The following is a 72,089-nucleotide window of genomic DNA, read 5'->3' as shown; positions in this document are numbered from 1 at the left end:
TCCCCCCTCTCTCTTTTTTATCATCATCAAAATATATTCACCAAACACCCACATCTCTGTCCACACTATAAATCAGGGTGGGGAACCTCTGGCCCACAGCCCAGATCTAGCCCTCAGCTTGATTCATCTGGCATGTGGGGGATACTGTACTGGCTGCCACAGCTGCAACCCAGAGAAGAATGCCTCCCTCCCTAAGGCCTCCCACCCCCCGGACTACTGGGGCCGTCCATTCCAACTGGAGCCTCGAAAAGAGCCAGACTTCAGGGGGAGGGTTGGCTCCTGTGGCTCCTTCAGTTGCTATTAAACAGGAAATAGGACAACAAAGCCGAGGAGGTGTTTTTAATAACGAGAAAAGTCAATATTTAGTGACCACTTTGCTAATTTCCAAAACTGGTCTAAGAAAGCATATCACCATCATTTTCTCCTTTAGCTTTCCCAATCCTTTTGCACTAGGAACTCTTGTTTTCATCTGGAGGGGTAGAGAAAAGAGGCACAAGAATCTGCTAGCAAGCAGCTCAGCTGAGAATCAAATTTAGGCTCAGCTAATAGGAGTCTCTGCAACCATTCTGCCCCAAGGCCTGCTAGATAATTTAGGGGCTGGATCTCAAGGGTTTCAAGTTGTATTTTTTACTTGTCCCTGAAGTATATGCAAAAACCACATGGTAGTTCTGCATTTCCTATAAATTTGGCTCTAGTTACTTAGTTGTGACAACACACATGGTGTCCTGCAGTCCCAGTACCCAGGAGGCTGAAATGGGAGGTTCACTGGTTCAAGGCCAGCCTCAGCAACTTAGCAAAACCTTCAGCAGCTTAGTGAGACCTTCTTTCAAAATAAAACCAAAAATAGGTCTGGGGCTGTAGCTTGGAGGTAGAACACCGCTAGGTTCAATCTCTAGTAACACACATATACATACACACACACACACACACACACACACACATACACACACACACACATGAGGGTAAAAATAGTGTTAATAAACTACTCAGAATTTTAAAAGACAGTGCTCTCTGAGTGGACGTGTTTTCTGAATTTCTTTTTCAGTGGATTTATGGTTTACAAGTGTACAGAAAAGCTTCTGATTTTTTATGATTGATTTTGTATCCAGACACTTTGCTGAATTTGTTGATAAGTTCTATATGCCTTTTGGTTGAGTTTGTTGGGTCTTCTAAATATAGTTTCATGTCATCTGCAAATAGTGAAAGTTTGAGTTCTTCTTTTCCTATTTGTACTCCTTTGATTTTATTTTCTTTCCTTGTTGTTCTGGCTAGAGTCTTGAGTACTATATTGAAAAGAAGTGGTGATAGTGAACATCCTTGTCTTGTTCCTGTTTTTAGAGGGAATTCTTTCAGTTTTTCCCCACTTAATATGATGTTGGCTGTGAGCCTATTGTAGATTGTCTTTATGACGTTAAGATATGTTCCTTATATTCCAATTCTCTGCAGTGCTTTTAGTATAAGAGGATGTTGGGTTTTGTCAAATGATTTTTAGTGTCTATTGAAATGATCATGTGATTTTTATCTTTGGTTCTGTTTATGTGATGAATTACATGGATTGCTTTTCATATGTTGAACCAGCCTTGCATCCCTGGGATGAACCCTACCTGGTCATGGTGTATGATTTTCTTGATGTGGTTTCAAATACGTGTTGCTAGTATTTTGTTTAGCAGTTTTGCATCCAAGTTCATCAAAGATATAGGCCTGTAGTTTTCCTTCCTTTAGCTGTCTTTATTTGGTTCTAGTATTAATGTGATGTTGGCTTCATAGAATGTATTTGGGAGAGTCCTGTTTCTTTCTATTTCACAAAATTGATTGAGGAGTATTAGGATTAGCTCTCCAGAAAACCCTTCCACTCAGGATTTCTCACAAAAAATAAAACACTTAGGAATAAACTTAACCAAGGAGGTAAAAGAACTCTAAAAAAGAAAATTATAAACTATTGAAAATATAAATCAAATAAGATCTTCGAGCACAGAAATATATTCCATGTTCAGGGATAGGCAGAATAAATATCATAAACATGGCCATTCTTCCAAAAGTGATCTACAGATTCAGTGCAATACCCATTAAATTACCAAGGTAGGTCATTCCCCACAGACACAGAAAAATCAGTCCTTAAATTCATTTGGAATAATAAAAAAATAGCAAAAGTAGTTCTCAGAAAAAAAAAACATGCAGCTTCACATTACCTGACTTTAAACTACATTACAAAGCCATGGTAATAAAAACAGTATGGTACTGGCACAAAAACAGATATATAGACCAGTTGAGCAGAACAGAAGACTCAAACAAATCCACACGTTTACAGCTAACTGATTTTTTACAAAGGGGCCAAAAACATACACTGGAAAAAGGATAGCCTGTTCAACAAGTGGTATTGGCAAAACTGGTTAACCAAATGGAGAAAAATGGAAGTAAATCCCACTTTCTCACCCTGTACAAGAGTCAATTGAAGATGGATAAAAGACTTGGAAATTAGACCAAAGACCTTGAGGTTTCTTGAAGGCATAGATCCAATATTACAACACATAGGTACAGACAAAAACTTGCTTAAAAAGAACTCAAAGGCACAAAAAACTAAAAGGCGAATCAATATATGGGATTTCATGAAACCAAAGAGCTTCTGTATAGCAAAGGAATCTATTAAGAACCTCAACTGAGAACCAACAGAATGGGAGAAGATTTTTGTCAACTATTCCTCTGATAGAGGACTAATCTCTAGAATATATAGAGAACTCAAGAAACTCAGCACTAAGAAAAAAATAACCCAATAAAAGTGGGCATGTGAACTAGTAGATACTTCACAAAGGAAGAAATTCAAATGGCCAATAAATGCATGAAAAATGCTCAACATCACTGGCAATCAGAGAGATACAAATAAAAACTATTCTCAGATTTTACCTAACTTCAACTAGAATGACAATCATTCAAAACACAAACAGCAATAAATGCTGGTGAGGATGTGGAGAAATGGGGACTCTAATACATTGTTGGTGGGATTGCAAATTAGTGTAACCACTTTGGAAAACAGTATGGAGGATCCTCAGAAGAATGGGAACAAACTTACCATATGATCCAGCAATACCACTCCTGGGTATCTACCCAAAAGAAAGGAAACAAAACCACCAAACTAATACATGTGTATTTATGTTCATAGTTCCACAATTCATCATTGCCAAACCATGGAATCAGCCAAGTTGTCCACCAACAGATGAATGGATTACAAAACTATGGGAGATGTACACAATGGAATTTTACTCAGCCATCAAGAAGAACACAACTATATCATTTACAGGGAAATGGATAGAACTGGAGGACAATATCAGTCAGTCACAAAAAAAGGAAATCAGATGTTCTTCCTAATATGCGGAAGCTAGGGAGAAAACGGGTCATAGAAGAAACTCTAGACAAAGAAGGAAGTACAATAGATGAGCAAATAAGGTGATCTATCTGACAGGATGGGGTGAAGAGGGAAATCCTCTAATCTATATGATGTACTTTAACAAACATATCAATATCAATCTACAGTAAGCCAAACATGAGAAGGAGGGAAGAGTAGGATTAGGGTGGGAACTGGGTAAGGGCTAACTGGGTGATGTGTGCATGTATGTCTCCACTGTATTATATCCCATTAAGATGTATGACTACAATGCACGAATAAAATATATTTTAAAACAACAGTGCTCTCAAGTCCCGAGTCCCCAAAACAGAAGATTTGCCAGGGGAGTTGTTAACCAAGATTACCCATTCATATTTGCCTATATAAGTCATAACTAAAAGGGAAGAAAAAGAGAAAGACATAGCAAGAGAGAGAGACTCAGGTCTCAGGGGAACAGTTTCATCAAGCCCTCTGGTCTGTTTTATTTTTTGGTACTAGGGATCAAATCTAGGGCCATTCTACCTCTGAGCTACACTCCCATAACTACTTTATTATATTATTTTGAAACAAGGTATTGGTAAATTGCTGAGGTTTTCACTAAATAGCTAAGGCTGGTCTCAAATCTTCAACACTCCTATCTCAGCTTTCTAAGTACTGAGAATACAATCATGTGCCACGATGTCTGGCTTCACTGGTCTTATTTACCAATAAATCTCTTCAATCCCTTCCAATAACCCTTTAGCACACCTCTTCATCTCCTAAATAGACAGTGCTAGGATGGCATTTCTGGGCCGTTAGGCTAAAAACTGACTTTATATATCAATAAAATCTAATATGTCTCTGGTCAATGATGATATGAATCCAGAATTATCCAAAAGCTAAAGAGCTAAAAACAAAAAGGGGCAGGGACAAGTTTCAAGCCCTCAATGTCAGATCATCTGTCTATCAGAAAAAAAGGAGAGAGAATATAAGCTTTGCCTGATGTGAAATCTACAAATAACAATTGACTCACAAATACGCTTTGCTGACACTCCAAGGCTGTAGACAACTGCTTGGATTTAGGAAAAATTGGGGAATTCTAAACTGATCCGGGAATGAATTGGCAGCTGCTTGGTGAAAAAGCCTCAGAACCCCTCCCTTTACTCCAGCTTCTTCAGGCCCATGTTACCAGAGGTATAAAGAAAAAGAAAGGGTTGGCTGGGCTCCACCAACGGGGGTGGTCTTTGAATCCAACAGCTGGTACTAACAGCCCTGGCAGTGTGAGAAACTCCAAATGAGTACATCTTGTCCTCCCAAGATCTTTGGAAATCAAAGATTTGCTATGCTTATTATAGAGAAGACTCTGACCCCCTCCAGTCGGTTGTATCTCTTCATCATCTAACTAAACATTTGTTGCCTGGCAGGCACAGCTGCAGGCTCCAAAAAGCCATGGCCCCAGACCTGTGGGAGACCCCACTGAAAGGGGCTATACACAGGAGTACCTTGAAGGGCTTTGTGTCTGATTTCTAGAAGCCAGTGGACTCTGCAACAATGACTGTAGAAAATCCAAACCTGTTTTCCCAATACATTTGCATCTTCTCCTGGGTGGCACTCCAGAAGCCAGTAACTTTGAGGAGTTTGATTCTACCCAGAGGGAAGTGTACAAAAATTGTGAGAGTGTAAGGAAGTAAATCAAAATAGCAGTGCATCTAGCAGCCTGGTGACCTATTTCCTGAATTGGATGTTGGAATCGCCTTCCCACAAAATAGCCAATTGTAATGTGTTAGTATTTTCATGCTACACAGTCCTCTGGCATAAAGGCGCTGCCCCATTCCTTCCCAAGGAAATTCCACTGCAGGCAATGTTATGATTAGTGGACTAATAACACTTGTCGTTGGAACACTCCAGACAAAGCTGCAGTGTGGACTGGCCTCCAACTCCCTTAATCACCTATTTCATCATCTCGACACTGGAGCCCTGGCAATGGGGATGGACTTGTGGATTCCAATAATTAACCAAAGGGACAGCTGTTTGCTTGCATGGGGATCTCCCTTCCATTCATAATCTCAGACCTATCTGGGGTGTTAACTACTGTGATTACCATGGCAAATACTGGATGGCATTTAGAAAAAGATGCTGTAGGTGAATTCTAAGCAAATCACCTGCTGATTCCCTCCTGAAATTCACACACACACACACACACACACACACACACACACACACACTTTCACACATTTTACTTGTGATTAACTTGCTGGAATTCTGGATAGAGGCCAGGGGAGAGGTCAGGAAGTGTGTGTGTGTGCACTAATGAGCCTGCCACCTGATTGGGAGCAGCATTGATTCCCACTGCTACAATGGTGTGCTTCTTTCCCTTTCCCCTTGACATTGCATAGGGCTACGGGAAAACAGATGTGGAATCTCTACCCATGCCAAGGTCAGTTATGTCTACAGAAAATCAAGTAGCAGGACTAAAAGGAGAGTCTACTTCTTCATTCTGGACCCCTTTGATTGACTTTCAAAACAAATTGGAGTTAATTAACTTAAGGCAGATATATATGGGATTTGAATAAACTGACTTAGAAATGAACATTCCTAAAAAAGGAATATAAAGCTGGGCATGGTAGTACATGCATCCTAGTACTTTGGAGAATGAGACAGAAGGATCACAGGTTCAAGGCTAGTCTAAAGAACTTAGTGAGGTCCTCAGCAACTTAGCAAGACCTTGTTTCAAACTAAAAAGTAAAAAGAGCTGTGGGTATATCTGGTAGGTAGAATGTCCCTGTGTTGAATCTTCACTACCAATAAATAAATAAATAAATAAATAAATAAATAAGAATGTGGTAACAGCTAGGGAGAAGAGAGTGGGGGTAATTCAATCAGAGAGGGAGGGCAAATATCTTCAGAAACATTGATTTCTCAGAACTGATGGTTATTGTTGGATCAGTGGATTTGATCTCTTTTGTGACCCTGAAAGTGATTAGGACTTCTTGGCCACATCTTTGAGGGGAGAAATAAACATAGAGAGAGCATACTAAAATGGGGGCCAAAGAGTGAGAACAAGACAAAGAATTAAAAAAGGAAAAAAAAGAGAAAGTCAATTATTGTTGGAAGGTGGCATGCTAATATGCTAATAGCAATGTCTGTAAGCCCTTACCAGAAACCCTGGAGCTCTGGGAGTGTGGAACTGGCTTCAGGAAAAAGCTTTTTCAATGCACATTGATTATTTGAAACACATCAGCAGTTCTCTACAGAACAAGACACAAGGCAGACGATCCTCGGCTACTTTTTCCTCACAGATGTGCTCATTCCCCAAAGTTCCCAACATAACAATACTGTTCACAAAGTTTAAACAGGTTTGCTCCCAGGGCGAAATGGTTGCCCCCAAGCCAACTGGGCAAATCTCTGGTTTCCAGCCCCACTGGGCCCAGGTATCAAGAGAGAAGACTCACTTCTGTTCTCTTCCCCACCCTCTCTGGGAAGGACAAACTGTCCGGGTGACTAGACAGCTCATGGAGCAAAGGCTCAAACATTCTCTGGGAAAGTCCCACCCCAATCCCTTTCCCACTGACCTTTCCAAAACTCATTTGGCTTAGTTTTGGGCTCCACAAGTTATGAAAGTCAGCTTCCAGGGGAGCTGGAAATGAGGCATTCCCAATGTGGGATTTAGAACTCTTCATTTCCACCAAAGTGCCAGAGTGTATTTGGGGAGCTGCTTCTCCCTCATATTTCGACAATGACGCAAAACCTGTTGATTTGCTTAGATGCAATTTCCCTCAGCAGGACAGATGGGATTCAACAGAATGGAATAATTAAAAAGTTTAAAAGAAACAATTATGTGGGAAAATGTAGTTGGAGTCAAATATGCCTGGTAATCTTTGTGGAGATTTCAGGTTTAAAATGTGTGTAAAATTTATCATTATAGATTCCTGCCTTTTTATCCCAAAATAAAGCAACGTTTTGTCAACAGGAGATGTTTTATATCATCCTATAGAAGGAAAGCATGATTTTTTTAAGAATCATGGGAACAGTTCCATAAATATTCAGTTTATTTTCATCTCCTAAAGAGGCTGAAGGTCCTGGTGAAACAACTATGTGAAACAATGGCTTATGTACACTGATTTTTTTTAAAAAGAAGAACATAGCTGGAAGCTGAGGTGGGAAGACTGCATGTTCAAGACCAGCCTGGACAATTTGGTGAGAATCTGTCTCAAAATAAAATATAAAAATGAGAAAGTAAAGTGGTAGAATTCCTTTGGATTTGATTCCCACTACCATTAAAAATAAATAGATAAATAATAACACAGATGGGTGGATGGGAGGAGTTATCTTGTTAAGCTGTGATTTGTTCAGCTTCAAGCTGCTTTTGGCTTTTCCTAGTTCAGGGTTCAATGGTAGGAGTTTTCTGAAAGATACACTTCTTTAAATGAAAACTTCAGCCGGGAAAAAGAGGTGTGATGGTGCACACATGTAATTCCAGTACCTGAGAGGCTGAGACAGGAGGATCACAGGTTTGAGGACAGCCTCAGCAACTCAGTAAGACTCTCAGAAATACCCTGTTTCAAAATAAGAAATAAAAATGGCTTGAGGTATAGCTCGGAGGTAGAATGCCCCTCAATCCAGTCCCCAGGTTTCAAAAAAATCAGTCAATTAGTTAATTAAAGAATCAGGAGCTGATAGCATAACTCTGGCAGAACACTTGCCTAGCATGCATGAGGCCCTGGGTTCCATACCCAACACCATGTAAATAAATAAGAAAAGCATCATACACAATGCCCTCTGCTAAGTGCCCATCACTCCTCTGCTCACACAAGTGAGGATGTGCCTACCTGAGACACTTAAGCCTGAGCCAGTTGGCTCCTGGAGCAAACAGGAGGCCTAACTGTAGGGAAGGGGCTGATTAACTCCAGCTAATACCCTTGGCCACACACTTGGCTTCTTAACTCACCCCATGGCCAAAGTCACCAAGCTCTATTTCACATGAATGAAATGCAACGCAGCATGATTTTGGCTCAAAACTTGATGGGGTACTCAAGTCAAAATGAATCAAGACTGTAAAATCTGCTTGATTCAAAAGGCTTAAGATCAGCAGAAATCATGGACTTTAAATTAGTAGATCTGGGAATATTTTAGTGTTTAAAAGTGATTCACCTAATCTCAATCACAAAGGTTCATTCTAATTTAAAAATGGATAATTATTTGACATTATCTATGAAAGTTGAACATACACACATTCTAGGACCCAGCAATTCCACTTGTGGTTATACCCAACAGAAATGCATACACATCTACTTCAAAACAGAAATTCAAAAATATTAATAACAGCATCATTTGTAATAGCCAATGCTTAAAATAAGCCAAAGGCCTATCAAGTGTAGAATAGATAACTGTGATAACATAAATTCAATGGAATACTCTACAGCAATGAGAATGAATGGTACATAGCTACAAGCAACCAGGTAGATAAATCTCGCAAGCATGGTGTTGAGAAAAAATTGCCGTACATAAAAGAGCACACACTGCATGATTCCATTTATACAAAGTTCATTTGCAGCCAAAGTCAATCCATGGCATTAGATATCAGGACACTGGTAACCTTTGACAGGGAAGTGGCTGGGAAGAGAGATGAGAGATGAGGAGTGTAGCAGATTTAATGGTGCCCCCCCCTAAGAAGATACAAGCACATTTCAGAAGATGTGAATGTGATGTGGCCTTATTGGAGTAAAATCCTTGCAGATGAAATCAAGTTGTGGATCTCAAGATGACACCAGCATGGGCCATCTAGGTGGGCCCTAAATCCAATAATATGTGTTCTTACAAAAGATAGATGAGGGAAAGGCATAGAAGAAGGAGAAGGCCACGTGAAGACAAAAGCAGAGATATTTTGAGTGATGCAGCCACAGACCAAGGAATGCCTGGAGCCAACAGACCTGGCATCTGGAGGAAGCACAGTGTTGCTGGAACCAGGGTTTCAGATTTCTGGCCTCCAGAACTGTGAGGGAATAAGTTTCTGTGATTTTGTACTGTGGATTGAATCCAGGTTGTTCTAACTCTGAGCTACACCCCCACCCCTTTTATGTATCCATGCATTCATTCATTTTTGTGGTACAGAACCCAGGAACACTATACCACTGAGATATGCCTTCAGCCCTTTTTTATTTTTTATTATGAAACATAGTCTTGCTAGGCTCCTGAGGATCTCACTTAGTTGCTGAGGCTGGTCTTGAACCTGTGATCCTCCTGTCTCAACCACCTAAGTATTGGGATTACAGGAATGTACTACCATGCCTGGCAAATTTTTGTTGTTTTGAACCACTAAATATTGGCAGTGTTTTCACAGCAGCCATAAAATGTTAATACAGGGAAGATGTCCTGTTTCTTGTTCTAGATATAGATACATGAGTATATTCATTTTACAAACCTTTGTCAATTTGTACACCAATGATTTGTGTACATTTTTTGTGGTACTAAGGATGGAACCCAGGGGAATTCTATCTCCAAGCTACACCCCCAGCCCTATTTTTTTTTGAGGGTCTGAGGATGGAACCCAGAGGCATTTGACCTCTGAGTCCCTGCCTGATTTTTTATTCTTTATTTTGAAACAGGGTCTCACTGAGTTGGGGAGGGCCTCACTAAGTAGTTGAGGCTGTCTGCGAACCACGATCCTCCGGTCTCCACCTGGGATTACAAGCATGCACCACCATGCTCTCGGCTCCTATTTTTATTCTTTATTTTGAAACAGTGTCTCACTAAGTTGCAAAGGGCCTTACTAAGTAGTAGCTGAAGTCCTGGAACTGCATCCTTCTGTCTCAGCTTCCCAAATGCTAGGACTACAAGCATGCACCACCACACCCAGCCATGATTTCTGTACATTTTAATGCACATATTACATTTCAACAAAATATGTATTTAAAAAAAACTATTATTCAAGACACGTACTAGGAGAGGGAGGAAGAGAGAGAAAGAGAGAAAGAGGGGGTGGGATCCAGAGGGAAGTGCTCCAAAAATTGTGTGCATGTATGTTTCTATCACTCTACTTCAGTATGGTGTATAATTACAATGCACCAAATAAAAGTATTTTTAATAAACGGATTCCATAATCTAGTTTCCCATTACCCACAGCTTAGAGTAAACAGAGGCTGGCTTTACAAGGTTTTATTTTTATTATTTTAGGCCATCCTTCACAACAGAATAGCCCTTTTATCAAATAAAAATTATATATCCCTGTGCTAGAGATGTGATTCCATGTTAGAGCAATTTCCTGGCGTGTATGCAGCCCTGGATTCCATATGCAACATGGCAAAAGTATTTGTTAACATGGCAAAAAGTATGTGGCAAAAAGTATGCACACATGCATATATACATATACATATCTCTAACAAATGTATACTCATAGGCTTTCTCTCCACTCTACCTGAGGGAATTTCAGAATATTTCATATTTCCTTTGTGTTGAAGTAGGTAGCAGAGTAGTTAAAGGATACTAATCTTCCAGGAAGAGAACTATCTAGAAGTTTTGATAATGAACAGACAATCACAGAGGACAGATTGAATAGTTAACATCATATTTTTGCTCAAAGTGCATCAATTGTAATCACCTTTTGATAAAAAAATAATGAGCCAAACCCTTACCCTGCCTAATCTGGCATTTTGCAATGGGTGGGAGAAGCACTGCATATAATTTTTGTTATTAAGAGTAAGATTCAAAGATGGTTTCCTCTTTCTTGGAAAAAAGAACACACTTGGCAGCCTACAAACAATAAACCAGTGGAGGTTTCATATTTTTCTAAAAGAATGAAATGCCTCCAAACTGAGCATGTTTTCCATTTTCCACTACCTCTAACCTCAGGCAGATGATTTTGAACGTGCTCTCTCCTCTCACTGGCTTCGAAGAAGTCCTCACTTGCCAAAACTGTGGACTCAAGACAAAAGCCAAGTGCAGATGGAAGAGGCTATGGAGAGCAGGCCCAAATTCCCTCAGCAGGGATTACTGAGGAACAAAGCTGGCAGGATGCACATTTCAAACAGTCACAGGTGCAGAGAGGCCTGAGAAGGGAGCTGGAGCAGTGGGAAAGGACCTTTATCCACCCCTATATGGTCAGTTTGCATGCATATCTGTTTGAAGGAGGCCACTGCTGCCTAAATCCAGTTATTGAATTTATAAATTTAAGTAGACCTCATCACTGAAGATGAGCAGATAGGACTACTGTTTCCTCCATGATGGGGGCAACCCTTCCCCACTGGCCCTGCTCAGGCACTGAGAACATGGGAATGTGGCCACAATGTCTGAGACACAGCATCCAAAGAAGACAACAGTGACCTTCTCCTTCAACTGCAAAGTTTTGAAGTTCATATAAGGAATAAGCAAGTTTTGGCAATGGTTTGGGTGCTGACTTCCTTAAGGGGCTAAATTAGGTTAAAATTGATGACTCGACTAAGTTCCCTCCTACACTGGAATCTTCAAATGTGTGTCTTTTGTTCTTTTGTTCTGTATGAATAACCTATCTTTCCCCTTTCTGAGTGTGAAGGACAAAACAGCAAGGGCTGGGCCGCCTATTTCTTTTCTTTTCTTTTTTTTCTTTTTTTCCCCAGAATTCGGACTTGAACCCAGGGGCATTCTATCTCCAATCTACACCTCAGACCTATTTTTTATTCTTTATTTTGAAACAGGGTCTTATTGAGAAGGGTCTCACTAAGTAGCCGAGGCTTTCTTTGAAATTGCAATCCTCCTGTCTCAGCCTCCCAAGTACTGGAATGACAAGCATGCACCACCACGCCCAACTTGGTCTCCTATTTCTACTGTCACCATCGACCTATTGACATTTTCTTGCTGTTAATGTAAAAAAAAAGGAGATAAAGCAAAGAAAAGTAAAGACAGAAATGAAATGGAACATGTTCCAAATTAGGTCACTCTGGAATGGTCACAACAGTGACTTCTTCAGCAAGATGAAAAAATATGCCTAAAGATTTGAGGTGAGGGAAGGAGTGAAATTAGGAAGCAAAGAGTAAATTCTCTACCAAGAAAATATGAAAAGAAAGGCAATGTTTGTGAGACGAGATAATAACTGACTTGAAGAGAAGTCATTAGGCAATATGAAAAATGCTCACAGTGAAACTTTCACTCTAAACATATAGCGCATGTTTTCTTTCTTAATTCAGTTTTGTCTGTATGGCATTCCATCCAAATGTTCTAACTGAAAGCCCTTGAGGAAATAACTGAACATAAGACAATAGTGCATAATTCAATTCCATCAGCATTTACTGAATGCTTACTATGTGTTCAACATTCTGTTTGGTGTTGTGGGGAATGTGTAGAAAGCAGAAAACACAATCAATGCCTGCAAGAAGCTTGGGGAAATGAAGGCTTCTAACATAAAACAATGAAAACAATCCCATTAGAAAATAAAGACACAGTAAAGAAAGATCATTTACTGCAAAGATGTATGATTCATGCAAGAATGGGCAATGTGACACGAAATATTCTGAAAACAGTCAGGAGAGGTGTATGGGAAGCAAATAAAGTAGACTGCTAGGATGTAGGGAAAAGGACAGCCATTGCATTTTCTGAAACTGAGGTTAGTAAGAAAAATCTATAACCATTGGTGCCCTTAAGACAAGAGTTCTGCCATAAACTCAGCAAGAGACCGAGGATGGTTTATCAAGTAAGGGAACAAATTAAGTTGTTATGGTTAACATGTTAGGGTTTCTATCTGAAATGGCCTCCCAAAAGCTCATGTGTTGAAGCCTGGTCTCCAGTTCAGCAAGGTTCAGAAGTGAGGCATGACTGGAAAAGGTGGGTCACTGAGGGCTTAGTCTTGACTACTATATATTCCTGGCCCACCCCCCCTTCTACCTTCTTCCCAGCTGCCATGATATGAGCAGCTTTCCTCTGACATGCCGACCTGCCATGATGTTTCTGCCTTGGAGCCAGCTTACCGTGGACTAAACCTCTGAAAACATGAGCCAAAATAAACGTTTTCTCCTCTAAGTTGTTCTTGTCAAGTATTTTGGTCATAAAAAGCTGACTGATACACATTACCAAGTCAGTTATCTGGATGTGGTGTGGCTGTGAATAAATATTGGTTACTGAGGATGAATACTGAATAAGCTGTGGATTGTAAGAACTTGCCAGTAAATAAAGAGTGTTGTTTATGGAAGTGGACCTGAGTTCTTTGGGCCATCAGAAAGAGATATTTTAGATGGGAACAGAGGAACCTACCCAGATGCTACCCTTTCTCCCTCTTCCTTGACTATGATTCCTTAAAGGATAGTGGTTATCCTAGAATAATACACAGTGACCCCACCCCTTATTACTCAAGCAGCCTTGGAGGCTTATTTCACTTCTCCATGTCTTAGTTGCCCCTGCTGGAAAATGGAAATAATACCTACCACCACTGGACTGTGGTGAGGATTCAACTAAGTAATATATATAGAGAGTTTGGCACAGGGCCCACCACAGAGCAGGGTCTCAGTAAAAATTTTTGCTCTTGTTTTCATTAATCGTAATAACCTTCTGATGCTATTAGAGAAGAGATAAATTCATAGTTAAAAGTTCAGGTTTTGGATCCAAACAGATCGGTCTATCTGTAGAATCTCAGTGCTCTCCTGTTGACTAGCTATGTGACTATGGGCATATAGGGCTATTATTAATATTTTTGCTGTTATTCCCATTAGTCTACCAACTCTGTTTCCCAGTCACCTTGATACTTGAAATGGAAGTTAGAGGAAACAACATTTCAGGTACTGGAAAGGCATACCATCCTAGCCAATGAATACATCACTGCTTTGGACTATAGTTTTTTGAGTCAAGTTTGTGTGAATAAGTTCCCCAGGATCCCCTCTCTGTGGATGATCTTGGAGGTCCTATCTCAGTGAACAACCAGTCTCTCCTATCTCTATACATTTTCCCCCAAATAGAAAGAGTTTGGTTCACAAAATCAGAAGTTCAGAGGCAGGTAGACATAAGTCTATATAGCCTCAGCTCTTTTTTTGTACTCTCTTCTCTGTTACTGGGGGTGGAACCTAGGGGAATTGTACCCCTGAGCTATTTTTATTCTTTATTTTGAAACAGGGTCTAACTAAGTTGCTGAGGGCCTCACTAAGTAGCTGAGGCTGGCTTTGAACCTGCACAATCCTCCTGTCTCAGCCTCCCAAGTACTATTATTAAAAACATGCACCATCATGGCTGGCTTTTTATTTTTTATTCTGCAACAGGGTCTCACCAAGTTGTGGAGGGCCTTACTACCTTGCTGAGGCTGTCTTCAAACCTGTAATCCTCCTGTCTCCGTCTCCCAAGTACTAGAATTACAGGCAAAGGCCACTAAACCTGATTTCCTTCACCCTCTTTTGCAACCTGACCTGCTCCCGAGGTTGACTTTACCCTCAAGTTATAGTGAGAGTTCTATAGCAGTTTTAGACCTTGCATCCATGTATGAAAATATATAGAGGGAGATAGATAGACTTCTTTCTTAATGACAAGGAAACTTCCCCTGAGGCCCACAGTCAACTTCTTTTTATGAACTGGGTAATACATCCATTATCAAGCCAGTCCTTGTAGCCAGGTACATCTGAAACATCTAGGGGCATGGGATTATAAAAATTGTCTCAGACTAATTAGGTTCCACCCACTAGAGCAGGAAGCAGCCCCTTAAACTATCATTTCTGTATCAAGATTTTATTTATTTATTTTCTCCCCAAACTATAATTTTATACCTCTTTTTGTGGCACAGGGGATTGAACCCACCAGTATTCTACCTCCAAGCTATACCCACAGCCCTATTTTATTTTATTTTTTTAATTTTGAAACAGGGTCATACTAAATTACCGAGAGCCTCACAGTTCCTGAGGCTGTCCTCAAACTTAGGATTCTCCTGTCTCATCTCCCCCTGCAAATACTGGTGTTACAGGCATTTACCACCAAGCCCAGCTCCCCCAAACTATACTTTTGCTAAACACTGCAAGAGGTAAAATGAATGGGGAACTATCAAACCACAATGACTATCATCTTAAGTGTAGTTATATGTGCTTCTTAATTCTAGAGATAATAAAAAAATAACCCTAACATGAATAATTGTCCATCACCCCCTGAGAGCCATTTGAAGTAAAGGTTTACTCCAGTGACCTCTTTGGAAATATAGTTATATCCGGAGTAACAGGAATGCCACTGCCTGGAAAAACAGGGTCCTTTTCTAAAATGGTCTTTTCCTTCTGGCCAGACTCCTTGATCCATAACTGCAGTTGATAGGATCTTTGGGAGAGGTTTCCTTGGCCTTTTGTTTGAATGTTATGCCCCCTTTATGATTCTATACATGAATAGGAAACCAGCCCTTTCCAGCTACGTCAGGACCCTGATTAATGCCTTGGTAGCAAGTATGACCCAAACCATAGTGAGCTCGGTTCCTTCCTTTCCCAGAAGGAAGCTAACGTGCTCTCCCTTTGTTTGAAGGTGCTGGATTAAAAAAAAAAAAACACAAGCATCAGTGTTAGGGGAAGGTAAGGAAGCTCTAAAATCTGTTTCCCGTCTCACACCTCTGTGGTTTTTATTAAATATAAAATGAATCAGCCTGAAAACGACATATTCATCCAAGTTGGGGCTGAGCACAGCATGTGTCCATGCAGGCAAAGTCAGACTTGAGGAGTCTCTCTGTGACACTCTGTTTTGGAGGGTGCATGACCAAAGGCCTATGGCTTAGGGCTTGGCTCCCATCATTGGCTTCCTCCTTGACCTGTTTTCAATTTTTCAAACTCCCATCCCTCTTGCAGAATAGTTTCGATTCCTTGTTTGACCTCTATTTCATCTCCCTGGGCAGGTTGCCTTGTTCTCCCTCAGCTGGCCAGGATGGCTAGCTGCCTAATTGTCTCTGGAGACGAGAAAGCACCCTTTATATCTCTCTGGTCTTTGGTCCATTTTTACTGCCTTTATCCAGTTAACATTAAGGACATTAAAAACATCTTGGTAAATGCAGATGTAGAAGCTAGATAGGATTGTGGTCACCTTGGCCCTCATTTTTCTTGCTGCTTACAGAGTAGGAAAATTCAATGCTGTTTTTGGACTTGACCCAGCACCCTTTCTCTCCAGAAAGCCAATAACTCATTCTCCGAGTGACTTGTTTGGCTCCACTGGCCATATCATGTAACATATATTACAGACAATATATCACAATCATTGGCAAAGTTAACTAATGCCCAAACTCCACTCATAGGTTTTAGCATCAAGACTGCCAGAGGTAACCATACATTAATGTTAGTGACACATGGTTGGCTATTCAACTAATCTGCATTATTTGAGGTGAAAGGGGGGAAGTGAATAGATGTCCAAGTTTCTTGGATTTGTATCAGTATAATTTCTTTTGGACTGTAAATACTTCAAAAGATCGTATTTTCTACAGTACTTGGAATTTGTTTTTCAAATCATGTGAATATTGGATACAGAACATTTTGCTCAATGTGCAAGGGGCTATAAAGTTTGGAATAAGGGATACATGCCATATGCTCACATGCTTTGGAAAAATACAAACAACCCAAGGCAGTGTATGCAAAGTCAAAAGGAATGGTATGGAGAAGGATGTATGTGTGACAGAAGCAGAGGCCTTTATCCGTAGTTGATGTATAACTGCTTAAACTCATTTCTAAGCATTGCCCTTAGGCCTTTCCATTCACGGCAATGACCTACTCTGAGAGGGGTGGGTAGAACACCACTGACCATTCAGACTTAAATGAAACCTCTCATTAACCAATGCCAAGAGGCACCAAGAGGTTCTGTTCAGTTGCTGGTTTTCTGTGGCTAAAGCTGGTCTATCCAGGAGGCCGAAGTAGCACAGGCCCAGTGGTTTATATAGCAGCTTGTGTTCTGCTGTGGAAGGAAAGATAAATTTGGGTGGGGGTGGGGACGGTGATGACCTGACCTCCCTGGGAAACACCCTGCTGTATTTCCAGTTGCCTGGTCACTGAGCTTAATGATTTTGAAAGAAGACATTGTTTGGTTCAGTGGCTGATAGTGAAATTTGTACTCTATCAAGGAAGAAAAATTAAGTGTCTATGGGAGTGGGAGAGAGGGAGGCCCTCTTTGGGAAATTCTCAGCTGGTCACTCAACTTATTAACTTTTAAAAGTGAATTGTACGGTCAGGAAGAGAACACGGCCTGGAAGTCAAGAAACACACTGTGGGGTGTGCCTGCTAACAGATATAGGGAGCACATTAGCCTCTGGAACCCCATGAGAGGTATTTATAATGAGAAGGACATAGATGTTACATTTTATGCCACTTAACATTTTTCAAAGAACTTTCACATTTACAACTATAGTCATAGAAATTTAAGAGTGGGAATGGACTTCAGAAACTATCCAGTATGGTCTCTCACCCCAGGCAAGAAGCCTTCTTTTTTAAATATTTTATTGGTGCATTATATTCATACATCATATTGAGGTAAAAAACTTGTGTGTACATACCTGTACACATCACTGATTTAACCCCTACCCAGTTCCCACCCCATTCCCTCCCCGTCCCTCCTTCCCTTGTTTGGCTTGGTGGTTGACTTCGATATGTTTAAGTACATTGTGTGTTTTAGAGATTTTCCTCTTCCCCCCTCCTTTCTCCTCCTTTAGGTTGTCTTGTTTGCTTCTCTGTAGGATTTCCTTTTTCATCTAGAGTTCCTCCTATGACCCATTTCTCCCAATTTAGCAGGTAGCACCATCTTCATTTTATAGAAAAAAAAACTAAGGACTTAGAGAGTTTGAGGTCAAGAAGATCCAATCAATAAGTGGTAAAAGTGGCCTTAGTTCTTTATATGTGATCATAAGTCTCGTTTAGCTTTGGAGGGATGGGTTCTAGTCCCCCTTCTAGCAACATTCATATCTCATACTGCTTTTGAAATGCTTATCTTTACTCCACCTCATCACCAATGCCAAAGGTTCCTGGAAGACATTAAACTAATGCCTGAATCAATGCAATAAAGTGTAAAATTTCTGAGTTTCCCCTTCTATCTCAGAGGTGTGCCAGGTTCTACTTTCAGGGATTTTATCCTGATCTCTGGAAATTTAATTTGGTTGTAGCTACTGGGAATACTTAGGCGGGTTGGATTACTCCAGTATCAGGGCTTAACTGGGGGAAATGCTTTGATATAGCAGATCAACTTTCTTGACATATGAAACAACTGGTAAGGCAATTCCCTGGGTCTGGAATTGGCAAGTTGAAGACTCAACATCTGTTTTATTTCTCCTTAAAGTCCTATCTAGAACTATAGAGAATGGTTATGTTGCCCTTTTCTTGGCCACTAGAACATACTAAATGAGAACCATTGGGCTTAGGGGTTTTTTTTCTTGTGTATGTGTGGTAGAGTACTAGGGATTAAACTCATAGGAATTCTACCTCTGAGCTATACCCTAAACCCATTTATTATTTTTTATTTTGAAATAAGGTTCTGTTAGGTTGCCAAGAGGCTCACTAAGTTGCTGAGGCTGGTCTTGAGCATGCAAACTTCCTGTCTCAACCTCTCAAGTACTAGGATTACAGGCATGCACCATAATGCTTGACTTGGCTCAGTTTCTAAAGCATTTCTTAGTGATGGGGTCTCATAAGCTCAGTATGGTCTTGAACTCTTGGGCTCGAGTTCTTGAACTCTTGGAATCAAGCCTCTCAAAGAGCTGAGACTACAGACATATGCTACTGCACCCAGCTTCATTTTAAATGTAAACTTTAGAGGAAGAGTACTCTTCATGGTTACTCATTATGAGCTTTTAGCACAAGTCAGCATCTTACAAAAGTGTTAGGCAGCAATGAAATGAGAATTAAGTTTGTAACCCATAGGATTGACTAGTTAGCCAAGGGGTGCACTTTTCTCTGAAGTTAATTTTTTTAGCTTGGTGGGATATTTCTATTAAAAATCAAGATCATAAATTGATGTTTAATATATGGAATTTAAAACTCCTTAATTCATAATTCTTTAAAACTTATAGAAAAATCCTAGTTGATCAGTTTCCATTCCTATCTGCTTGTAACTTTCATTTTTTTCTTCCCTACAAATAGAATTAAGCATCTCCCGTCCCTGTCTCCTACACTTATAACATCTGGAAAAGATATTAGTGAAATATTAATACAGTGCTATAATTTTATAGCTATAAGTAAGCACCCCTGCCACTCCTACCCTCACTACCAGAGATGGGTGGGAGAGCAGTCCTAAAGCTTTGAGAATAAGATGAGGGCAAGCAATAGAATCTGGCAGATCATCCTAACAAAACACTACCCAAAGAGGGGCCCCAACCTGTCTAATAAGATTCCTTCAAATATAATGTACACTATTGAGGCTTAACTTACCATTAAAAAAACAATGGTATTTACCAGGAAATATTTAGAGTAACAGAGATCTAAATATAATCTGTCTAATAACCTCTTCCAGAATGTTTAAGTTTGTTTATTATTCCAGAAAAAATTCGGTAGAATTGCACTCATTTGGCTTTGTATAAATTTGGCCCACATTGGGGCCCTTAGACTTGGCACGTCACAAATTCCTATTGTCATCTGTAGCTTGGCTACCACTGTCAACACCTTATACTGTGGATATTCTGATTTTTCTCCTCAGGGCCCCAAATCTTCTTTCTCCGAAATTGACAATTAAGTTGTTGCATAAATGGAAGCTAAGGGTCTCAGCTCTCTTAGTTTTGGAGATGTAAAAGCATATCTTATCAGAGGATTTTTGTCTGAATATATCCTAAGTTATTACCTCCCACTATGCTCTGTCATACATTTTTCTCTCCCTCTCTTCCTTCCTTCCCTTTTTGTGATACCAGGAATTGAAACCAAGACATTCTACTTCTTTTTTTGTGGGTCTAGGGATGGAACCCAGAGGCATTTGACCTCCGAGATACACCCCCAGCCCTATTTTTTACAGGGTCTCACTAAGTTGCAGAAGGCCTCACTAAGTAGCCAAGGCTGGCCCCAAACCGCGATCCTCCAGTCTCAGCCTCCTGAATGCTGGGATTACAAGCGTGCAACACCACACCCAGCAGGACATTCTACTTCTGAGCTATACTCCCAGCCCTATTTTATACTTTATTTTGAAACAATGTCTTATAAAGTTGCCAAGACTGGCTGCAGCCCTACAACCCTACTGTCTCAACATCCCAAGTACCCAGATTACAAATATGTGCCACCAGATCCAGCTATTTCATTCCACTTTCTTGCTTTCACACTGATCCTTTCCCTCTAGACCTGCGCTATTCTATCTGATAGCCATGTGTGGCTAGTTATTTAAGTGGAAATGAATTAAATGAAATAAAACTAAAATTTCAGCTTCATGATTGCACTAGCCATATTTTAAGTGTTTAACAGCCGCATGTAGCTAGTGACTACTTTATGGGACATCAAACATGTACAACGTTTTTATCATTGCAGAAAGTTCTAGTACTTTCACTGCTCAATGGGGTCATTTGATATCTTTCCTACATCATGGGCTACACAGTCTTAAGCAGACAACTGCATCATCAAAAATAACAATATTGACAACTATTCTCCATGGAACCCACCTACCTTTCTGGTTAACTGTTTCTAGAATGCTGTCAAACTTTTAGAATGAGTCCTGGATTCCTTTCATAGTCCTCTGCAATTCCCTCCTCCAGCCCCAGGGATTGAACCCAGGGGTATTCTACCTCTGACTTACACTTGCATCTTGCTTTATATATTTTAGTTTCTATTTATTAATTTTTGTGTGTGTGGTACTGGGGATTGAACCCAGGGACATTCTACCTCCAAGCTACACCTGTAGTCTTATTTTTATTCTTTATTTTAAAACAGAGTCTAAGTTGCAGAGGGCCTCACTAAGTAGCTGAGGCTGGCCTCAAACCTGCAATCATCCTGTTTTAGCCTCCTAAGTATTAGAATTACTACTGTGCACCATCACGCCTGGATTGTTTTGAATCTTGCTAAGTTTCTGAGAGTTGCCCTAAGTTGCTAAGGCTAGCATTGAACCTGTGATTCTTGTTTCAGCTTCCTAAGTACTGTCATCATAGGAGTGCCACTGTGCCCAGCTCGGTTTTTATCTTATTTTACAGAAATGAAGTCATGAAAGACATTTGGAACATTCTCCACCTTTTTTGTTTTTTTAACCAGTCATCACCCTCTTCTCTCACCTGTTCCCCCACCTCTTGTTCCTGGTACATCACCACTCTTCTAGGATCTTTTATTCTACATCTTCTTCCTTTCCCCAAATCCCAGTCCTTTGATGCCCTTCTGCCAGCTCTCCTTTGATGGTTTCATCTTCGTTCATTTGCTTTAACTATCTCCTTGAAGAAAATGCATCTCAACCTCACAGCTCAACTGCTAATTTCTCATCTACATGACTGACATTGCTGGAAGAGCATCAAGAATAAAATGTTTGTATTATCAATTAACTCCCCCAGTGATATAGAGAAATCTGTCACCCATCCCAGATAATTCCTACATCCCTTGAAATCCTGTAGGAGCCATCGGACTCTAGAAGTAATTGGTTCCTCAAGGCTGTCTTGTGATGAGAGCTCTGGGCATGTGAAGAGATAGGGACTGTGGCATTCAGAAAAATGGCTGCAAAATGAAAGATCTGGGCTGGGTGTGGTAGACATGCTTGTAGTCCTAGTACTTGAGAGGCTGAGACAGGAGAAGCGCTGGCTTGCACCTAGTCTCAGAAACTTAATAAGGCTCTCTGCAACTTAGTATGACTGTTTAAAAAGATAAAATTGGGCCAGGGGGTACAGCTCAAAGGTAGAACGCCCCTGGGTTCAATTCTCAGAACCACAAAAAAGAAGAAAGGAGGAAATGAAAAGAGGAGAGAGAAAGGGAGAAGGAAAGAGAGGGAGAGAGGGAAGGAGAGGGAGAGGGAGAGGAGAGGTCAAAGGAATGATGTTTATATAATAATTCTCCTAGAGTTTTTTCTTACAATTTGTTTCATTTTATGTATTTATTTTATTTTTGACACTGAAGGTTGAAATCAGGTTCATTCTACCTCTGAGCTACACTCCCAAACCATTTTTTATCTTGAAACAGGGTCTTGCTCCATTTCTGAGGCTGGTATCAAACCTGTGATCCTCCTGTCTCAGCCTTCCAAGTATTAGGATTACAGGCATGCACCACCAGGCTCAGCTACGACTCTTTTTAAAGTCTCAGAATGACACAGAGTTGTTTTGCCTTTCATTTAGTCTTGTTTTGGAAAGGGGATTGAGTTCATAGCCTCTGCATTAGCCCTTCATAGGGAACCACAGGATAGCCACCATGCAAAACCAGTCACTTTCATAAAGGCAATATCATGGAATAAGCCTGCAGAAAATTACACTTTGGTGTTACATGAAAGAAGCTGACAGTACAACAGTACTTCCCTTCTTAAAATTAATGCATAAAACACACTGCCATATTTAACAGTAGACAATGTCTGTAACTAGTGTTAAGGGAGTTCGGAACATTTTTCTACACTTGGTTCTTTTTTTCTTTCTCCACAAACATTATTTTACTGATTAGAAAGCTAAGAAAGTGGGGAGGTAGAAATATAGTTCATTCTGCTACATAAAAATCCATGCCAACAATGCAGTTTAGGATGGCTGATTTTGTTACACTTAAAGACCACCAAGCCCTGAGCAATGTACTTGAAATATAAGTTCAACATCCAAAGCTAAGAACACTGGAAAAACAGATGAAATTTACATTAGACAGATGTGGGATGTCCCAAACACTGTGATCTTTCAGAGCCAGAAGGTCAAGGCAGTTTTTCACAGTGAGTTGTACAAAGTTTGCTTATAAAAGAAAAACAAATTTAAGAGAGCATTCAGTTATATGCCAGATAATTAAAATAGGAAAAATAACTCCCAAAGTGAACACTTACTAGGCAATTTGGATTAAAATGATAAGAAAAGCAGATTATTCGGACCCATAAATAACTTTTCTTGTACTTGAGGAAAATTTGTAGATGAAGAAACTGTTTTTTAAGAAAGAAAATGAAAATCTTCCTCCCCAAAGCCTCTTTTCCCACAGCCTTCTGCCAAACAGATTATGTTGCTAGGTAAACATAAGCTACCAACAATTTATGTACCAATATATATAGCAAATTATAGTCAAGAGGAAGCTTGCAAGCTTATGCAACAGATGGTAGATTTGTGTCACGGCCCAAGAAAGAAAGGTGTTTTGACATAATGAGCCATTGCAAGTCTCTGCTTCCTAGCCTAATAAATGTTCTGAATTTTTATGTTGCAAAACTGGATGAAAGAGATTCATGCAGAAAAGAAAGGAAGAGAAGCAAGCCATGGCAAAGATGATGTTCTTTTGGAGTTGGAATTATCAGTTTTCAACTTTGTGTTTAAATATGTGATAACAGCAGAAAGTAAACGAACCCAGCTCATAATGTAACACTCAGCCTTGCCATCTGGGTTGAAGTCAAATTTAATAGGCCCAAGGACATCAACTCCACTTCTCCAGCACTCTAACTAATCCAAAAAAGGCTGGTCAAACAATCAGGGGTGGAAACAAGAGCACAGAATCTTCTGTGAACTGTGTAACTAGAGAATATGTCCATGCTTATTTAAATTGTGTAAAAAGAAATTTCAGACACTCTAAGGCCCTTGCAGCTCATGTTTCTCATTCAAATGGAACTGGTGTTTGTTTAATAAGCAAATGGTTCACAACTGAACTTCAACTGTCCCCACCATATCCTGGAACAAATTGTGGAATCACACTCAGATCCACACTGACATCTGCAGGTAATTGAAACAAGGGTCCTATGACTTGATCTCTAGACTCGAGATTCTCAAACCATTCATCATAGTCCTGTGCTAACTCATAAAATTTAATGCTCTAGAAGGCAGTGCATTTGTTTTAAAAAATACTCCTAACGTCTAACTGCTTTTCACAGACTAAAATGTTGTATGTAGAGTGTGAGCTTAATTGTGTAAAAAAATCTCACAAACACATAGCTATCTCTGCCTGTTGTAAGTATGATAATTTTTATTTTCACTTCATTTTATGTTTTGTGGTAAATGAACCCAGGGATTTCTACTTCCAAGCTACACCCCTAGCCCTTTTTGTTTTGTCTAACACAAGGTCTTGCTAGGTTGCTGGGAATCTTGCTACAATTGTTGAGGTTATTCTTCAAACTGCAATCCTCCTGTCTCAGTCTCCCAAGTACTGGGATTACAGGTGTGGACTGCCATCCCCAGTTTTTTACTTTCACTTTCTTTTGCCAGGTGTGGTGATGCATGCCTGTAATCTCAGTATTTGAAAAGCCGAGACAGGAAGATCACAGGTTCAAAGCCAGCCTCGGGAAATTAGTGAGGCCCTCCACAACTTAGTGAGACCTTGTTTCAAAATAAAAAGTGAAATGGGGTTGAGGGTGCAGCTTAAAGGTAGAATTCCCCTGGGTTCAATCTCTAGTGCCACAAAAATAAGTAAAAGGTCAATTTTTCTGTTTTGCATTACTTTTCATATATTCTTCAGTGGGCATATAGTACTTTTACAGTATTTATTGAAAGATTGCTACGTACCTCAATCTTCCTATTTCCCCTCCCCACCTCTCTCTCCAAATTTACTTCCACTATCCTACTGGTCTCTCTCCTGATTTATCTGATGTCCCTCTTGTTTCCCATTTTCTCTCAAGCTTTCACATATGAAAGAAAAGATACAATCCTTGGTTTTCTGAGACTGGCTTATCTCACTTAGCCTACTGTTTTGTAGTTTCATCCATTTTCCTGCAAATGCCATAATTTTGCTATTTTCTATGGCTAAATAAAATTCCATTGTGTGTATACAGCACATTATATTTATCCATTCATCTATTGACAGATATCTAGGTACAGTTCAAATGATGTTATGTCCATATAGGGAGGTATCACTAATAATCTTACTAATATGGATGGGAGAAAAGAAGGAAGTAGGAAGGTTGGATTTGAAGAGAAATACACCAAATACTGTGTGCATGTATGAATTATTCCTCTGAATCTCACTATGATGTATAATTACAATGCATCAGTAAAAATAGATAGAAATGAAAACCTAACCTAAAATTTAATCCCAAACCTTTAGTTGTCCCAATTCAATCGGTATTCACATTTATTAAAGCCATGGGAAAAAATTCTGCAAAATGTTATTTTACTGTAATAAACTGCTGCTAAGCAGAATGTTTATATAAGCTTTAAAAACTCCAAAACATGCACAGAGTTAGGGATAAAATACATTTGTAGCAGACTCAAGCTGTTCTGATCCAATACATAGGACTTTTCTATAGTGCCCTTCACTTGAGCAAAGTTTCAAAGTAATGTTTATTGGATCAACTTATGATTACAGTATTAGAGACAAGAGGATCTACTCCCAAAAGGCTCCTTTAATAATGATTATCTGAGGGAAATTCTGTTTTTCCGGGCTTGTGAAATCAAGTGACTCACTCAACTTCTGAAGTAAAAATCAACATGTAAAGAAGGCCTTACTCTCCATTTGGAAAATTAGTTGTAATATAAAAATGTATCGGATTTCTAATGGTAGAAAAACAAGAACAATTGCTTAAGGGCTTATTAACAAATTTAAATAGACAGGCACTCATGAACATGCTGTCTACCAATTCACAAGTGTGTTTCATTTCAATCATTTATTGAAATATTTATTTATGGATTTCTAGAATATATTTCTTTAATGAAATATAGTTATAGTGGTTACACTTCCAATTTAATTCACAAAACTAAAGCTAAAATGTTGTAGGAAGAATAATATAAAACAAATATTGGGGTGATTTTAATGATACATTATTTTTTAGTGTTCTAACTTTGGTACATGAGAAGATAATTATAGAAAGATAAGAAAACATGACCTTTTCAAGCACTTTAGGTGTTAGTATATAATTTCTCTTGAAAATCTGCAAGTTTTCTTTTTTTAGTATTTTTATTTTTATTTTTTGAAACAGAGTCTCATGGAGTTCCCAAGGGCCTTGCTAAATAGCTGAGGCTGTCCGTGAACCGTGGTCCTCTGGTCTCTGCTTTCCAACTGCTGGGATTACAAGCATGTGCCACCATGCCCAGCTACAACTTTTCTTATTTTGGTATAGGCATGAATTTTATGTGCATAGGCCTTGCTGAAGGTTTTATTTTAATTAACAAATGGAAACAAAAAGGAGCTGGGTGTGGTGGCGGACGCTTGTAATCCCAGTATTCGGAAGGCTGAGATAGGAGGATCGTGGTTTGAGGACAGCCTCAGCTATTTAGTGAAGCCCTTTACAACTCAGAACCTGTTTCGAAATAAATAGGGCTGGGGTTGTAGCTTGGAGGTAGAATGTCCCTGGCTTCCATCCTCAGTACTTCAAAAACAAAACAAAACAAAACAACAAAAAGGAGACTAAATAGAAGAGATTTTGGATAGAAATTAGGCAAAAACTGAAAGAAAGGAAGGAGTGGAAAGTAAAGAAAATATGCATTTAAATTTTTATTCTAAGCCGGGTGTGGTGGTGCACGCCTGTAATTCCCGCGCTTGGGAGGTTGAAACAGGAGGATCGCACTGGTTCAAAGCCAGCCATGCTGGCTTAAGAGACCCTGTTTCCAAAAATAAAAAAGTATAAAAAATAGGTCTGCGAGTATAACCCGGAGGTAGAAGGGCTTCCAGGAACCCCAGTACCACCAAAAAAAATTTTTTTATTCTATCCAACAAGTTTCAAAGAATAATTTATTGCATGTGTGTGTGTGTGTGTGTGTGTGTGTGTGTGGTACTGGGGATAGAACCCAGGGGCATTCTATCTCCAAGCTACACCCCTAGCCCTATGTTTTATTCTTTATTTTGAAACAGGGTCTCACTAGTTGCAAAGGGCCTAAGTAGCTGAAGCAGTCCACGAACCACAATCTTCCTGTCTCGGCCTCCCAAATGCTGGGATTACAAGCGTGTGCCACCATACCCAGCTTAGTTTATTGAATATTTTAATAAAACATTTAAATATTTACAAATTCAAAGATGGCATACTGATTATAAAATAAACAGAAATAACATTATTCACATTTGTGTCTTTAATAATATAATTTTCTTTTTTGTGGTACTGGAGATGGAACCCAGGGGCATTCTACCTCCAAGCTACACCCCCAGCCCTATATTATTCTTTATTTTGAAACAAGAAATCACTAAGTTGCTGAGAGTTTCCCTCCATTGTTGAAGCTGTCCTGGAACTTGCAATCCTCTTGTCTCAGCCCCTCAAAGTACTAGGATGGCAAGTATGTGCCACCATGCCCAGCCATAATATAATTTTCTAACACTGCAATAAAACCACTAAATTTATATATCTATGTCCTATTAAAATCATATTTCATTAAAGTTAGTTTCATAATATTTATTTTCTTTCTAATATACTTATCTAAATGTAACAAAGCTATAAATATTAGATGTTAATGATAAATTGACAGTTTAAAATTCTCTAAAATTGTGCTGGGCATGGTAGTACACGCTTATAATCCCAGCATTCAGGAGGTGGAAACTGGAGTGTTGTGGTTAGTGGACAGCCTCAGCTACTTAGCAAGGCCCTTTGCAACTCAGTGAGACCCTGTTTCAAAAATAAAAAAGACTATCCAGGCGTAGTGGCGCACGCTTGTAATCCCCGTGCTTGGGAGGCTGAGACAGGAGGATTGCGCAGGTTTGAAGCCAGCCTCAGCTTGCTTAAAATACCCTGTTTCCAAACAAAAATATTAAAAAATAGGTCTGTGATTGTAGCCCAAAGGTAGAATGCCCCTAGGTTCCATCCCAGGACCACCAAAAATAAAAAAGACTAAAAAGTAGGGCTGGGGGTATAGCTTGGAGGTATAATGCCCCTGGGTTCCATCCCCAGTACTGCAACAAAGTTTTTTTTTTCCTAAAATTGCTTCTAGAAAATAAAATAAAATATGGATTTAAATTCCAATCCTTTATTCTGTGTTATTCATTAATTTAACTATTACGTGGCAGACTGCACTAGTGAACGGAAAAATCAAGTAGGCCATCATTCATTCACTCAACAAATGTTAACTGAGCATTTATTTTGTGTACAGAGTAGAGGATATTAGCATGAACAGGATAGTTGTGGTCACAATCTTTATACACCTAGTAATACAATAATGGGAGACAGATATTAAACAAATAAAATGACAAGTAAGATAATTGCCATGAAAATGAAAGACCAGGAGATCCAGAAGTACCTAATAGGAAAACATCACCTAATCTGACATTGTCCATCCTCCCCATGTGTTCCAGATGGTCAAGTTTGCTGAGTATTTAAAACATATTTGCATCTCTTACCCAATGTGTAGTTCAGTATCTTTTTCATACATTCTAGGTAATTTTTTTGTGGTACTGGAGATTGAACCCAGGAGTATTTTACCTCTGAGCTACATCCTCAGCCCCTTTGTGGTACTTTGGCCCCAGGCCTATTTTACTTTTTCATTTTGAAACAGTGTCTTACTACATTGCTGAGAGCCTCACTAAATTGCTGAGGCTGGCCTCAAATCTATAGTCCTCCATTCTAGGCCTCCCAAGACATGCACTACCACACCTAACCCATTCTTAGCCCTTTTTATTTATGTATATATTTTTGTTTGGAAATAGCATCTTACTAGGCTGCTGAGAGCCTTGCTAAATTGCTGAGTCTAGCTTCAAACCTACGGTCCTCCTGTCTCCACCTCCTAAATACTGAGATTACAGGCATGCGCCACCATGCCTGGCTTGGGTAATTTGTATATTTTTCTTTTGTAAACTCTGTTTTCATGCTTTGGCCCATTTTCCTCTTTAGAATTTTAGTTTTTTTCCTTCTATAGATTTTCCGAGTCTTATGTATTTGAGATTTTAGCCTTTTATTTATAATGCATATGATACATATTTTCTGGTTTTTTTTTTTTTTTGGTCTCTTTTGACTTTGCTTGTGTATGTGTGTACCACGCCACTGGTTTCAAATATATATTATATATATTGGGCCTGGGAATTGAATCCAGAGGCATCCTACTTTGAAGCTACAGCCCCATCCCAATTTTCTTATTTGGAAACAGGGTCTCTTTAGGTTACTGAGAGCCTTTCTAAGTTGCTGAGGCTGGCTTTGAACCTGTGATCCTCCTGTCTCAGCCTCCCAAGTACTGGGATTACAAGCATGTGCCACCATGCCTGGCTTATTTTAATTTTTATGTAGTTGAAAGTACTCATATTTTTAGCATCTAGATTTTAAGTTATACTTCAAAAGGCTTTTACTCCACTTGGATTATAAATGAATTGATCCTCATTTTCTCCTGGGATTTGTATGATTTTAATTTTTACATTTATATCCACTTGGAGTTTATTCCAAGGCATAATGTGAACTATGAGACCAAATTATCCAAATGTCTATCCAATTATTCAAATAACATGTTTAAAAGTCAATTTTTGTCCCAGTGACTGGTATACCACATTTATTATTTTTTATTTTGCCACATTTATTATTAAATTTTCATATGTGCTTGAATCTATTTCTGTACTTTTTTGCTTTGTTCCATTGATCTATTCGTGTACTAGTATATTATTCAATGTGATATAGGGTGAATGTTCATTGTGTTATAATTTGGTTGAGTAAATTTTAAACATCTGAAGTGATATGCAGAAAGAAGGGAATATCAGCTTTCTTTTCTTTCTTTCCCTCCTCTTCTTTCTTTCTTTCTTTCTTTCTTTCTTTCTTTCTTTCTTTCACTCTGAGCTACACCCTCATCCCTTTAAATTATTTTTTTATTTCTCACAAAGTTGCTGAGGGTCTTGTTGAGGGCAATGCCATCTTTAGGGAAGAATGAGAACTCCTATATCCTGTTGCTGAGATTATAAATTGGTGAAAGAATGGCGAAAGAATGGCTTTAACCAGGGCCTCTAAAATATGTAAATTCATATCCAATGTACACACTATCTCTGTAGGAACCTGCCAGAAGATAATAACACTGGCTGCTTCTAAGTAATGATCTGATAGAACTGGGGGACAAGGATAGGAGGAAGACTGACTTTTCCCTATGTATCCTTTTTTACTATTGTTTTATACTAGGGATTAAACCCAGAGGCATTCTACCACTGAGGACCTATTTTTTAAATTTTTGAAACAGGGTCTCACCAAGTTGTTGAGGGTCATTTTAAGTTGCTGAGGCTGGCCTTAAACCTGTGATCTTCCTTTCTCAACCTCTCAAGTATTGGGATTACAATAGTGTGCTGCTACCATGCCTGCCTTGGTTTGAATTTTCTATACCTTTCCCAAAGGAAAACAATAAAAATGAATACCCTTTGATCCGGCAATATGTCACTTCTAAGAATCTCTTTTGCAGAAATACAAAGAAGACAAAGATAAATTTATAAGAATATTTACTTGTATATAGTAATAAATTATAAGGAACCTAGATGACCATTAACTGAAGATTAGATTATGGAATAGTTGCAGAAGGGAACACTATACAGTTGCAAAAAATAACTCAAAGTATCACCTAGCTCAACATGAATCACTCTATAGAGACTGAACCTGGGGTTCTCTACCACTGCTCTAAATCCCCAGCCCTTATTTATTTACTATTTATGTATTTATTGTGGTGCTGGGGGTGGAACTCAAGGGCATTCTATATAACCCCAGCCCTATATTTTTTTTCATTTTTTATTTTGAAACAAGTTCTCACTAAGTTACAGAAAGCCTCACTAAGTAGCTGAGACTGTCCGCGAACTATGATCCTCCTGTTTCAGCCTCCCAAATGCTGGGATTACAGGTTTGTGGCACCATTCTCAGCTTTTATTTTGTATTTTGTGACAGGGTCTTGCTAAATTGCTGTACAGGCCTGGAATCTGTGATTCTCCCGTCAGCCTCCCAAGTAGCTGGTATTAGAGATGTGCGCCACTGTACCCAGCTCTAAACTCTTGAAGAACACCCTAAGGACCACTTCCAGTTATTTGTTCTATTTACATGATGTCCATTCACAAACATATCAAAGTCAATCAGTAATCAAAACATGAGAAGGAGGGAGAAGAGAATGGGGTGGAAATTGGGGAAGGGGTAATTGGGTGATGTGTGCATGTATGCCACTACCATCTTGTACTCCATTAAGATGTATGACTACAATGCACCAATAAAAAATAAAAAAATAATGACTGCAAGCCGAATAATCTCATTTAACCAGCACTCAGTTTACACAGAACATTCCAAAACTCCTTAAGCGCCCCCTAATGCTCACTTCCAGTCACTGACTTCCTAGGAATGATCACAAACCATGACTCAGGTCACAGAACATTCTAACATTCAATTTATGATTCCTTCAGGCTGTATCCTTCTTAGAAGTGATACTTCTTTTTTACTTTGCATACTTCTATAAGGTTTGAACTTTTATTTTGAGCTTTTTTCTTCATAAATTAAAATGACTAAGAAAAACAAAGAACAAAATCTCTGTTCCTAGAGGGAGATATAGGCCTAAAGGATAGATTGAGACAAACATCTCAACCAGCGAGAACTTTCGCTCCAAACTTCAGTGTGGTAGCCAGGGGAGTTAGACTAAAAGTTATTTTTGCCCAAAGCAGTAGGCATCAGGGATTCAGCAACTTGTGAGGGATATGTTGTAACGTTAGCTCTCCTATAGTCAGAGAGACAAATGGGTAAAGCAGACCCAAAGGGCTCTTTAGGCTCCTCTTCCCTAAGCCCCTCCCATATCCCTTCTTGTCCTTGAAAAAAGTGTCTTTTCAGAAGATAAAGGAGAGGTAACAGACCTCTCTTCTTATAACTCACAGGTAAAGAAAAAATAGAATCTCAAAGGGAGAATCCAAGAAACCTCAAAGGAGCATCCCACACAGACTCAAAAGCTTTTAACTTCTTCACAACACTTCCACACAACAGAGTGACCCAATATTTTCCTGATCAAAGTTTTCATACATCATACTTGTACACCTAAGATTTTGACTGTATCTATCACTCATATTATTTACTTAAAATGGTTTTATTTAATGCATTTTTTTCTTTGCTGTATTTATTTATAAATAGATATCTTTAAAATGTTATTTGCTAAATTTACTTAAATAGAAAACATGTCATTAGTAGAAAAGGAAAATTGGCATCATGTGCCACAGACAGAAGGCAAATATTAAGTATATAATAATAAGTATGTTACCTAAGGTGGAAGTCCTTGATGAAGACTCCTCGTGCTTTGCTCAGGAATGTCTGGAGGAGGAGGCTTGATGCTCCTCCTAGAGGTTAGAGTGTGTGGTTAATGTTTCCCAAGAGCTTTTCTTTCAGCTTCTCCTATAGGTTAACATTTCCCTCTGATTTTCTTTCAGCTTCTTCTATAGGTTAGAGCGATATTCTTTTAACTTCCATTATAGGTCAGAGGGATTTCTTCTCAGCTCCCTCTATAGGTTAGAGTGCAGGTTGTTGCCCCCCCAAATTTTATTGAGTGACTATTCTACTTCAGATATGGTGCTAGCTGCTGGGGATACAGGGAAAAATGGAAAATAGTTTGTATTGGAATTGAGCAAAGGCTGGGTAAAAACGCTGAATGAGGAAGTTAAAAAGTGTATATAGACAGATTGTATATGCTAATAGACTCCATTTTTAATCTTCTGTTTATCCAAGTTGACACAATTCAAATTTTACCTTTTCAACTTGCTAAAAGCACACCAAGTACTGTGTGCATGGGTGACCTCGCTCTGAGCCTCATCATGATGTCTAATTACAGTGCATCAATAAAGTTTATTTTTTAGAAGTATACAAATGAGCCAGGCGTGGCGGCACATACCTGTAATCCCAGTAATTGGGAGGCTGAGACAGGAGGATACAGGTTTGAGGACAGCCTCAACAACTTAGGCCGTTAGCAGTTTAGGGAGACCCTGTTCCAAAATAAAAAGTAAGTTAGAGCTGGGGTATATCTTAGAGGTAGAATGCCTCTGAGTTCAATCCCAAGAAACACACACACACACACACACACACAGTACACTAATGAAAAGTCCCTTGGTGATCTCCTAATTCTCAAGCCTATATCGTGTGTGTGTGTGTGTGTGTTTTCCTGGGGATTGAACCCAGAGGCATTCTACCTCTGAGCTACACCCACAGTCCATTTTTTTTTAATTTTGAAAGAGAGCCTCACTAAGTTGTTGAGAGCCTCACTAAGTTGTTGAGTCTGGCCTCAAACCTGTGATCATCCTGTCTCAGCCTCCTAAGTACTGGGATTACAGGAGAATGCCACCACACCAGTTTACATTTTAATGGACCCTGGAAATCACTCTCTAGCTTCACTGATTCTGCTGGCTGCTTTCTAGAGGTTTTTCTTCTACCTCTCCTGGCATCCTGTCTTCTCTCTGCAATATTGATGCTTGTCAGAATTGTCCCACCTTCTTACAATCTCTCCCTGCTTATGTATTCCCCTATTGCTTCCATCTGCAAATCCTAAAGCACCATAGGAGACCTCTGTTTTCCTCTCTAGTCTCATTTCTCCTAGTAGATTTGTTGTGTTTCTGTAACAGTGCCTTGCTCTCTTCTTGCCTGTGTCATATTTCCCTCTATTTGACTCCTACACGTGTACCACCCCAAGCTTGTCCTTCAATACTTGGCTTCTGTGTTTCCTCTTCTGGGAAGTATTCCAGAGTCACAGCCCAGGCTCTCCCTTTGTGCTGCCCAACAATCCACATTAGTGCTTCTGTTTATTTCACTTCGCTTGTCTCCCTGAAGGTATGAACTTCATCTACATTTATAGTTTCCAGTTCAATAAATATTTGTTAAATTAATGAATAGAAGAAATCCTTGAGCTATAAACAGAGAAAAAAAGAGAATAGAGGTAGAAGTTGTGATAGATGTGAACCAGAGGTATTTGAATAATTTAGACTATCTACCCTTCCCTTTACTTCCACAGAGGCACCCAGGGCAATGAGATATCAGGGTCACAGCCAAGGGAATGATCTGTGCTGAAGAGGCAGCTCAGGTAGTGGATAGTATAGGAAACTGGTGACATATAGAAGATGGGCATAATCACATTGATGACAAAGGGAACCAGATTTCTCATCAGCAAGTGCAGTTAAAAATGTTTGAGGAGGACAATGGAATAAAGCCTGTAATGTCAAACTGGAGTCAGAAGTACTAGTCTGAACTCATGACTTTTTATTAAGAGATATATATGTGTGTAGATACACTCACATGGTGTATGTATTCACACATAAGTTTTATCTGTGTGGTGATGTGGCCTTTATCACGGAGCAATGATCATACCTAGTCCTCATGATTTGATATTTTTGTATGTGGTACTAGGAATTGAACCCAGGGACATTCTACCTTTGAACTAGCACCCCCCTCCCTGCCTTATTTTTTTTTTTTTTTGCAACAAGGTCTATGTTTTGGAGGTTCTTACTTAGTTGCTGAGGCTGGCTACGAACCTGTGACCTTCCTGTCTCAACTTCCCAAGTACTGGGATTACAAGCATATGCTACCACACCCACGCATACTTTGATTTTTAAATACCATTCCCATTAAAAGGAATAAAGGATTCTTGGCAAAAAAAAAGTGGCTAAACCTATGCCGGGCATGGTAGCACAGGGTTGTAATCCCCACGCTTGGGAGGCAGAGATAGGATCGCGCAGGTTTAAAGCCAGCCTCACTTACTTAAGAGACTGTTTCTAAATAAAAATATAAAAATAGGTCTGGGAGTGTAGCCCAGAGGTAGAAGGGTTTCCAGGAACCCCAGTACGACCAAAAAAAAAAAAAAAAAAAAAAAGGCTAAGCCCAGGAGCGAGGGTAAGTAAAGTATGAATACGGGATACTTTGTGTCACAAAGTAAACTGCTAAAATTATAGGGAAAAGGTAAAAAAATACAAAGAATGCTTAGAGGGGCTATGTCTGAATGTGAGATAAATTGAACATCAAAATAATCATGGTGCTGGGCGTGGTGGCGCACGCTTGTAATCCCTGTGCTTGGGAGACGGAGACAGGAGGATCACGCAGGTTCGAAGCCAGCCACGCTGGCTTAGGAGACCCTGTTTCCAAATAAAAAAGTATAAAATAGGTCTGGGAGTGTAGCCCAGAAGTAGAAGGGTTTCCAGGAACCCCAGTACCACCTTCCAAAAATTAATTATGGTAATAGATTAAAACCCACAACTAAAGGAGTCCAAACATACACAAGTAACTGGGGGAGATGAGACAGTCCTTTACAGTGCCAACTAATAAATGTTAAAATTATGGGATTACATCTCCATTAGGACACTAAATTGTGTGGGTGAAAGATGAGAAAATGGGATATTTATAGTGTACATTGTACAGTCTCAATGATTCACCATATAAATACTCTATTAATTTCCATGAGTAAAAGACTAACATATAGTAGAGAAACTTAGTAGATACCAGCTTTACCAAGGGATAGATATAACCAGCACAGGTAACAGGACAAGGTGATACCATTTACTGTTGAAATGATACACTGAGAACACAGCATCACCTCTGGGGTATTTTGGTCCAAAATGCAAAACCTGAATTTAATCGTGACTAAGCAACAATCAGACCCACATTAAGGAAAATTTTACAAAATATCTGGCCAGTAGTACTTTAACATGACCGTCAATGAGAATGATGAACAGGTGTATAGTCTGGAACATTGTTCTGCCCTGAAATGGTTGAAAGAGAATATGAAGTGGGCTGGAAAGGTGTGGCTTTTCAGTAACCATGCATCTGAAGTAAAGGCTTAAGTCCAAGTAATCATGGTTGGAAATGAGGTAAACATAGTTCTAGTTCTTACTGTATTCAGTTTTTGCACTTTGTTGACTTTAAATTCACTGTTTCCCAGCAATAAAAATTTAATTGGCATAAAAAATTGAAGATCTCAAAAGGCAGGGTAATGCCAGGCATGGTGGCACATACCCATAATCCCAGTACTTGGGAGGCTGAGATAAGATTGCAAGTTTGAGACCAGCCTCTGCAACTTAGAAAGATCCTGTTTAAAAAAAATTAAAAGGGCTGGGGTAGCAGCTCAGTGATAGAATTCCTCTGTATTTCATGCCCAGTACCATAAAAAGTGCAGAAAAAAGGTGAAGGACTTCCAAATTGAGAGACACTAAGATGCATTAATGACTAAGTTTAACACAGAAGTCTGGAATAAATTCTGAACAAGAAAAATTGTTCTTTTTTCTTTTGCTAAAAAAGCATCATTGTGACCATATGTAAAATTGGAATAGGTCTGTAGATATAAGGACAGTTTGGTATAAATGATAATTTCCTGATTTTGATAGTTTGTAATCTAGTTATGTAGAAAGTCCTTGTCTTTAGGAAATTTACACTGAAGTATTTAGGGGTAACGGAGTATCATGTCTACAACTTATTCTCAGATGGTTCAGAAGTTATTCTCTGATGGTATACACATAGATCCACACACACGCACACACATATAAACATGCATATATACAGAGATGATAAAGCAAATGTGGTAAAAAGTTAATAGTTGGGGAACGTGGATGAAGAATATATGGGAGTCCTCTGGGCTATTTTGGCAACCTTTTTGTAAGACTGAAATTATTACAAAATGTAAAGTTTTAAAGTAGTTCAAAAGCTTGGCATGGTGGCATATGCCTAGAATTCCAGTTCTAGGGAGGCTGAGACAGAAGATCACAGGGTCAAGGCCAGACTCAACAACTTAGCAAGACCATGTTTAAACAAAAAAAAAAAAGGGCTGGGATGCAGACCAGAGGTAGAATGTGCCTGGGTTCAATCCTAGTATCAAATTAATTAATTAACACAGTCCATTTAAATAAAAAAGAAAATTGAGGGTTTATGAGCTAAGTCATGCATCAAAGGTTTTACTTTTGTCTGTTTACTCACCCCCATATTGTTCTAAAAATAACTGATAGAGGATTGTAAATGTATAAAAAATGTAAGATAAAATAAATTAACAAGTAAAGCCAGGTGTGGCGGTGCACACCAATCCCCGGGCTTGAGAGGTGGAGACAGGAGGATCATGCAGGTTTGAAGCCAGCCGTGCTGGCTTAAGAGACCCTGTTTCCAAATTTAAAAAAAGTATAAATTAGGTCTGGGAGTGTAGCCCAGAGGTAGAAGGGTTTCCAGGAACCCCAGTACCACCACCAAAAAAAAAAAAGTAAAAAATATGTACAACCCTGTCAAGAAACTTCTAAATTGTCAATTTCTACAAAATAAGCTTGAAAATTTGATGGACTATATGGAGAAGTTAGTTCAAACTTTAATATAGCTACTAGCTCTTTTGTGTTCCTGATACCCATTACTCAAAATCTGGCCTGTTATTAGACACAGAGAATAAACTATTGGGAGATGGAGGCAGAAAATGATTACCAATAAAAGAGATAGGCTTTTAAAACATGATATTTTATGCATTTATACATTTTATTAATTTTGCAGTCTAAGATATATGCAAGGCTGGCATTTCACAAAACTTTCAATTATTATTCTATTATTCCAAAAACAGTTATCATGAAATGATTATATAAGTCAGTCAAGCAAAAACAGTATCTGTAGAATTTTGTGTTCTATTATTTCTTGTACTTGTTTTCAAATAGAAGCATGAAATATATGATATAATATTAGAATAGGAAGAAAGAATTTTACTTTATAATAATAACCACTTTTCAAATATTAGATTTTATATAAAAATAAAGGGGTACTGTCAAAGCTCATCTGCATATTCCTATCTTTTATTTATTTCAAAATAATCCTTGCACAGACTTAAATTTCTTATTCATTTAAATAATAAAAACTAAAACAAACCTTGATTCAAACAATAAAGTCAATCTGCTTGCCTCCTAGTTCTCAAACCACTGGAACAATTTCAATTTCCTGCCCCAGTTCTACTCTCTCACTGAATTTCAAAAGTAAATTTAAATACCATCATATTTCAAAGGTTATCTCTGAATAGTCCTAAATTAGAACCTCAAAGTGTCCTTTAAGGCAAAGAGGACAGTAGAGTGAAGGTAGACAAATATCCTGAAAGACAAAACCATCTATTATCATAATAGAAGCAAAAACATCTTAACATAATTCTTTTACAAACAGAATAGGTATACTGAGTGTTATCCAAGAAATTTTTCTTTAAAATGGCACACGAGAGGACATTTAGGTTAGGTTTGTAGCATTATGGGCTTTGCACAGGCAAAAGTAACACAGGAGCTAAAGCCATTAATGACTGGGATGGTAGTGATCACAACTTGAAGATGCTGAGGCTGGCCTTGAACCTGTGATCCTCCTATCTGAGCCTTCCAATTACCGATATTACAGGCCTACATCATCATCTGACTGTAACAGAACTCCTGCAAACTAAGTGAAGTTCTCTAATAATTAGAAGAGTATAGGTTTCCCTTTAAGCCATACACTATTAGTAGTATGTGAATGCCTTCAAAACACATCATCCTCCTTTAAAATCCAAGAAAATTTGCCTGTAAAACACACAAATGCAATAGTTTTTCTTACATTCATTTAAAAATGAAATAGCGGGCAAATGTGCATATTAAACAAGATAATACAACTGCAGTGTCTGAACATTAAAAAAAAACAAAAAAACTATCACATTTTATACAGTTCAATAGATAATAAATAACAATAGATTATACTCAGACTTCTTAAATATCTCAGGAATTTCCTTTTGGAAAAATTAACAAAACCTATGGCACCTCACACTTACTAGCAGGCACACTGTTTAGAGCTCAAACAGCTTCTTAAAAGCAGAATGCACAATAACATTGACTTTTTCAGCTCCTAAAAGCTTCCTCATAGATATTAAACTGCCCTTACTAGAAGGCAGCATGAACAAGACCTAGATTCTGACTCTGGCAGCAACACAATAGCCCAAACACCAATTACCACGTGACAAAATAAATCCAATGACAAGAAGGAATCAGAAAAAAAAGCAGCAACTGAAATAGTATGTGGCAACCACACATATAAAGCCTCCTTTTTCACGCTATCTTATCATATACATCCCTTACAGTACGACAGTGTACCCAAGGCACCTAAGGCCTCATAGTACCACCAGAGACACTGACAGCTCCACGGATGCTTGCTTTTGTACACAGTGGTTTGTGTGTAAACACATTATTCATTCATTTGTAGATGCTCCACACATCTGGTCAAGGCAGGAATTTCTTCTCCTTGATAACACCACCTAGAAATATTAATAATATTTTATATATTCCTTAGGGCAACAGGTTTGGGGGAAGAATTATCAACTGTGGTAGCAATGTCATAAGAACTTGGGTGACTAATGCAGGCGTTCTGTAAGTTCATTTTCATTCTCAATGCTAAAATTATTTCTCACATCATACACTCCAACAGCAAAGAAGCAATGAGGGCAGTGATGGAAGCAACTATGCATTTCTTTCCCTCTGTGAGAAATGGCAAGTAAGCAGCTCAAACAGGAAAGGGAAACAAAACAGCGTGCTTTAAGCTGATGTGGAAAAATAAAAACAAATTAATATAATAAAAAATAATTTGTGTATCACTATAAAATAATGAGATTAGAAACTATGTTGTCAAACAGAGAACAAAAAAATCTCTCAAGCAAGAGAATTTCTGATCAACTCTATCACATCAATGCTGGGGAAAAGAACCATTATAGAAAATACGTATCAGTGCCTTCCTTAAACATACTGATTCAAAAATAAATGCTCTTTGAGGTGCTAAGGGAAAAAATATCCTGTATGTGATCAAAAAGGAGTATTTGAGATTTAGTCACTAAATGCAAAATGAGATCAGCAAAAACAGATGTAAGGTCATTATGCTTCAAATTGAACTTTAGAAGGAAGAGATGCCCCCAAATGACAGTATCCAAATGGTTGGAATCTGTCTAACTTTAATCCTCATTAGGGATCAAAGTTCTCTGCATTCCTCACTGAATGTTTTATGTGGGAAACAACAGTTAAAATACTGAATCAGAAATGTTTAAGTCACTTGGGTGAGAGATCATCCATCAAGATGAGCGGAGAACATGAATTGGAGCATGCTACTGGAGACTGCAGAAGCGCTGCCTGTAGCCAGTGAGTCTGAGGATAAGCCACTGCTGTTACTACTGCCATCCAAAATATCTGAACTGAGGACAAAGTAAAAAGAATTATAAGCAAATGCATCTATCAGGGTAAACATAACATGCAACGACCCGGTTTCAAGGACTCACGCAGAGGTAGAGCATTGGTAAATAATTTAAAAAAAGCATAAAAGCAACAGCAATGAACTATATCATGTACAATACTGAGATGTCTGTGAAATTATAAAGTCCGAGAAACCCAACTCTGATTCTCAAGATCCTCTATTATTTGAGTACCCCTGGACGCACCAGACTAACACAAATAAGCATTTCTCTTGATACGCCCTGGTATTTTTGAGGGAGTTCCCTGACCTTCTGCTTGAGGGGTTTCTATCCTCCTATGTCTCTTTTTACCTTCTCATCAGGCTTGGATTGAGAGGAATTAAGTTACTGAGTTGCCCATTCTCAGGCTGGTTGAGTGCCATACACATATTGCTTCATAGTTCCTCTACTCTAAAACAAAGTCTTTCAATTGCCTTAGAGTTGACTGTGTAACCATTCCCAGAGGCCTTCAATTCAATGTTTTTCTGATTTCCCTTTTTGATTCTGAAAATTGATTTTTTATTCCTTTTCATTGGTACATTAGAGTCATGCATCTTAATGGGGTAAAAGAAGATTATTTCATATCCTTTTCATGTTTTTTTATTTTATTTTTTTTGGTACTAGGAGTTGAACCCAGGGGCATTCTACCTCCGAACTACCCTCAGCCCTTTTTATTTATTTATTGTATTTTGAAACAGGATTTTGCTAAGTTGTTGAGGCTGGCTTCTAACCTGATTTTCCTGTCTCAGGAAAATCTCCCAAGTCCTGGGATTACAGGCATATACCACTGCACCCAGCTTCACTTTATGATTCCTTACCCTGTTTTCTTCTGTTACTTCCAAACCCCAAAGGTCTCCCTACTACCTAATTTTTCATCAGGTGTAGCAGCACATGCCTATGATCCCGGGATTTGATGGCTGTAACAGAAGAATCACAGGTTCAAGGCCAACCTCAGCAACTTAGTGAGGCTCTGTTTCCAAATAAAAAGTAAAAATGAGCTAGGGGTGTAGCTCATAGGTAGAATACCCCTGAATTCAATCCCTAGTAGCACACAAAGAAGATTCCTTTTCTTTGATTCCTCAGTTACTCACTAGTTACACTTTTAAAATGAATGTTCAATATCCTCATGTCCATTGGAATATCAAAAGACCTTTCTATTTATAGCCTTTGGAACATATGTAATTTTTTCTCCTGTAGCTTTTTGCCTAGACTAATATTAAAATGAATTTACTTTCTTAAAGCACATATTGGCTGGGCAGCCGAAGGGCATGCTGTATGCTACTTGGCAGCATGCTTTGGCACCATGCAGATAATCTGAATTTAAATAAAGAATTCCTTATTCCAACCACGAAACTTATGGTGAGTTCTGGGTTAAAAGATTCTATTTGTAATAAGACTTGCTTGCTTGGGTAAATCCTATATTCATTCAAAACACAAATATGACCCAAGCAGTGAAATTTATCTTCTAACACTGTTGATTACCTTAAGAGAAACTAATAGACAAGTTACCAAGAAAATTAAGAAAAATAAATCTGAACATTTTATTTCATAATGTCTTCTCTTCTGTTACATATAAATGTATATAACTTTGTTCACAAACAGAAATCACATGCTTATTTTAATCACCATTGCAATTTAGATTTAGTGTAAAGCTTTAATTAAATATTTTTACTAAAATTAAATCCAGTTTCTGTTTCAATGAATCCAGTGACTATATTTCACAAATCACCCACTGTTATTATGTCCACACAAAGCAAGGCAAATTTTTAATCCACAGGAAGATCACTGTACAAAAGTAATTCTCACAGTGATCACTGTTAAATCTTACACTAGGGAATCTAAAAACAGCAAAGTGTGTTCCAATTTGAGTTTCTTTCTCCTTTTTCTTGCTTAAGCTCTGATGGAAGTGCTAATGAGCCTTACTTCCACTAATGGCCAAACGCCAGACAATCACAGAAAAGCAAAGGTAGATAATTTACACTGTATATATAAGTACCTGAATCAAAAGTAAACTAACTAATTCCAGCCACTGAATATACATATTAATGCAATGTTGGAACCATACAATTGAATGTACCATGACAGTATTGCTCTCTGTCTAGAAAGACCAAGGGTGACAGTACAAGCAAGTCATTTAAAATATCTCAAGGATAAAATAACAAAACTAAGATATCCTGTGTGATTCATATTATCACTCCATCTGGTTGAGTCATTCTGTACCTTGTCCAGTCAAAACGCTGCTTCTATCAGATTAATGCCAAGCAAATAAATGCACTAGAAACTAGTCACAGCCCTACCATTCCTAATGCAGATTTTGGTATAAGCTAAGACTACAGGGCATACTCCTACCCCACAGTATGAGTTTAATGGATACCTATGTCTTTCTGAATCTATCTTGCTTTAGAATTAGGCCCATCATTATCTTTCCAAATAACTTCTAAGATTTGTTAAGATCACATATCTATTTACCTTGGGGACAGGGATATAAAAATATCATCACAAATATCTAATCATATAAATACCTCTAAAGTATATGTACACATGTCTATGAATTTATTAAATAAATCACGATCAAGCCGGGCATGGTGGGGCCCGCTTGTAATCTCTGCGCTTGGGAGGCAGAGACGGGAGGATCGCGCAGGTTCGAAGCCAGCCGTGCTGTCTTAAGAGACCCTGTTTCCAAATAAAAAAGTATAAAAATAGGTACTGGGAGTGTAGCCTGGAGGTAGAAGGGTTTCCAGGAACCCCAGGACCACCAAACACAAAACAAACAAAACAAACAAATAAACAAAAAAGAGACCCTGTTTCTAAATTTAAAAAAGTATAAAATAGGTCTGGGAGTGTAGCACGGAGGTAGAAGGGTTTCCAGGAACTCCAGTACTACCAAAAAAAAAAAATCATGATCAAAACTTACTTTTGTACCTGCCATATATTCATGATACTTTTTTGTCATAATACATATATCATTAAAAATGTAATGGTACATACCTGTAATTTTGGTATTTGGGAGGCTGAGACAGGAGGATTGCAGGATGAAAACAACCCCAACAACTTAGTAAAACCCTTAACAATCTAGCAAGACCTTGTTTCAAAATAAAAAATGAAGTAGGGGTGGGATTAAAATAAATCACACCCGTGGGTTCAATCCCCACCACCATAAAACAATTATGTTAGAATCACTAAGACAAATATAATGTATGTTAAGGTAAACTATCACATTAACACTGGTGCACTGGGTGAGAAAATTCATGGAGGACTTTTTATGTAGGAGAATTAGATTCAATTAAGCTTCACTGCAGGGCCAGCAGCCCTGAAAATATTTTTATTTGATATAACATGCTACAGATACATAAAATTCTACTCCCAGTAAAATAAGGAGCTGAATAAGAACTTCCAGAATGCAAAAATGAAATCAAAGCACCATGCAAAGGTATAGTTCTGAGTTATACCCAAACATTTGATGTTAAGAATAAAGGCAAAAATGACATAACTCCTGCTTTACAGTTCACAATGTTCCCCAGATTTAGTTGTCAACAACTTCAGAATTTTGATTTAGTAATATAATGTAGAAAGTATGCTTAATTAGGTATAAACTCCATGTGGGTATACATGCAAATTTCAAACTTAATTTATACTTAAAATATGTCAGATATTTTTTTTTAACTGGGGATTGAACCCAGAGGCATTCTACCTTCAAGCTATGCCCCCAGCCTGATTTTATTTGGAAACATGATCTCGCTAGGTTTCTGAGATCCTTGCTACAATTCTGAGGCTGTTCTTGAACCTGGGATTCTCCTCAGTCTCCTAAGTACTGGGATTACAAGTGTGAGTCACCACAGCCAGCTAAAAAGTCAGATTTTAAGTATTACAATCTAATTCATAAACTCTAAAGATTCAAAATCTATCTTTCCCTTTTCTTTGTGGGGGGTGTCAGAGAAAATAAACTATAATAATTTAACAGTGAGATAATTACTAATGACCTGATCCTTTATCTGCTCTCTAAAAGGTACTATACAATTGTTTTAGTTTCATTATCAAGTAGATTGCCATCATTAGCAATAGAAACCAGGACACAGCTGGTGCCTATCTCTGTCCCCATTTCTAAGAATATAGATGTCTGATTCTCATCGATGACTGAATTTAATAGAAGAAAAGTCTCTGCAAAAGCAGGACCTAAGTTCTACATAAAAAGGGTAACTCATTTAATATTTCTTCATTGTAGACATATGTGTCAGTATCATTAATATAAAGTATCTCAAAAGTCTTAACACAATCTGAAGCTTTCATAATTTCAGGAGTATAGATACTATGAACTGATTAAAAACTACTTGAAGGTTTAATTTGTAGCCAGGCATGGTGGTGCATGCCTATAATCCTACCACTTAGGAAGCTGATAGGAGAATCACAGGTACAAGGACAGCCTCAGGAACTTAGTGAGACTCTCAGCAACCTAGAAAGACCCAGTTTCAAAATACAAAACAAAAAGAGCTGGGGGTATAGCCCAGAGGTAGAATGCCACTGGGTTCAATCCCCAGTAAAGGAAGGAAGGAATTTGTGCTGGATGTGGTGGCGCATGTCTTTAATTACAATACGTGTGATGATGAAACAGAAAAAAAAAAAAAAAACCACAGCCTCAACAGCACAGTAATACTTTCAGCAACCTAGTGAGACTCTGTTTCAATTTGTGAGATGAAACCTTGCTGTGTTGTCCAGGTTGGTCTGCTATTTGTGGGCTCGAGCTATTATTCTGCCTCAGCTTCCTGAGTATCTGGGTCTTAGAAATATAAACCACCACATAAGGTTAGTACTTCAATATCTTCGATACTTACTTTTTGTGAATTTTGAGAAATAAATTTCTTCATCACAGGGTACTTGGGCCATATGTTGTTAGCACTCCGTGAATAGTTGTAAATAAGGCAAATCTCTCCTGCATGAGGCAATAACCTTTGTGTTTAAAGCCAAAGTTTCCTTCATTATTGATGTTAATGTTCCTAGAACTCTCACCATCACTCACAAGTCTACTCATGGGCATGGGAGTAGTAAGAACAGAAAATGACATCTTACAATAGGCACACCATAGTTGGCTGAGGCTGTGCTGATTAGAGGAATAAATGCCTGGACCAGAAGCGAGGATGCTTGATAAATACCACACCTTCTCTTTCCTTTCTTCCTTATTTATATGAACCTATTTTATAACATCTGGCAGCCAGCCTAAGATGATATAAGAATAAATCTCTTTACTCTCTATTTGTGTGTGTATGTACAGTGCTGGGGATTGGATCCAGGATCTTGCACATATTAAGCATGTACTTTACGAATGAGCTACATCCTTGACACTGTATGACTTTAGCTTGGTAAAATGTTATCTTCTTTAACCTGACTTGGTCACTTGGTTAGTAACTGGGTAAGCAAACCTATTCAGAGTCATGTGCTTAAAGACATACTTTAACATAAAAGTGATATGTAGTTTGCACTTAGTATAGTTTCATCTGCTAGTCTTGACAAGCTTACAATAGTGCCAGACTTCTATAATCCCAGTACCTAGGAGGCTGAGATAGGAGGATCATAGGTTTGAGGCCAGGCTCAGAAACTTAGCCAGAACCTTAGCGACTTTGTGATGTCCTGTTTAAAAAAAAACCAAATAGATAGCTAAGCATGGTGGCAGATGCTTGTAATCCCAGTGCTTGGGAGGCTGAGACAGGAGGATCGCACAGGTTCAAAGCCTGCCTCAACTACTTAGTGAGGCTCTCAGCAACTTAGTGAGACCCCGTTTCCAAATAAAGTAGGTCTGGGAGTATAGCCCAGAGGTAGAAAAGTCCCTGGGTTCCACCCCCAGTACCACAAAAAACACAAGTAGATGAATAAATAGATACGTAGATAGATAGATGAATGAATAGCTGGAGTTGTAGCTTGAAAGTAGAATGCCCCTGAATTGAATCCCTAGTACAAAAAAAATCATAACAGTACCAATAAACCAGTCTAGTAAGCAGAAATAATCTGTGATTTATTGGTCTACTAGAAGTCCAGGTTATCTTATACAAAAAGATGAAGAATAAGTGAAAGGAGAATTAATCCTTATTCCTTATACGTGGCTTATATACTTCTTCTATTTGGAAGGCATCGTTCTATTTTTATGGGAAACTGGGGATTGAATTCAGGAGAATTCTTGCTCTGAGCTACACTCCAGCCCTTTTTATTTTTTGTTTTGAAACAGGGTTTCATTAGGTTGCTGAGTCTCACTACTTTGCTGGGGCTTTTCTCCAATCTGTTATCCTCCTGTCTCAGACTCTTAGGTCCTAGAATTATAGGTATGTATCACTGCCAGGCTCAGTACCATCCTATTTTTAAAGTGAGTGGCTTCTTAAATTTTTTTAAAATTTTCAGTTATAAAGTTCAAGGAACAAAAATATTCTCAAAGTAATTACACAGTTATGTCTAAATTATGAGCACCCAGTGAGCTGACTGGAAAACACTAAAAGATTTCAAAATGTTATCTAATTAATTCTATCTCTCATCCCACATTTATGTCCATATGCAAGTACAGGAGTAGGAAAAGAAGTTAACTTTCTCACAAAAACAATAAAAGCCCTTAAGTTACAGACCTAAACTAGAGCAAGACTACCATTATTGTGACTGGACCATAAGAATTAGGAAGTGTCTTTGATGTATAATCACATCATAAATTGCATCAATAATAGTATAAAAAAGAATGAGGAAGTATTATAAAGTACAATGATAGCACTGTGATAGAAAACTCCAAATTTTTCAAAAAGGTTTTATCATAACAGATTATGCTATTTAGAGAATAGTATGCTTGAGAGAATGCTGATATCCTCTGCTAGGTTGAAAAGATATAATATAAAATACAAACACAGCAGCTACAGTAAATGTACACTAACTACAGCTACTCAATGATTCTTACACGAGCTAGTTGTGCACGTTCTACCACAACATCCCAGCTACTGGGAAAGGCTGACCTAACAGAAGCTAAGAATTAAAATGAAGTATTCATAGCTTTCAAATGATGTGGGATATTCAGAAGTATCTATACCTCCTTTGAGATTGCCCCTTTAGGGAAATCTCAGTAAAACTAGAATGGAAGTATAAAGACGAAGAAGGCTGAGGTTGATTAATGGAGGAGCTACATCTGAATGTGTAAAAGTACGAATATAGCATGGTTAACCTGGACACTCATTGTTGGGAGGGGGAAGGGAATGGGGGAGGGAGAGGGCACCAAGCACTCTCCCTTTTCAATATGTTCCACTTATAAATAAAAGAAAAAAGTTAAAACAATTTTAAAAAAGAGATTGCCCCTTTACAAGCAGATATAAAAATTTAAATAGATTTTAAAAGGTGCCAACATACTTTCAACACGGTTCCTTTTAAAATGGATCATACCTAATATACTTTTGATTTTATCTCTTTTTTTTTTTTACCATGAACTGAGATCAGACAGTTGTGTAGTATCCGCAGAGAGCACATTGGTTGTGCCTTGGAAGAGTCTCTTGGGCTGGCTTTCTGTCTCCATCTCACCTAAAATGGAAAGAGATTATATGACTGGAAAACAACTGTATAAATAAAGGACTGGTGCTAAAGTTGCGTGATATTTATTTATTTATTTACTTATTTGGCGGTACTGGCTTTCCTGGAAGCCTCTCTATCTTCGGGCTACACTCCCAGACCTATTTTATATTTTTTATTTGGAAAGAGGGTCTCTTAAGCCAGCGAGGCTGGCTCCGAACCTGCGCGATCCTCCTGTCTCCACCTTCCAAGCTCGGGGATTACAAGCAAGCACCACAACGCCCAGCTCTGTGATCTTTATTTAATAAACGTTCAGAATATTTCTTTGAGCCATTACTTAAAAGCTATTTTCCCATGTTTTCTTGTTTTGTACTGTGGTACTGGGGACTGAATCCAGGGCCACTCTGCCCCTGAGCTACACCGCCAGCCCTAGTTTTAGTTTTATTTTGAAATGTGGTCTCAAAAAGTTTCTGAGACTGGCTGTGAACCTTTCATCCTCCCATCTTAGCCTCCTCAGTACTGAGGATCATAGGTGTGTGCCACCACCATGCCTGGCTCTCATGTGCTTTAATAAAAATGTATTTTTATTGGTGCATTGCAGTTATACATCTTAATGGAGTACAAGATGGTAGAGGGGGATGGTAGGGAAAATTCTATGTGCTTTTAATATAGAAATATTCTTCCACATAAGCTCAACCAAAAAGTTATCAGCCTTAAAAGAGCTTCTCATTCATTAGATGTAGCATATTATGTAGTAAATATGTACACACACATACAGAGTCATTTTCTTTTATACAAGAGTAAACACTGATTACATCAGGCAAAACAAATCTAACTAAAAGTAGAAAAAGTATTCCCAAATAGCTAAAGCTCACAATGAGTATTTTATGCTAGAAGGGTAGCAACTATTATTTATTTTATCCCTTAATATAGGAACATTTCTTGAGATGACATCAAATGGCTTAAAAAAGTGTTCTCTGGTAAAGTGTATAAGAAAAGGCTGCTTAAGACTATTTCCTAAAGATGAAGATTAAAAATATATGTTTGAAACCATGCCTGCAATTAAAAGCAAGTCTTATTCAACTTAGAAATTTGGTATTGTACTGGTTAACTAAATCCTGTAGATTTTCTCAGAACTGATAATAATGAAACCTGGGATCAAAAGGAATAATGATAAACATTTGCCACCAAATAATGAGGATTATCTAACAGGTCTAAGAAGAAGCCCCTTCTCAAAAAAGCTGTGCTTTTATTTAAAATACATGCCATTCCTAGGTCTTGAAGTTCTTATCTGACCTTGAAAATGGAATGTTAAAGACATTTTAATTCATGGGTCTATCCTATTCCAGTAGGAAATTAGTAACTTTAAACCTAAAACAGTATAAGATTCTTTTGACATAAAAAGATAAAATGAGAAGAAATGCAAGATTCATTTTTCCATATAATAAATTAATACATATTATCTTTCTTCTGGAGCTGTTCTGAAAATTGCTGAAATTCAGAAAAAGTTATATTTTATATGCTATTTTTTCCATACTTTAACAGAGAGCTTTAAAAAACATGCTGGGACTCAACTCCACCTCACTAGCGAAAGACTTCACAGCTCTTTTTAGCAAAGAACCCCTCCATCTGCTGGTGTATTTTGGAACAGCTTTGAAACTAACATCCACACTAATTCTGTTAACATTTTAAGTTTATAACACTAATACTAGCTTTATTTTCAAGTGTTATTTCTACTTAATTACACTGAGAATATTCCCAGGATGGTAAAGAATTTCTTGCAAGATTAAAGAAAAAGATTGTTTACAAAATAAAACTTATTCATGAAAGCAATCTGGAATGACATTTTAAGTCATTTTTAAGAAAATCATTCTATCAGATAAAATACCCACAACTGTTTAAAGAAAAATACATTTCATCACCATTTCAGGATCTTTAATGTTGTCTTATAGTATTTTCTGATTCTGTGTGTGATTCCATAACTGATAAGATTTCCTCACAACTACAAATATCTGTTTCTCTAATATTAAACAGATTGATTTGTTTATTGGCCCTAAAGGCAATCTGCACAAAGAAACCACTTATTGAAGTGCTTTTTAAAAGTCTTTTATTAAAACTCTTATTTAAAATGACATGTTTGCAATCATATCTGGTCATATCCTTGGGAATAACTGATCCCATATTAAATTACTTTGCCTTTTTATGAAAAAAAATGCCACCAGGTATCATATAAGCATTGAAAATTAGCATTGATTGAGACAACTTTAGCTGCTTTGTGATGGAAAATAGGGTAATTAACAGAGTACACTATTATATAAAAATGCTATAAACTTGAATATATAGCAATTCTTGCTTTGTCAAGGTGTAATTTGGTGATGGGAATGTGAATCTTATATTTGCGCATTTACAAATATATTTACTGTGATATAATATTTCTGAGCATAATTATGCATCTCTTCTACATTTGGATCACCGAGAGGCAATATTTTGGAATACATATTGATAATATGAATACATGAATGTGATTCATATACAAAGGGTAAGGAAATACAGTATCAAATAGCTAATTTACAAAATTAAAATCAGTAGAGCAAACATTGGGAATACTTCATGTTTCTTCAGAGAAAAAGGAGAGCAATACTATGAGCGCATTTCAGAATGGAATTCTAGTTTTTAAATTCATGTGTGGGTAAGTTAAATACCATAAATATGATGTATCTTTTTTTATCTCCAGCTTAGTCGAGGCACACTTGACAAAATTGTATACATTTAAGGTATGCAACATGATAATTTGATAAAAAGCATCTATTGTGAAATTATCACAATCAAGTAAGTTAAAACATCTGTCACCTCACCTACTTATGTTTTGTGCATATATGTGATGTGAATATTTAAGATCTATTCTCTCAGTAGGTTCCAAATATATAACACAGTATTTTCAATCACAATTGCCATGTTGTTACATACCTTTTCTTTTAAGAGGACCAAGAACACTGGGCCTAATACACTTGACTGGACTCTGACTCCTCCTGCTTTGATAGATAAACAAACAGATTAATGTAAATTTCTTCTAAGATGCAAGGTAAATAAAACTACAGTCCATCAAATAAATAAAAATAGCAGTCATATGGACAAAAACGAAAAGTGCTTGTGTAATTAGGCTAAATAAATAAAATGCTAAAGCATGATTTGATCTAACAAAAGGCAATATGGAATAACATTTTAAGCCATTTAAAAAATCATTCGATAAGGCAAAATACAACAGTTTAATGAAAAATATACTTTATTAAAAGGTTATTTTGATTTTTTTTCAGACTGGGGAATTGAACCTAGGGGCATTCTACCTCCAAGCTACATGCCCAGCCCCATTTTTATCCCTTATTTAGAAACAGGGTCTCACTAAGTTGCAGAGGGTATCAACTCAATAGCTGAGGCTGGCTTCAAACCTGTGATCCTACGGTCTCAGCCTCCCAAGTACTGGAATTATGAGCATGTGCCATAACACCTGGCTGGTTATTTAGATTGACTGATCTATAATCTTTGGTGTGTGGTACTAAGGATTGAATCTAGGGCCTCATACATGCTAGGCATATACTCTACCACTGAACTATATCCTCAGGTTTGTTTTTATGTACTGGGAGTGGAACCCAGAGGCATTCTATCTGAGCTACACTCTCCAGCCCCATTTTATTCTTTTGTTTTGAAACAGGGTCTCGCTAAGTTGTGGAGGATCACATTAAGTTGCTGAATATGGCCACAAACCTGCAATCCTTCTATCTCAGCCTCTCAAGTACTGGGATTACAAGTGTGTGCCACTACGCCCAGCTCCCTAGATCCTTTTAAAATTTTATTTGTAGACAGGATCTTGCTAAGTTGTCCAGGCTAGCTTCAAACTTGTGATTCCCTTACTTCAGGCTCCCAAGGAGCCGCGATGACAGCTATGTGACATTACTGATCTATAATCTTAATTTCTTTTCCTTAAAAAGGGTGGTGTGAATCTGCATGTGGTGGCGTACGCTTGTAATCCTAGTACTTGGGAGCCAGAGACAAGAGGATAACAGGTTTGAAGCCAGCCTCAGCTACTTAGTGAGGCCCTCTGCAACTAGGTGAGACCCTGTTTCCAAATAAGAAATAAAATTAGGCTGGTGGTGTATCTCAGAAGTAGAATGCCCTTGGTTTCAATCTCCAGTGCCACAAAAAAAAAAAAAAGGGTGGTGTATGCCATAGTGTGAGTGTCCCCTCTGAATATAAATTAGCTCTAAGTCTCAAAAAATAGAATCTGGTAAAATGTAAGTATTCACAGTGAAATCCTTCAAAATTGTTGTACACTTAAAAATTTCCATAAAAATGTTGAAGAAAAAGTTAATTTAAGGGACCAATAAAATGAGTACTTCGACCATGTTTGCAATTTAAGTTTACTTACCTTGAAAACCGTCTTGGGTTAGGAACTGGACTTGGTGGCAACCCACTGCTACTCACAAACATTTGAAAGGAAGGTGAAAAGCACTGCTAGAAAAATATATTTAGTATAAATATTTTTGTGCTTCAGCTTTCAAAAGGTTCTTTTGAAAATGATAGAAACAAGTTCCTCAGAATTGCTTAGCTGTCTACATGTTATTATATAGATGTAACTTCCAAATTACTATCACAGATATTTACCACTTTTTCATGAAGTCATCAGGTTATTTATTTATTGGTGCTGAGGACTGGACCCAGAGCATTCTACCTTCAAGTAAAACTCCCAAACCTTTTTATTTTGAAACAGGGTATCACAATGCTATGAGTCTGGCTAAGTTGCCAAGGCTGGCCTCAAACCTGTGATCCTCCTTTCTCTGCCTCTCTAGTACTGGAAATACATATGTGTGGCACCACACCCAGCTTCATTATACTTTTAAAGTAAAATGATTTGCATATATATGTTTTAGAGAATAAACAGCTCTGTGTGTAAAACCCAATTAATACCTACCTTTCCAAAGCCTCTGGTGGGTGAAGGTGCTGGAGAAACTGGAGTGAAGTCAATTCTCTTAGGAGAATATAATTTCTCTGACTTGTCAAAATCACTATCACTCTGTAAATATAAAGTGTTATTTCCTCATAAAATTTCAGCACATCAGAGCTCTTATTTACTACCATAACACATCTATATTTTAAGAGGAGAAATGTATGGACTATAATAGTCTTCTGGAAAAGCAGAGACTAAAAACAAGAATCAACCACCATATGACCCAGCTCTACCATTTCTCAGGAGTTTTACAAAAGAATTAAAGTTTTTTAACATGCTATATTGATACATGAATACCTATGTTTATAGCAGTAGAGTTCATAATGGTCAAAATATGAACCAACCTAGGTATCCTTCAACAAAGAATGGATAACAAAATTGTGGTATATAAACACGAATGAAATTTTCTCAGCCATAAAAAACAAACTATGCCATTTGCAGGAAAATGTATGGAACTAAAAAAATATGCAAAATGAGATCAACTAGTCTCAGAACATGAAGGGTCATGTATTTTCTCTCATATGTGGAAGCCAGGGAGAAAATAGAAAACGAAAGGGACTTCACTTAAATGAAGAGAGAGAAAACAGTAGAATAGTGGAAGGGAATTGGGGGAGAAAGGTGAGGAGGGGAAAAACACGAAGAGAACAGTTGAATTAGTATGATATCTATATATGAGGGTATCACTACCAATCTCATTAGTATGTATGAGGAGGAAGGAGGAAGGCAGGGTTGGAAGTGGAGGGAAAAACATCAAATGCAGTGTGCATACATGTTTGTATGAATTTGAATCTCATTATAATGTATAATTACAATGTACCAAAAGCATAAAAATAAAAAGTAAAAACAGGAATCAACTTAGAAGCAGAAAGGGGAGAAGCACATGGAAAAATTTAAAAAGCCCATGAATTGCATAAATATTTCAAGACAACTTATTCTTAGAAAAATCCTTGGTTTCAAACGTTGGTAAAAGATTATTCTTCCAAACCAACAAATCTATCAAGTAAGTTTTATCTACTTTAGTATCTTAACAAAGTTAGTAGAGTCACTAAATTTACAACTCGAAAAATAAATAAATAAATATTTCTAGAAAAAATTCAAGTGAACATAGAAAAACTTTACCAGGCTCAAGCTCTCATCCCATGATTGGCTTATCTGCATTGTTGTTTGCACTTCCCTAAAACAAACAAAATGAAAGACCATCAGTATTTACCAACAAGACATATATGAGGCTAGGCCCTGTTCTTTCCAAGCACTAACCTTTCATGTGCAGTTTCTCTATTCATCATATCCAGGCCTTCTTCCTACAAGGACAAATATATGTGCTAAAAATATAATTTTAAATCATATAGTTCTCTACTCCAAATAAAATTATAGACTTCTCTACCTCATTTGACATAATCACAGGTAACAGAACTAACATTCTAAGTATATAGACCATGCATGTCACATCTATATTTTATCTGTAAACTCAGAAGACTTTTAATGTCTCCAACATCCAGAGTTGTATCCTGACTCATTTTTAATATCTAAATCTTCAACATCAAAATAAAGTTGTAAAATGCCAAAAATTTCAGATCTAAGCTAGTAAGTACAATTTATCCTTTTGATTTGATGCAGCCTGCTACTAGGAATACAATAAATATCCATTACCCCATTTATCTAAAATAAGGACATGAGAAGGGAAAGAAAATACATTAGTGTTAACTTTTATTACCAATGCACACATGGAGGGAGACATGCTAACAAGCCCAATATAATATTCTATCTATGATTAATGTTCTTGAAAATACTTTAAGTTTGCAATAAATATATTTTGCTTCCATGATCTAAATCATGGAAGTTGATATCATTACCAATCTTTTTTTTTTTTTTTGTGGTACTGGGGGTAGGTCCCAGAGGCTTTCTACCTCCGGGCTATACTCCCAGACCTTTTTTATATTTTATTTGGAAACAGGGTCTCACTAAGTTGCTGAAAGCCTCACTAAGTAGCTGAAAGCCTCACTAAGTAGCTGAAGCTGGCTTTGAACACATGCGCTCCTCCTGTCTCAGCCTCCCAAGCGTGGGGATTACAAGTGTGCGCCACCACACCCGGATACCAATCTTAATAGTTAAAAAAAATCAATGTGGGAAGTCAAGGTGTCTCATTAAAATAACTGTCATATTTCCTTAGGTCATCCTTTACCATTTTATTTTTATTTTTGTAGTACTGGGGGTTGAACCCAGGGTCATTCTACCCCCAAGGTCTTGCTAAATTGCTGAGGCTGGCCTTGAACCTGTGATCCTCCTGTCTCAGTTTCCAAAGTGCTTGGATAGCAGGCATGCAACATCATGCCAAACAGGACATTTTTTTGTTAATAATGCAAAACTAAAATGATTTGGGGGACAAATTACATTCCTTCAAAATAATCACAATCTGTTCACAAAATGTTATATGAACAGATTGTAGAGGATTTTAGTAGACATAATGTGAACAGCTACTATTTATTTTCTAAGAAATGAAAATGAACTTGTAATATTTTAAAATCAAATAAAATAATTATCCTATTGAAGAGGTCCTAAGCTACTAAAATCATTTTAATATGAATGCATTAAGCAGTATAAAATGTCTTTTTAGGCAAAAGCTAATTCAGGTAAATTTTTCAAAATTATCCACTGAAACATGATTTTACCTCAAAAGATATCACTTCATTACCGAATCCTTTCTCTTACTTTTCTTTCATAGGTTTTCCAAAGAAAAAGAAATTTAAGAGTAAAATTGAGCCAGACGTGGTAGCACACGCTTGTGATCTCAGCCTTTGGGAGGCTGAGACAGGAGGATCATGGTTCGCAGACAGCCTCAGCTACTACTTAGTGAGGCTCTTTGCAACTCAGTGAGACCCTGTTTCAAAATAAAGAATAAAAAATAGGGATAGGGGTGTAGCTTGAAGGTAAAATACCACAGAGTTCCATTCCCAGTATCGCAATAAAAAAAGTAAAATTCTTTTAAGAAGTTCTTTAATATTGCTTTACTGGTGAACTCCTAATAAGGTCATTTGAAAAAATTCTTAGCTACCAGGCAAGGAGATAAGACAAGGGGACTCTAACAGGATAATATGGAAGAGGAGCACATATGTGTCAGAGAACCAAAGAAATTCAAAAGACAGTGAAATAATCAAGAAAGCAAAGTGAGGGTGGCTATGAACTTACTGTGGGGAAAAACAGAAATTTAGATGCTGCATCTATATAATATCTTAATTTTAGAAAAAACTAGAAAGTGACCCAGAAACAGGGAAAGAAAATAGCAAAGCTGTGTCTAGAACCTGAAACAAGAGTAATGTATCAGCCAGAAGAAAAAAAAAAGCCAGAGCTGCAAAGAAGGTCTGGCTAATTGTGTGAAATAAAGCAAAGAGCTCAGGTGGGATAAGATGAGCCCCCTGACATTCATAATTAAGTGGGAAATGGTGATATTTTCAAGGACAGTTTTTTAATGGAATTATGGTAAAACCAGTGAGGTTACAAATTGGCAATCCAGGAGACAAGGAATTAGAGGCAGCTGAATGTTGATTATGCTTTGAAAAAGCTTGGCGAAAGGAAGAAAAGGGATGGAGAAACTGATGAAAAAGGAAATAACTTCTTTTCCCCATATTAGATGTGTGATTCAGGAAAAAGAGGTGGGAGGGAAAGGGACAGAGAGGAAAAGACTGGGGGCACAAGACTGGGGAGATAACAGCCAAGCAAAGTGACAGGAGAGTCAGAAAATGTATGAACCATCAGGGAGAAGCACCAAATGTGAAGGCAAAGGCATGTTTAGGAGAAGAAAGACAACATTTGCACAAGATAGGTGTCTGCCTTGTCTGTGACATGAGAAGGGTCATCAGCTGGAAGTGAAAAGTGGTGAGACAGGGAGCTGGCAGTTCAAATAAAAGACATAGAATGTGGCTTTGGAAAACAGCCTGGAGCCAGTGACACCTTGAACCCCACACGAATTCATCTCTCCCCACCAAACTACCAATCCTATCATTTCTCTACTCCTAATCAAGGCAACACCATTCACCTAGTCACAAAGAAACACAATTTCAGTTACTTGGGATCTTCCTTCTTCCTGCCCGTTTCTCTAGTCAGGTGGCAAATCGTGAAAGTCCTACTTTAGCCTGTCTCTTTCACCATCCTCTCTCCTTGCCATTTCATTTCCTAACATTTTATTCTTTGCAGGTTACTATGGGACACAGATGAGTGCATTAAGATTTAGAATACAGTGATATAATGTATACAGTATAATTAATATCATGATAGTTGTGGAAGTTGTGCAAAGGAGATATGAGAATGAAACTGGCTTATGAAGGACCAGAAAGGAGGATGGAGGTGAAGGGTAGTGTAAGGGTAAACCGACAGTGGTGAGTCCCCACAGCTACTTCAGAAATGAGTTACTTTAGAGCAGCCAGAGAAAGGGGTTTATGTCAGGGAGTAGTGAGAGATGAGCCTAAAACAGGGTTGATAAGAATCATCGCATCTTACAAAAAGGTAAGTGAAGTGTAGAGAGGCAAACTCATTTTCCCTTCTTTGCTATGCTACCCTTATCAGAAGCACAGCTGTGTAACACATCAAGACATTTCTCATATACCCAGCAAAAATAAGTAGTTATATTCTCTGATATCCTCAGGGAAGTAGATGAAGCGAATAAAACCTCTAGATAGCTAACATTCCCCCCTCTAAGTATTTTTAGCCACTTCGGCTGGAAATCTTTCTAAATGTGATATATTTTCCCCTTCTGCAAACAGATTATACCAGAGTGACACTGAAAGATCTCTAATCCCAGCTCTGCCACTTACTATTATGTGATTCTAGGCAAGTCACTTAATGTCATCTGAGTCTTAGGTGCTGCTGCCTTTAATCTTTTAAAGAATCTTTTTTTCTGCCTATTTCTTAGGGATTGTTATGAGAATTAAATGTGTGAAAGTGCATTGTAACATGTAACATACAAGTATAGGTATTGCTGAAATTTAAGAAAAGATTAATGATCTGGGGACCATTATATGGCTCTATATCAGTGAAACCCCCCGGGGACTATCAATAGGCTCCCAGCCCTTATGTGAAGCCACAACCTAAGTTTTTTTTTTAAAAAAAAACTTCTGTTTTTCAGTTTGTCTGCTCCCTTGCAAGCAGCTATTACCTTTAATAGTACCTCTTCTGATTTGCTGCTTTTCATACACTACTTGGTTAGAGGCTTATTATAATGGTGTATGTATTATAGATGATTCAGAGGTCAGACAGGACATCCTATAAATAAACTAATGAACTTTTTCCACAGACTGAAAATCTAGTTCAGCCATTTAGAGATATGTGTGCTTCCATCTCAAATGTCTTCTAGTACATCAAAGTATCTGGATGACTGAGCTCCATATATGAAGTGCTACTATATAAAAACCGACTCATAATTTCTCCTAACTGACTCATCTAATAAGGTGATCTCCAACAGCTCTCACTATAGAGAACAATGACATTGATAACTCTTCTGAGAATATAAACATTTCAAAAAAACTCTTAACTTTGGAAAACTAGTATTATCCAACAGATGAGTGTCAAAAGCATAAAAAAAGACACTGTTCTTGGCGACAATTAGAAGTTAATCCTGACTGAATTACAACTGTGAGGCAAGTAGTATAACAACAAAACGTTTTTTAAAAATACAAAAATACATATATATGTATATACATTTGTAAAGTCTTCTTTCTATATATACTAAAGCTGAATGGTTACAGCAAAAATAGTAAACATCACAAATAAATAAATCTTCCCTGAAAACTGGGCACAGCATGTAAATTCTAGAAAAAAACTACATTTAGAAGTATTTCCTTCAAGATACTTACTTCGATACTTACCAAACTGTGACGGCTCATAATTGTTGTACTATTCCGCCGAGTTCTAAATGTGTATGGCTGAAAAACCTGTGAATGGTCACTGAAAAGTAAAAATAAAATAATGAATGTCTTCAAAAGGAAGAGATTTTCATGTACATTGGCATCAGTTCTGTAGTTAACAAAATCTTCAATGGCTCATTTCCTACAGAAAAAGCAACTCCTCACCGTCCTCTTGGCAGAGCTGCCAGACTGATGTGTTGCAGATAACAGGTTTGCAGAGATAACTGATCTCCTGAGTGGTTGGGGGACAGCTCGAGAGGTTTGGGGCGGAGCTCTGGACTGGTTCATTCTTGCTGCTTCTGGTCAAAGCTACAGCCCCAAGGCAGCCCCCCTCAGATGTGATCAGCTCATCTGTTTATCCAGAGGACTACCTTTTTACTGATTAGGAGTAGGGAGCCCTGTTGTATGAGAGAAGAGAGAAGTGTGTGTTCTATCTCTAAATCCCATCTTGTTATGAGTGAATAAAAATACCTGAGATATTTCTTTGGCTCATGTGGCCCCTTCTGCCTCAAATGCTCTCCCTCCTACCACAATCTGTCAAAAATCCTTCCTCTCCTCACAACCACCTCAAATACCATGAACTTCTATGAAGACATGGTACAAACTCTTCTCATTCCCCCAAAGCTAATGGAATCATCTCCTCATTTGAACCCAGAGAACACACTAAAAGGAAACATGCTTTTTGAGACATCTGTGTTATTTTTTTTTTTTTGAGACAGGTTCTGGCTATACTGCCTAAGCTAGTTTCAAATTCCTGAGCTCAAGAGCGAAGCTCAAATGTTCCAGCTAAACATTTTTCTTTCTTTTTTGCAATACTGAGAATCAACCCTGAGCCTTGAGCATGCAACGCAAGTGTACTACCACTGAACTACAACTCCAATTTTTTATTTTATTTTAAAAAAGTGAAGCTGGGTACGGTGGCACACACTTGCAATCCCAGTACTTGGGAGGCTCAGACAGGAGGACCACAGGTTTGATTGAAATCAGCCTCAGCAACTTATTGAGGTCCTCTGCAACTTAGTGAGGCCCTGTTTCAAGGAATAAAATATCCCAAAGAATAAAATTGGCCTGAGGGTGTAGCTTGGAAGTAGACTGTCCCTGGTTTACATCTCCAGTACCACAAAAAATAAAATAAAATAAAGTGGTACCAGGTGTGTTAGCACACATTTATAATCTCAGTACATTGGAGGCTGAGACAGGAAGATTGAACACTGAAGATTCAGCATTTTAGTGTGGCCCTTGGCAACTTTATATGACCTTGTTTCAAAATATGTCCCTATAGGGGCATAGCTCAGAGGCGGAATGCCCCTGGTTTCAATTCCCCAGTACCCAAAACAAAAATGTGTTAGGAAGTCACAGTATCATACCTGTAATCCCAGCTACTCAGAAGGCCAAAGCAGAGCCAGGTGTGGTGGTGCACACTTGTAATCCCCACGCTTGGGAGGCTGAGACCAGAGGATCACGAAAGTTCGAAGCCAGCCTCAGCTGGCTTAAGAGACCCTGTTTCCAAATAAAATATAAAAAAGAGAAAAAGAGGTCTGGGATTGTAGCCTGGAGGTAGAAGGCCCCTGGGTTCCATCCCCAATACCACCAAAAAAAAAAAAAAAGAAGGCCAAGGCAGGATAGCAGATTTAAGGCCAGCCTGTGCTAATTAGTTAAGACCCCATCTCAAACAGATATAGTTCAGTGGTACTGTGCTTGCCTAGTTATGTATGAGGCTCTGGGTTCAATCTCCAGCACTGCTCTCCAGAAACTGTTCCTCAGCACTGAATTAAAAAAAAGTGTGGATATCTTAAACCTTTTTTTTTTTTTGTAGTACTAGGGATGGAACCCAGAGGCATTCTTCCTCCGAGCGACACCACCAGCCCTATTTTTTTATTCTTTAATTTGAAACAGGGTCTCACTGAGTTGCAAAGGACCTCACTAAGTAGCTGAGTCTGGCTTCGAACCTGTGCAATCCTCCTGTCTCAGCCTCCCAAATGCTGGGATTACAAGCATGTACCACCACACCTGGCTGGTCTTAAACCTCTTGATAGAGAGGTACTTCATTCATTTTTGTATAATACCCCTGAAGTGACTAGCTGAGTGCTGCAATTACGATAAGAGCTCAAGATTTTCAGAAGTAAACTGATCTGGGCTTCAGGGGACCACTGAGATTGCCTATTTCTACTCTCCCAATTTTTAAGAAAGAAAACAGAGACTCAGAAAGGTTAAATGATTCATTAATGAGCATAGCTAGTTAGTGAAAATTGGGACCAGGCCTGGTCTCCTTACCCCTTCTTCTATCACACCATGAAACCTTCCAATTATATACTTAAACTGTGATTCACAAAACCATGTTTTTTCCTACAATTGTGTAAATGCAGGTCAGTAGGATTGTCCAAGTACATACAATTGCTTGCTTACCAGATTTTATTTATTTTTTCAGTGGTACTGGGGGTGGAACCCAGGGGCCTTTCTACTTCAGGGCTATACTCCGAGACCTATTTTATACTTTATTTGGAAACAGGGTCAAAGTTGCTGAGAGCCTCACTAAGTAGCTGAGGCTGGCTTCAAACCCGTGTGATCCTCCTGTCTCAGCCTCCCAAGCGCTGGGATTACAAGCCTGTGCTACCACGCCCGGCTGCTTACCAGATTTTAAAAGACAACTGAAAAAGAAATCAGTTTATTTTTAAAGTAATAAAAAAGTCACTCCACCATTCCTTCAGTTTCAAGATTATATTTAATGAAAGGAAAGAGAAAACCTGTTCCCCCCACCCCTGCTTCCCAAATATGGATGTTATAATCAGCTCAGTAGACAAGAAATTACTTCTTTGCCTTCGCTGTACATGATTAATGTTTTAGACTAATTGTACTACCCTCTCCTTTTTTTGGACTAATACCATTTCTACAGGTTCTAATAAATTGGCTCTCTAAGATGAATTGTCTACTTATAAAAGTGAAACGCAAGAGGCCCAGGAGGCAAACCAATCTAACTTTCACATATCACAAAATTCTACTTCTGTATCTTATTCACATAAGAACACAAGACTCTGAAACTAAAATGAAAGGGTCAGTTCTTTCCATTTTCCACCTCAAACCTGTGCTTTCACTGACCTAAGTTACAGGCCACCTTTTATTTTTCAGTATTATGTATTCAAATGCATTTCAGGCAGTTTTAGAATCTGAAAACATTCTGACAAATCCAAATCATTTAATATGATGTGAATACACCATTTAACTGAGTTATTAGATAAACTGTGATTTATTAAAGCAAACCTGTTAATGCTAGGGTTCCTAAACTAAGCTTAGAAATAGCCGTTCGTAGAGACAGGTGTTAAATTTCAAGTCTAGTTCCAGGGGCTTCAGTCTGACATTCCCTGGTATAAATTAGCCAAGGCAAGAAAGCTGTCAGAAGATCCAGAAGCTTTCTGCAGTTCTCTTTAGAGTGAGACAACATGGCCCCACGACAGAGGGGAGGAGTATTACTGACATGGCCCAGAGCTGGAGGTCAAACTTTCACTCCACATGGGACCCAAGTCACTGTTAAGTAAACCAAGTCCCCAACCCCTCGGTTTGGAGAGCCCAAATGAGCTTTGTACTCGCACTTTTAGGGAAGGAAGACTGCTTACACAGCGTCAAGAAGCTCCTGAACTCCGTACTCCATCCTCCCCAATCTTGCTCACCTGAGCCCATGGATCAGGGGAGCACTGTTGGATCTCCTCAGGGTGCCACCATGAGATGTGTCAGGCTCAAAGTCCAGCTCCATTTTCTCCTGAGCCATGTCGGAGACTTGCAGGCAGGCACAGCGGGCAGTGCTCAGCTCCTGGTGCTTAGCTATGGGCTCCCAAGACTCACTGCAGGACTGAGCTGCTGGGGACTGGCAGCTGGGGGCGGGGGCTAAGGGGCGGAGGCTTGGGGGCGGGGGCTGGGGGCGGAGAAGTAGGAGAGGAAAAGGAGGGAAGGAGGATGCTGATGAGGAAGGGAGGATGTTAGTGAGAGAGGGAAGGAGGCTGGGAGGCTGTGTTGGTGGGTGACAAAATGAAGAAAGGTTGGAGGAAAAAAGAGGAGTGGAAGACAAGGATGGAGGAAGGAAGAAAAAAAGGAAGAAAGATGGAAAGAAACTAGATGGAAATGCAGAGCAGAGGATAAGAGGAGTAGAGCAAGGGTAAGAAAAGCACAGGAAAGAGAAAAAAAGGTCGAGGTGTGGGGAAGAAGAGAGAGGGAGGACAGAGGTAGAAGAGAAGGAGGGGAGGAAACTAGGCAGCGGCGGAACTCATGCTGATATTTCCCGCCGAGGGCCATCAGCGGGCCCCGGCTACATATGCAGCAGCTGCCCGGGTAGCGCTAGCACGGAGGACCTGACAGTTGGGCATGGCCCAGCCAAGAGGCCCCGGCAGCTCCAGCTCCCCATGCTCGGGGACTTGGTCCAGCCCCCCATGCTCCGGCCCCGGCCCCGGCCCCAGCCGGGGAGGCTCCTCAGCCTTGTAATCGGTGATTTTCCCGTCCCTGCCCCCCTCCCGCCTCGAGGAATGTTGGGGGTTCGGCCCCTCTGCCGCCACCGCGGTGCCTCCTCTTCCTCTCTTGGGTTCTAACGGCCCGGGGGAACCCGCTGGGGCCAAGACCAAAATCTACAACCTGCCGCCTCTTCCGCCTCCCACGCTTCGGAAACGGGCGCCTCAGCTGGGCCAGTTCTTCCGCGTCAGGGCACCCATCGGGTTCTGCGCAGGCGCCAGGCGGCCTCTCCAATGGGGCCGCGGGCACGGAGCATGCGTGGGAGCCCCGCCCCTACTCTTTCTTCAAAAGGGAGGAGCGTTTCTAGGGGGCCCGGCACCTTTCTCGATGGTATTGGCCAGAGGACCCTGGCGCTCTCTTTCGAAAAGAGCCAATAGTTTGGAGACTCTGGAGCATCAGCTTTCAGGAGTTTGGAGTAATGTAAGGGAAACCGAGAAACATGGTTTTCCATGTTATTCCATTCTTAATTTTTACACTCCGACCTTTGTGATAAAATGGTCATTTCTTAATCCCACTCATTTCTTAAATTCCTCAATTTTGTTGGTCTTTGTCTGGAGGGGTCAATTTCTTTTTCAGATCATCCATTTGGATACAATAGACCAAAACATAAAAACAACAAAAAATTTTTTCTTCTTCTAGGGTATACGAAGATCTGAACTATCAAGATATGTCTGGTGCATATGAAGATCCGAACTATTAAGATATGTCTGGTGCAAGAGCTGAAATTGGTCATTTAACAAATATCCGCATAGCACTTACTTTGTGCTGGGAAGAAGTCTAACAACTGGGAAGTAATGACTCATTTAATGTTCACTACACAAATGGCCTCTGGGGGCAAGAAAGCCATTGCATTGTGTTAATCATACACACCTAGAAAAATAGAAGAAATGTAATAGTTTTGAAATTGGTTTTACAATTTAGCAAAAATATTTTTCTGCCACTTCAGTTGTACCACATTAAACTTGCTACATACAATTGTCATTTTATTACTCAATGTTTATGGTATCTGATTGTAATGGGGATATGTGTGTTACCAGAGATTAAGCCCTGTGGTGCTCTACCACTAATCTACACACCCAGCACATTTTAAATTTATTTTGAGACAAGGACTCCCTAAGTTTCCCAGGCTGGTCCTGAACTTCCCATCCTCCTACCTCAGCCTCCTAAATACTGGAACTACAGGTGTATGGCACCATGTCTGACCTGTAATAAAGTTTTTAAAGTCACTTTGGGTGTTTTTTAAATACCCTGTAATATGCCAGCTAGATTATAAGCAGCAACCTGTTTTTAAAAAATTAGTGTATCTCTTTTTATCTAAAGGTCATAGCAATACCCATTCCCTTGCTCAAAAAAGTATAATAAAGCATATGGTTCACAATAGTAAGGCAGGGCAGAGGACCTGGGAACAGGAGGATTAAAACAGGCCACCTATATGACCTTCTGTGAGATGGGGGATGTGAGCAGGGAGGTGAGAGACAAGTGGACTCCAGGAGATGGGGGCCAACAGCTTATAAGATAACAATTAAAATTAAGGATTTAAATTGGTTAAAAAAATCAGTTCCTGATTAAATTGGTTAAAAAATCCAATTCTGACCAATCCTAAAAGAGCAGATGGAGAACCTTAATAAGGTTTCAAAGTCCTCCTCTCAAGAGCTTTGATGGTTACTCTCTTTGGGGGACCTCCCCCCCTTGTGTGTGTGGGGGGGAGGAGCTGTTTTTGTTTTCTATCTTTCCTTGACTTGAAACAGACTCTCATATTTCTATACCCTTCATGAGTCCTTGGTCTTAATTCATTGAAATCCATTAGACAAGAACGAAATAAGAGGAAACATATGTCTTTGTGGAAATCCAGAGGAGACACTTGTCCAGTGGATTTCAACAAATGAAGTCCAAGGACTAATAAGGTATAGAAATATACCCGTGTAGGGTAAGCTGTTTTTGCCTATCTTTCCTTGACTTAAACTTTCATATTTCTATACCTTTATTGATGATCAATACATTTTATGATTCGTCAGAATTGGGTCTTGAGGAACTGATGTCTTTTGACCAATTTCATTTCTTAATTTGAATTCTGTCTTGTGGATTGGTAGGCCCTGGAGCCCAGTGGTCTCTCATCTACTCACATCTTACAGAAGGCAATACAGATGGCATTTTAAAATTCCTGTTGTTCACAGTTTCTCTGCCCCACCTCAGTAACTACTTCAGAATCATTTGTTGACCACATGCATAGTCCCTGAGAATTTAGACAATTTAATTGAATCCCTAACTTTCAGGAGCTTAAAAATTTAGGAGAAACTCAAAGGTACATGAGAAATAGAGTGCTACTTGGGTCATCATTTAAGGTTTGATTCATATCATTCTTGCCAACCTAGTTTCTTTTACTTTTCATATAACTCTTTTAAGAGGTTTGAGTTGTTTGTGATTTGTGGCCTGGGGTTCAACTAGTGTTTGACCTGCTCTTATAACTGTAACTTAAAATATAACTTTAAAGTTGCCATGTCAACTGGCAAAACAAAGAGCTTATTATGACATGCTTGTGGGACAGCGCTTGTAGGTAGGAGACCCTGAGCAGTTGGCAGCAGACTGGGACGTACAGAGCGAAGAGTAGCATAAGTTTTAAGGTACTGATCTAAGCAAACCAGTGGTCCGAGATCATGGCCTTTTGCTATGGAACAGGAAAAGCTGATCATGAAATGCAATCAGGTTGGTTATAATAATATGTGTACGTAGAAAGAGGCAGATGTAAAAGTAACTTTTTAAATGTTGTGTTTGCCATTGTCGCATACAGAATTCTTTCTGGTTTTGTAGTACTTGTTCATTTTGACATTATAACCTGTGTATATACTATGAATTCTGTCTATATTTTCACAGGTCTTGAGTTTCTAACATCTAATTGTTCTCTAGTCAAGAGACTTCCCATTCTTTGGTAATAGCTGGAGATGTATTGCCATCTCATGTATTTAGTCATTTCTTATTACCATACCACTTATTTTCTAGAAACATAGTCCTTTATTTGCTCTTTTCTTGTCTTTTTATTATACCTATTTTCTTAGTATTATTGTGCTTAAAGATCTGTAAAAGTAGATAAGTTTAGGCCTTTGAGGTTTTTGTCTATTCATTCACAATTTATTAAACCTTATTACCCAACAAGAATATTAATAAACTGTGAAAAGTAAAAGTAGAATGGAAATAAGAGCAACTTATTTAATAACATATTCTGTATTTTCCTGTTATTCATAGTTTGGTTCTTACCTTCTGTTCTGTACTTAGCACTGCCTTTTGAGTTCATTCTGACTTTACTGAGCTTTAACCACCATCTTTTGTAAACTTTCCAGATACTCAGAGTTTTAACAGTGGCTTTTATATCTTATTTCTAGCCTGGATTCTGTTGCTATGTAATTATGTGCCATTAAGTTTTGGAACTTTATGACCTGAAAAATGGAAATGATTGATCTACTTTATGGGATATCTGTGGATAGCAGGTTATTTAAACCCACATTTGTTCAGAAAATTGAATAAATATTTATGGAGTGCTTGTTAGTACAGAAATAGTATCCAGAGAAATAGTCAGAAGTAGCTTATCTGTCTTTTTACCTAACAGAAGGGCAGAGGAATCTTGGCTTTGTCAGTTAGAAGTTGTAACTGAAGTAACCCCTCTGAGCTTTGGTTCCCTCCTTTGAAAACTTGGCATTGTGATGGTGCCTTCTTCACAGGAGTATTGTAAGCATTACGTGTAATTACATGTTTAAAGTGATTAGGACAGTACCAGGAACATAAGTGTCTGATAACTGGTAGCTATTATTAACCTGTCTTATATCAGAAACGGAGAATCCATCCTCATGTCTGGGATTTAGGTAATCTAATTCTTCCTAATATGTTCAAGCTTTTCTTACTCTATTCCCCAAATGAGTGAAGGCTGATTATGATATTACATGTGTCATAACTTGTCATGAACTGTCTCAATTCAATCTCATTATTTTTAGCTCACCCTAATTGAGCAGGGTTGATGATTGAACCAATTGAGATAATGTAAAAACATTTTGTAAATGGAGAAGTACAAAACAGTTGTTATGACTTTTAATTAATAACTCCCTTTTCACTAGGTTCATTTACCTTTTTTTGCCAGATCCCTATATGGTTCTTATAATGTGTGGTTTTACATTATTATTAGCATGGGGTTAAGATTTTAATATTCAATGTGGCTCATTAACTGGTGGTAAAAAATTCTGAAAGTCGTTCTTGAAATGTTGGGCCATGATAGAATTGTAAGAATATATATAACCTTCAATACTACCTGAAATGGAAACACTGATTTGGATGGATTCTGAGATATTTAAAGAAATACGTTTCACTGCTTTATTTAAATTCTTTGTAAATTCGTGGAGGAGTTTATTTCTTTAATGATAACCTATGAAGACCAATATTTTATCCAACGTAAAAATACACACGGTATGACAATGGTAAAAAATGAAAACAAAGATTTATTTTTGCACAATTGACTCGATTAGGTAAGCATCTTACCAAGACAGTAAGCACTGAGAAGTGTTTATTTTCCTCTTTATTCTTTAGGCGTGTGTGTGTGTGTGTGTGTGTGTGTGTGTGTGTGTAGTACTGGAGATGGAACCCAGGGGCCTCTGGGCTACACTTCCAGACCTTATATTTCATTTGGAAACAGGGTCTCACTAAGTTGCTGAGAGCCTCACTAAGTAGCGAAGGCTGGCGTCGAAACTGTGCAATTCTCCTGTCTCAGTCTCCCAAGTACTGCGATTACAAGCGTGCGCCTCCACGCCTGGCCCCATTCTTTAGCTTCTTAAAACTACAAAGGTATATTGTGCCTTCTGTTACAGGATGGAAAAAATAATGGAAGGGTAACAAGCTTGTTGGTCTCAGTCATAAGAGATAGGCTAACCAAAACTGATTATTAGACATAGAGAAAGGAAGGCACTCTCATTAAGTGTATTCCTCCCAACTTTTCTTTCCAACAAATGGTTAAGGAAACTATGCTAAGGTAGGCACAGTAGCTGCTGGACTACCACTATGAATATGCATTAAAATAAAGCAAGGTGAGGGCGGGTCAAGGGGCTGCCGGCTCCTCCATTGTACCCTCCTAACGGAGGGCTGACAAAGGTACCTGAGCTGACGCTAATTGCTTACGTAAAAGCGTGCGTCAAGAGGTGTATGCCCAGGGCGCATGCGCAGAGGGGTGGGGCCTTGACAAACTTTAGAAGGCGGCAAGTTGTAGTTTTTGATTTTTGTGGAAAGCCTTCACTAGGGTTGCCATGGCTTAAAAGATAAAGGAGAAGGGTTCGCTGCGCGTAGACTGAAATTTCTCCTGTGTATTACAGACCTGGAGATAGAAGTCCTTTTCAGCATTAGGTGCCCAAAGCATCATGGGGGTAAGAGGTTTGGAGCCAATGTTGTCCAACCTTATGTCCACTGGTGTTAGCGATCTTAGCGCTGCAAAAGTGAGCATCCCTACTCGTCTAAGAACTTTCTTCTTTCTTCTCTTTTTCCCATTTGCCTCATTACATCATCTCTCCACAAAGATGAAGTGCCCTTATCTGAACGGGAGCCAGAATGCCTTGAGAACTTTGAACTGAGCAGTGGTTTCATCCTTGATACGAACATGGCACAGGAAAAAATGGACGTAGACTCGGAGCTGCAGCCGAGTTTCACCACTGCCGCCGCGGCCGACGCCGACACAGACACCGCCTACACCGACAGCGACACCGACACCGATACCGCCGCCGACACTACCAACAACACGGCCACCACCACCATAGATGGAAACACCCTGAAACGATCCAACAGCGTCCCTTTGATCAATGGATTTGGGTGAGCAGGGTTAAGATACTGGAGGAAGCCAGTGGGCACTGGGGAGGTGTTGGACAAAAGTTACTTCTGATAGCATTTCCATCCTTTTATTTAATCAAGATTCTGCAAGTGTCTCCCTTGATCTTGGTGTATTGGAGATCCTACCCTCAGCTTGTTGGAATGGGAGGTGTGGGGTGGGTTGACCTGAGCGCACACACATCTGAACCTGAATGTCCTCCTGACAGTCCACCTGCAACCCAAAGCAAAAATCATTTGGTGTGGAGTACATTTTTCTAATTTTGCCTCATTCTTTACTAAAGAAACTCAGTGTCACTCTTCCCTGTTCCCGTCGAGATCTTCTTTCATGAATATATATATTTTTTTCTTCTCAGCTGTCTCATCACCCTTGACCTTCACCTCTTGCACACTCAAGATGGAAATGGTTCTCAACTGAATAACCATGGACGTTTCTTACACTTAACTTTTATTTGAATAGGAAGTTTGGATATTATAAAAGCTTCATGTCCTCAAATACACATTCTCATTGGGTAATATTCACTCCAAAGAAGAAAAATCTGTCCCTAGAGGGTGGGGTGAAAGTTTTTATGCTTTAAAAAATTTTGTGGAACTGGAGATTGAAACCATAGGCATTCTACCTCTGAGCTATACCCCCATCCCTATTTTATTTTTTACTTTGAAACAGGACCTCGTTAAGTTGCCGAGGCTGACTTCGAACTTATGATGCTCCTGTCTCAGCCTCCCAAGTACTGGGATGACAGGTATGTGCCATCACTCCTGGCACTTTGTGTGTGTGTGTGTGTGTGTGTGTGTGTGTGTGTGTGTGTGTGTGAGTGTTACTGGTGATTGAATCCAGAGGCATTCTACCTCTGAGCTACACTTTGAGCACTGTTTTATTTTTTATTTTGATACAGGGTCTCACTAAGTTGCTGAGGCTGTCTTGGAACCTGCAGTCCTCCTGTTTCAGCCTCCCAAACACTCCTGGCAATTTTACTCTTTTTTTGTGTACAAAGCACAGACACACATATGATGCACAAACATATACATCTATGGTATTAAAATTTGGTAGAAGTGGAGCCATAGGGGGAAATTGTCTAAGAAGGCTCCTTAGAGACCAGATAATTGATAGTTACCTACAGCTTGCATATATCTGAAGGCTTGACATTACTAAAGTTTATTATTACCCAAATAGTGTGTGTGTGTGTGTGTGTGTGTGTGTGTGTGTGTGTGTGTACTGAAGATTGAACCCAGGGACTTTCTACCTCTAAGCTGCTTCCCCAGCCCTATTTTACTTTTATTTTGAAATACATTCTTCACTAGGTCTTACAAGGCCTTGCTGAGTTGCTGTGGCCGTCCGTGAACCTGCAATCCTCCTGTCTCAGCCTCCCAAGTACTGGGATTACAGATATGTGGCATTGTGTAAGGCTTCAAATAGATTTTTTTTGTGTGGTACTGGGGATGGAATCCAGGGGCTTTCTACCTCCGGGCTATACTCCCAGACCTATTTTATAATTTATTTGGAAACAGGGTCTCACTAAGTTTCTGAGAGCCTTGCTAAGTACCTGAGGCTGGCTTCGAACCTGTGCGATCCTCCTGTCCCAGCCTCCCAAGTATTGGGATTACAGGTGTATGCTACCACGCCCAGCTTTGAAATAGGTTTTAAAATTTTGTTTTTGTGCGTGGGGATGTAGCTCATTGGCAGAACATTTGCCTAGGATGTGAAGCCCTGGATTCTTTTCCAGCACTGCGAAAAGAAAAAAAAAAAAAAAAGCTGAGATAAGAGGATCATAGCAGTTTTGAGGCCTGCCTCAGCAACTTAGCAAGACCTTATTTAAAAAATAAAAATTAAAATAGGGCTGGTGGTAAAATGCCCCAGGTCCAATCCCCATTGAATAGAAAAAACGGGAGAGAGAGAGAGAGAGAGAGAGAGAGGAGTATCTTGGATCTCTCATCCTGGTATAAGGTTTTTTAGATATCAGAAGAAGTCTGAAAATTTTGTTCACTACATGTTACTTTGTTTCTTACTTTTTGTGACATCCTATCAATTGATGGTTGTAATGCTTAAAACATAGACTATTAGAAAGGGACTCAGACCAGATCAACGATCCTTCGTAAACATACGAGGAACCTCAGGTTCATTTATCTACAAACTGAAATTGTGACAGAACCAGTACTAGAGATCTCTATCTCCTGGTCCCTAAAGTAGTGTTCTGTCCACTACTAATCAATATTGAAGCTAACTCTAAAAAATGCAGCTTTGAGGAAAGGAAGCAGGGGAGAATATATTTTCATACAATGAAAAGGATACCAAGGTTTACTAAAAATAATTCTCCTTTTGAAAACATAAATGCTGTCATGCATGGTGATGCACACTTGTAATCCTAGCATTTGGGAGGCTGAGACAGGAGGACCATGGTTTGCGGACAGTAGCAAAGTAGCTGAGGCAACTTTTTTCACTGAGGCCCTTTGAAGCTCAGTGAGACCGTTACAAAAAAAAAAGAATAAAAAGTAGGGCTTGGGGTGTAGCTCAGAGATAAAATGCCCTGAGTTCCATACCCAGTATCACAAAAAAAAAGAAACCCACAAGTGCTGTGTGTGTATATATTTCTTACTAGAACCTCATTATGAATCATACCAATAAAAGTATATATATTTTAAAAAGACATGTAGATAAAGTTGTAGAATGTATAAAGTGAACCAACTCCAGGGACTTTCCTTCATCAGAAGGAAGTTAACCTAGGAATGGTGTATGGCATGTTCATATGACATATTTTGTGCTGTTTTAGTAAGCTTAGGGTATGGTCAGATAAATTATGCTGAAGCAAGAAAAGCTTAGAGTGGGATTACTCTGAGCCTTAATTGAATTTTCACTTTGTCTTTCCAGTAGCATAGGTACACCACTCACTTTTCTTAATTTCTTTACTCGGGCCTATACTATTTGGTGTTCTTACCTCTTTC

The 72,089-nt window shown here is 38.7% G+C and overlaps 1 protein-coding gene across 16 annotated transcripts; it reads right to left on the bottom strand.

Moving 5' to 3' along the window:
- Positions 1-39,355: 39,355 nt before the first annotated feature.
- On the bottom strand, positions 39,356-62,568 carry PABIR2 (PABIR family member 2; the record flags this gene model as incomplete). 16 transcript variants are annotated; one of them, XM_080719490.1, is made up of 10 exons in its annotated part: positions 39,356-39,425; positions 47,822-47,918; positions 50,874-50,938; positions 52,330-52,391; positions 52,873-52,974; positions 54,028-54,082; positions 54,166-54,209; positions 54,508-54,567; positions 58,755-58,845; positions 62,471-62,568. In XM_080719490.1, the coding sequence occupies 10 exons, from the start codon at positions 62,566-62,568 to the stop codon at positions 39,356-39,358; spliced, it is 744 nt and encodes a 247-aa protein (XP_080575616.1). The 16 variants fall into 16 exon arrangements, with proteins under 16 accessions (XP_080575616.1, XP_080575617.1, XP_080575618.1 ...); XM_080719491.1 differs by having other exon boundaries at positions 58,767-58,845; XM_080719492.1 differs by having other exon boundaries at positions 50,874-50,935; positions 58,767-58,845.
- Positions 62,569-72,089: the final 9,521 nt, after the last annotated feature.

The sequence above is a fragment of the Muscardinus avellanarius genome (genome assembly GCF_963383645.1).
Source record: "Muscardinus avellanarius genome assembly, chromosome: X".
Taxonomy (NCBI): Eukaryota; Metazoa; Chordata; class Mammalia; order Rodentia; family Gliridae; genus Muscardinus; species Muscardinus avellanarius.
The sequence above is the reverse complement of the archived record's forward strand: the minus strand, read 5'-3'. Positions and strand labels throughout refer to the sequence as shown.